This window comes from Erinaceus europaeus, chromosome 7 (genome assembly GCF_950295315.1).
Source record: "Erinaceus europaeus chromosome 7, mEriEur2.1, whole genome shotgun sequence".
Classification (NCBI taxonomy): domain Eukaryota; kingdom Metazoa; phylum Chordata; class Mammalia; order Eulipotyphla; family Erinaceidae; genus Erinaceus; species Erinaceus europaeus.
The window spans coordinates 114758233-114827631 of NC_080168.1; the positions used below are offsets into that span (position 1 = coordinate 114758233).

At 50.7% G+C, this 69399-nt stretch overlaps 3 protein-coding genes, 1 non-coding gene and 1 pseudogene across 8 annotated transcripts in view; 1 reads left to right on the forward strand and 4 right to left on the reverse strand.

Moving 5' to 3' along the window:
- SMARCD1 (SWI/SNF related, matrix associated, actin dependent regulator of chromatin, subfamily d, member 1) overlaps positions 1-5250 on the reverse strand; it is a 15415-nt gene extending 10165 nt beyond the window's left edge. The window contains exons 1-6 of one of the 3 annotated variants that reach the window (XM_007528485.2): positions 4940-5248; positions 4204-4391; positions 3943-3985; positions 3718-3840; positions 3173-3295; positions 1403-1519 (exon numbers count right to left, since the gene is read on the reverse strand). In XM_007528485.2, the coding sequence (XP_007528547.1) occupies positions 1403-1519; positions 3173-3295; positions 3718-3840; positions 3943-3985; positions 4204-4391; positions 4940-5116 (771 nt within the window). In that variant the 5' untranslated portion in view covers positions 5117-5248. Of the gene's footprint in view, positions 1-1402; positions 1520-3172; positions 3296-3717; positions 3841-3942; positions 3986-4203; positions 4392-4708; positions 4754-4939 lie in introns of those variants that run through there. The other 2 variants (XM_016190572.2, XM_060195408.1) reach the window with 2 other exon arrangements.
- A 2781-nt stretch (positions 5251-8031) lies between these two features.
- ASIC1 (acid sensing ion channel subunit 1) lies at positions 8032-46219 on the reverse strand. Of its 3 annotated transcripts, XM_007528490.3 has the most exons (11): positions 45837-46219; positions 45153-45348; positions 17757-17907; positions 17118-17245; positions 16468-16618; positions 16162-16218; positions 11922-12075; positions 11502-11593; positions 10570-10649; positions 10379-10483; positions 8032-10009 (listed from the first exon to the last, which is right to left on the reverse strand). In XM_007528490.3, exons 1-11 carry the CDS (start codon positions 46196-46198, stop codon positions 9905-9907), a joined length of 1581 nt encoding a protein of 526 aa, XP_007528552.1. In that variant the 5' UTR covers positions 46199-46219; the 3' UTR covers positions 8032-9904. The 3 variants fall into 3 exon arrangements, with proteins under 3 accessions (XP_007528552.1, XP_007528551.2, XP_060051390.1); XM_007528489.3 differs by lacking the exons at positions 45153-45348; positions 45837-46219 and adding an exon at positions 21577-22646; XM_060195407.1 differs by lacking the exons at positions 45153-45348; positions 45837-46219 and adding an exon at positions 19236-20162.
- Positions 31532-31638, forward strand: LOC132539585 (U6 spliceosomal RNA). The gene has a single exon (XR_009550926.1). It is a non-coding gene; the product is annotated as a U6 spliceosomal RNA (small nuclear RNA).
- LOC132539564 (small nucleolar RNA U3) lies at positions 44564-44674 on the reverse strand (annotated as a pseudogene).
- A 20293-nt stretch (positions 46220-66512) lies between the features above and the next one.
- On the reverse strand, positions 66513-67424 carry LOC103118283 (large ribosomal subunit protein uL23-like). The gene has a single exon (XM_060193481.1). The coding sequence runs from the start codon at positions 67422-67424 to the stop codon at positions 66954-66956; it is 471 nt and encodes a 156-aa protein (XP_060049464.1). The 3' UTR covers positions 66513-66953.
- Positions 67425-69399: the final 1975 nt, after the last annotated feature.

Sequence of the window (69399 nt, forward strand, 5' to 3'; positions counted from 1 at the left end):
TATGGTGGTGTGGGGGATTGAACCTGGGACTTCAGAGCCTCAGGCATGAAAGTCTCTTTGCATAACCACTATGCTATACCCCCTATTTGGGATTATTATGTGTAAGTAGATTAATCTTCTAATTCTGGCTGTTCAGATCTCACTTAAAGTAGCCTAAATTTCCAGTGATCATTTTATCCACAAAATGAGTAGTACCTGCATAATAAAATGATGAAACTATCATTTGAGTATATGTACTCAGTGGGAAATTATTCTATGATGTTCACAATATCCATGTAAGAATGGCACAAATAAATTCATTTGATAGATGTTAAAGCTAGTGCTGAAGAGAGAATGAAGTAACTCAACCGAGGCTGAATAGCTAATATATGGAAGAGCAGCAAGTTGGGTTCTGGTGGGTCTGATTCTACTGCCCACATTCTTAGCCACTATGCTCAACAGCTATAAAGTTAAGTACATTTACAAACTGCTATCAAGTCTATGACTTACTTCCCTTATTAGGTGGTAAAGACCTTCCCATGTTTCTTAGTGGTTGAGGTTAAGGGATTACAGCTACACTGGCAAAAAAAAGGAGCAGGTTAAGTTCACTTGGAACACTGGACTGTCTCATTCTGGTTTTGAATGTATCCCAAAGAACACTGTCCCTGACAATCTTCACAGCACTGTGTGACAGGCTTTATAATAAAGGGCTTTTGACAATTTAGAATGTGACTGTAACAGAACAGAGACCAAAAGAAGTTCCCAATTTATAAAGATAACCTGGGCAAGGGCTAGAACCCTACAAGTTAACCCCCTTAATTACAGCAACTGCTACCAGGAAAGGGCATGAATGGTGTGTGGAGAACCACGTTTCACCATTATTAATAAGTGAGATGGGGGCCAGGTGGTAGCACACCTGGTTAAGTGCACACACTACAGTGAGCAAGGACCTGAGTTTAAACCCCTGGTCCCCACCTGCAGGGGGGAAGCTTCACAAGTGGTGAAGCAGGACTGCAGGTGTCTCGCTCCCTCTCCTCTCAATTTCTCTGTCTCCATACAATAATAGATAAATAGAAATATATGTTAAGAAAATAAATAAGATGCAGAGATGACCTGGCACACCAAGAGGCCACCCCTAGGGTCCCCTTGAAAGTGGGGCTAGCAACCTGGGTAGTAACGTTATAAAGGTGGGACCAGTTAAGAGTGCAAGAGTTCTTTAGTCCCAGAATCATTTTATAGATGTTAAAACTAGTGCTCAAAGGAATGAAGTAACTCAAGATCAAACACATTTAGTGCCCCCTGGAGGTCATTATGCCAGCTGCAGTGGTGGCACTTCACACCTGGGGTCACCCTCCCTCACTCCCTGGCCACAGTCACCATCCCCCAGTCAGGGAGCCAAAGCCTAGAGGGCAGAACTACTCACTTCTACCAGATGGTTGTCTGGCCCATACAGGTCTTTGTCCAGCTCAATCACCAAGGACTTAAAAAAGGAAGAGAACTTTCTCTTCTGTTTAGTGGCATCATATTTGGACAAGGCAGACTAGAGAGAAGAGAGGAGGGATTGCGTTAGAAGAGGGCAGAAGCAGGGAGTCGGGAGCAGCGGGTTAAGTGCAGGTGGCGCAAAGCGCAGGGACCGGCATAAGGATCCAGGTTTGAGTCCCCGGCTCCCCACCTGCAGGGAAGTCGCTTCACAGGCGGTGAAGCAGGTCTGCAGGTGTCTGTCTTTCTCTCCCCCTCTCTCTATTTCTCTCTGTCCTATCCAACAATGATGACATCATCAACAACAATAACTACAACGATAAAACAACAAGGGCAACAAAAGGGAATGAATAAATATTAAAAAAAGAAAAAGAGGGAGTCGGGCTGTAGCGCAGCGGGCTAAGCGCAGGTGGCGCAAAGCACAAGGACCGGCATAAGGATCCCGGTTCGAACCCCGGCTCCCCACCTGCAGGGGAGTTGCTTCACAGGCGGTGAAGCAGGTCTGCAGGTGTCTATCTTTCTCTCCTCCTCTCTGTCTTCCCCTCCCTCTCTCCATTTCTCTCTGTCCTATTCAACAACGACAACAACAATAATAACTACAACAATAAAACAACAAGGGCAACAAAAGGGAAAAAATAAATAAAATAAATATAAAAAAAAAAAATTTAAAAAGAAAAAGAAAAGGACAGAGCAAAATTTCCTGAAACAAAACCATCTCATCAACGGGAAAAGAAAAAAAAAAAAAAAGGAAAAAGAAAAAGGAAAACTGGAAAAAAAAATCTGAATATCCTTTAGGAGATAGTAATTGAATCTTAAACAAGTCACCATAGCAATGAAAGCTTGAAATTGCCTACAATGTGTGGGGTCACTGACTTACCTGCTTCGTCTCCCCAAAGGGAAAAGAGGCAGTTTCAGCCAAGCCACTACAGAGCGAGTCTGAACAGAGAAAAATCTATCTCTAAAGGGGAAATGAATCAGGCAATAAACAGCCAGAACAAAAACAGCTTTATTTGGGTGAAATGGACAGCACTAGCAGATGGACTGGGCATATACAGACAAAAAGGAGGCTCTGACATTGAGCCCTGGTTCTCTTGCAAAAAATGCATTCAAATTAGCTTGCCTGTGAAAAGCTAAAGAGAGGCATAGAGTGTAAGGGTATACAAGGTGAGCTTCCCCAAGGAGCTTCTGGGGTGGGAAGTTTGGGGCTTTCACCTGTCAGCTGATGAATTCTTGAAGCAAAGAAGAACCTGTCAGTGAAATAAATCCCACATAAACTGAGCTATCTCCAATCAAAATTGGAAAAATGGGGATGCCACAGCTAGAATAAGTACCTCAAGGACTCAGAGGAGAAATAATGGCTGAAAATACTAAGTACAAACTCAGTCAATTAAAAAAAAGAAAGACAGAAAAAAGCAAGCCTAACTCAGTCATCTGCAGATACTGCTAAATCCAATAGCCAACAGCTTCAGGATGAAGGTCAACAACAAATCAATTCCCAAGACAATAAGGTTCTCCATACAACACAGTGAGATCCAAGCTGTGAGAGCCAGACACAAAGGGCCATTGTCAACGCCGGGAACACAGTGACCCTTCTCCCTGCTGTTCCCAACAGAAGCTGTGAGTACCAGCCAGGCTTCCTGCCAGCCGGCCAGAACACTACTCACTCCCAGCAGCTCCCACCCTAGACACCCACCATAGTAGACCTTGAACTCACATCCTCCAGAAGCCGTCCTTCTACCCGAAGCTCCCAGGAAGCTACTGTCCCTTCCCCATCCTCCGCATCTGACTTAGCCGGGTTGAAAGTGTTAGAAATGAAAATCCGCAGCTTGCGTTTTTGCTGAGGAAGGCAGAAAAAAGACTGATGGAGGAACTTCCGGGATGTAAGGGTCTCCCCAAGCCCTGAAATTACTCCCAGCACACCAATTTCTGTCCTCCTAGCCCCTCAAGCAGACAGAACCACCTAGAAGAGGGTGAGAGGCCATTGGCCTGAGTGTAAATGTAGATACCGGGTGGTGGAAGTGCAGCAGAGTAGTTACTGCAGAAATACAACCAGGATATAGTCCTGGTTCTAGAGAAATCCACCCTCCCCCTTTGCTGTTCTTATGCGTCTGATGTAATTCTCCATTTGTAGGCGGAAGCGAGAGATACAATTTAAATGCCAAGGAGAGCTGTGCTGCGCTTCTGACTTCTCATCCCAAGCCTACTGAAGGTTCCCGAGTCCTCGCCTCTGGCTCTCTGCCTGGTGTTGTCCTGCGTTACCTTGATGGGACGTTTCAAGGCCTCCTGGATGTCTAGCCGTTTCCGCATGATGGTCTGGTCCAGTTTCCTTTCAAAGGCCAAGAGATCCATGTAGGCCTGGGATTCTGGTACCAGTTCACGAATCTTAGGGACAGGAAGATGGTGTTGAAACCTACAGTCAACTAGACTAGCTCTGTTTTCACATTCACCACACCCCCGCAGAGACCATCGACAGCCCTGACTCACCCTTTGAGGTAGAATTTTGTCAGCCATCTTCTTTTTCTTTGCACTGTTTGGAAGGAACACTGCTATCAGGTTGGGGTGGGGCCAACCAGAACACGACGACAGGCTGCCACCATCTCCATTTGTACAAGGAACGGCAAAGCACCCCTCAGATCAAAAAGCACAGCCCCTCGCTCCGCGTGCAGCATCTCAGGCACCGCACCGCCACATCTCGGTCCAGGTGCTCCCCCCACCCCGCCCCACACCCCTGGCGGGTCATCTTACTTGTGGTTTCGATTTTGGACCGCCTGCTGCTGGACCTGCTGGATCTGCTGAGGCGCAGGTCTCTTGCGGGACTGGTCCATCCCTGACTGGGCCAGGCCAGGTCGGACTGAAGGGTTCCCCCCATAGCCAGGGGGTCCCATGGAAGGTCCCTGAGGTGTCATTCGGCTGCCTGGCAGCATACCTGGTCTCTACAGAGGGGAGAGGATCCAGAGATGTCATGGCTTCCCTGACTGACCCCACTAAGAGGAAGTGGAGACTGTCTGAATTCTTGAATGGAACTCGGATGGGAGTGGAGGAGAAGACAATGAGAGGAGGGCCTTCTGCAAGTGGAGCTTCCTCTGCTTTGATGGGGAGTTCACACAAGAAAGTGGCCCCGAAGCTAAGCGGTAGATTACAGGAGAATGCTCGCACTCTGCTTTGCACCTGACCGATCTGACGTCCGTCTCCTCTCGCCCTACATTTACTCACAGTCCCGCCGGCTACTGTCTCCTCAGAATATCCCCACCTGCCAGCTACACCTTCCGCGGCCCTCTGGGCACCGGCGCTGCCCCGGCCCGGCCGCACCGCTCCCTCCTGGTTCGACATCGACCCCCCGGGCGACAATGGCTCCAGGAGGCGGGTGGGGGTGTGCGGAGTCTCCCCCGGGCGCCCCTCCCGCTCCGCCGCCACCCTGTCACTCCCGGGCCCCCGCCGGCCCCGCCCCCGGCCCGCGCGCCCCTCCTCCTGCCCCGCTCACCGGATAGGCCGCTCCGGGCATCGGGGAGCGGTACAGCCCTTGACCCGGCGCCGGGCCCATTCGCACAGGAGGCCCCGGAGTCCCGCCCGGGCCCAGGGCGGCCGCCGCGCCCGCCCCTCCTGAGGCGCCAGCGCCACCGCTCGGAGCCACGGACTGGAAACCCGCCCGGGCCGCCATCTTCCCCGGAGCCGCTGCTGCAGCTGCACAAAGAACCGGAACCGGAACTCCCCCCGCCCGCCGCGCGCCCCCCGCGCGCCCGCTTGTCAGCACCGCTGGCCCGCCGGCACTGAAAGCTCAGCACAGCGAGACTAAGGGCTAGAGGGGGGTGACTAGCGGGAAAAGATCGTGCTGACCACTCCCTCCGCCTTCACTGTCCGGGAGGGGAACCATCGAGAGGAGTGTGGGCTAGAGAGGCCGTCTGAACGGGCGCCCCCAGGCCGACGGGAGGAAGAAAAGGACGTGGGAAGGGGGGGGATTGTAGTCCTGAGCCCGACCCTCTGATGGGGACTGATCTTGGCGTGCTGCGTTTTTCAAAGCGCTTTCACTGATTCTGTTTCTTTCTCTTGCGGCTATAAACCTGGAGTGCTCAAGAAGAGAAGGCGCTGTTTATTCCATTTTACCCCCAAGAAAGCTAAATATAGAGACTAAAGGATTTGGTAAGGTCAACAAACAAGTTAGCAGTAAAGCTGAGTCTAGAATCCAGTCTTGTGGTTCATCGCCCATGTTTATTCTACAGAAAAAGTGCCTCGGTAACTATCTTACGCTCCAGCTTCAACCCAATTTTGTCCCTAGCATTTTAAAAATATTTTATATCTTGGATGCCACTATAAGTGAAGTTGTTATGTTAATAACATTCTTTTACTGATATTTTTAAAATTTTATTTGTCTATTTATTTCGGATAGAGACAGAGAGAAATTGAGAGGGAAGGAGAAGATAGGGAGAGAGACACCTACACCACTTGTGAAACTTCCCTTTGCAGATGAGGGCCGGAGGCTTGAACCAGGGTCCTTGTACATTGTAATATGTGAGCTCCACCAGATGCACCACCACTTGACCTCCTAACATTTAATGTAGGGTTGGGAAGATGGTGCTGAGTTTGGAAGCACAAGGCCCGGAGTTCCATCCACAGAATACCATGTGCCAGAGTCATACTCTGTTTTTCTCTTTTCCTTTCTTGTGTTAACAAATAAAATCTTAGAAATAGGGGAGTGGGGCGGTAGCGCAGTGGGTTAAGCGCAGGTGGCGCAAAGCGCAAGGACCGGTGTAAGGATCCTATAGTTCGAGCCCCCGGCTCCCCACATGCAAGGGAGTCGCTTCACAAGTGGTGAAGCAGGTCTGCAGGTGTCTGTCTTTCTCTCCCCCTCTCTGTCTTCCCTCCCTCCATTTCTCTCTGTCCTATCCAACAACGACGACATCAATAACTACAACAATAAAACAAGGGCAACAAAATGGAATAAATAAATATTTTTTTAAAATCTTAGAAATATATATTTTAGGGAGTCGGGCAGTAGAGCAGCGGGTTAAGCGCACGTGGTGCGAAGCGCAAGGACCGAGGACCCGCGTAAGGATCCCGAGTCCCCGGCTCCCCACCTGCAGCGGAGTCGCTTCTCAGGCCGTGAAGCAGGTCTGCAGGTGTCTTTCTCTTCCCCTTTCTGTCTTTCTCGCCTCTCTGCATTTCTCTCTGTCCTCTCCAACAACGACAATAATTACTACAATAAAACAACAAGGGCAACAAAAGGGGGGAATAAATAAATAAATAATATGTATTTTTAACCTGCTTCCAGATTTTAAGTTCCAATTTATTTTGAATTTTGATCAAGTCCCTTCTCCAAAGAATCCTTTGTACTCTGAATTGGGTAACTTTATTGCCTTTGATCCCTCCCTCTTTCCCTGTCATGTGGTTGAAAGCATTCCTCTGTGTGATGGTCTGCTTGTCCCATCTCTGAAGTGACCAGTCTTCCTGCTCAAACCTTCCTCTTCTTTTGATTGTTTGGCCCCAAACTCAGCTCCAGGCATTTGGTGGAAAGTAAATACACTCATAAAGGGGAATCTTTCACAAGAGGTGAAGCTTCTTGTGAAGACACAAGCGGTGTCTCTGTCTTTTTTCCTCCCCTCTCAATTTGTCTCTATCCAGTAATTAAAAAAAAAAAAATAAAAAGAAGAAAGTACTATAGATTTTTTTTTTTTAACTAGAGCCGCACTCAACTTTGGATATTGGTGGTGCCAAGGGTTGAACCTGGGACTTGTCACATGCATGAGCATACTGCATGAGCTACCCCATCTAATCTCTCACTCCATCTCTCTCTTTTTTTTTTTTTTTTTTTTTTTTTTACCAGAGCACTGATCAGCTCTAGTTTATGGTGGTGCAGGGGATTGAACGAACCTGGGACTTCAAAGCCTCAGGCTGTTTGCATAACCATTATGCTGTCTACCCTTGCCCTCCCCCACCCCCTCCTCTCTCCTTCTGTCTCAGCTAGATTACTACTCAACTCTGGCTGATGTCAAGGATTAAACTGTGAACCTCTTGCATGTAAATCTTCTGTGCTACTACTGTGCATTTCCCTACTCCTCACTCCTTTTTAAAAAAACTTTAGTGAGAGGGAGTTGGGCGGTAGCGGATTAAGCACACATGGCACAAAGCGCAAGGACCGGTGTAAGGATCTTGGTTCAAGTCCCCGGCTCTGCACCTGCAAGGGAGTCACTTCATAAGCGGTGAAGCAGGTCTGCAGGTGTCTTTCTTTCCTCCTCTGTCTCCCCCTCCCCTCCTCATTTCTGTCCTATTTACCAACAGTGGCATCAACAACAACAACTACTACAACAATAAAACAAGGGCAACAAAAGGGAATAAATAAATTAATTAAAAATAAATTTTAAAAAAATTTTAGCGAGAGAGAAATACAGAGATATAGATACAAAGAGACAAAAAGAGACCAGAGCACAGCTCAACTCTGTTTTATGGTGGTGTTGGGGATTGCACTTGGGACCTCAGAGCCTCAGGCATGAAAATCTTTTGTGTAACCTTTATGCTGGTTCCCCATCCCACCCCCTTTCAATCCTTTTTAAATAAAAGGACGACACTGAAAAGGAGATTGCTGAAACCCAGTTTATTAGACCAGAGGCATGCGCCCACCACCCCGTAGCCCTGCCTGCTGTTCCCTATCCAGATTTTGCCCTTTGGCCTTGCTCCTGTTTCCTACAGAAGCCTCATCTCCAAGGAACCCTAGGAAGCAAGAGTTCCCAAAGAACCTCTAGCTCACTCTCCAGCTCCAGGACAGTGCATAGGTGACCTGCCACAGGTCCTGTCCTGGGCTGAAGAGACCTGTGAGTCAGCAGGGTAGAGAAGGTCTGGAAAGGGGCAGGGCTCTGGCCCCATGCCTTGTGGAGGGGCATGGCGGGCTGTCTCTCTTACATGTCTCACTAGTATGGAGGGACAGAACTGCAGAGCTCTCAGCTTCTGCTCTAGGACTGCCTCTTCTTCCCACAGCCAAGCCCTACCTCTCAGGGAATATAAGTAGTGGGCTTGGATATTGGGTGAGGAGATGGGGCAGGGCACCCGGAGGAGGGAAAGGCAAGTGACTGTGGCCTCAGCTTCTGCCATCTGTCACCTTCAGAGCAGATCTCCACCACCACCCCCGACTCTCTCTGCAGAACCCTTTCCCTGGGGAGGCCACAGTCAGCGCTGGGCAACGGGTGCAGGGGGGTGGGTAGAGGAGGGGAGAGGATGTTAAGGCTACAGGAAGGGCAGAAGGTACCAGGTTGGGAGGAGAGGCTGAGGCCAGAAAGAGGCAGAGCTTGTGATTCACAGCTTCCTTTATGTCGCCACCGAGACAGTGCGAAGGTTACAATGCGCGTGTCGTCTCCTTGTGCTTCTCAGAAGGATGTGTGTACACAGTACAGACACCAGGGGAGAGAGAGTCCAACCCTTTATACAGGTGAAGGCATTCAGAGACCCGGGAAGGGGCGGAAACACAGAAGGGGGGACTTGGGGGTGGGAAGACAGTTCTCAGAGACAAGAGGGGATGGGGTGAAGACAGACAGAGTTAGGGGGAAAGTATATACAGAGATATAGCAATATAGAGTCTGTATCATATAGAAATAGAAAATGCAGATGAGGTTGTTGAGAGAAGCAAATGAAGTTGGGGGAAGAGGACTTGGAGAGTTCCATAAGAAAATTTATGGATGTGGCCCTCTGCGGGGGCCCTCTGGGAGAGAGACCAGTGAGGTTAGGCACCAGTGCCCCTCTCCCTGAGCTGGAAGCCAACCAGCTGGATCTGTTAGGAGGTGGTAGAGATGGGTTGCCTTTGGGGTTGCTCTCCAGCAGCTGGGGTGTGCCTGTGGGTGTCAGGACATGGCCTACAGCACCAGGGCCACATCTTGTCCCACTCTACTCCCTTCAGAGCATCTCCCATCCCCATCCCCCAATCTCCCCAAAGACTTCATAGGTATGGGTAGAAGACTTAGTATCCTAGTTCCTTCCTGGGGACTTGGGGTGGGGGTGGGGTCACTAGGCCGAGAGTGTCTCTTAAGGCTGGGGATTCCCCCCCAACATTAGCCCTCCCATTCAAGGTACATTACATTCTCTGGTTTGGGGCAAAAAGTCAGGCGCCAAGGGTCTCCCCACTTCCCCCACTGGGAGGGGATTTGGTGAGTGGTGGCAGCAGAATGTAGGTGGACACTCAGATGACAGACAGGATTCAGGCTGGGAGCTGGGGGAGGCAGCATGGAGCAGAGGGGCAGCCTGAGGTCACCTGCCCCCTTTCTCTGTTTCTCTTCTAGATTAGTTGTTGAAAAGACAAAGAACAGGGTTGAGGCCAGGAGAGGACACCTTCCTCACCACGGACCACGGGAGGGAAGAACTGCTCCGGGGTGGGGTGCTGCCTAGGGAGGGAGGGGGGTCCCCAGGGCAGCGTGCTTTCCCAGCCCACCCCCTCTCGGCCTGGCCTTTGGTACAGCGGCCTGCGGGCTCAGCAGGTAAAGTCCTCGAAGGTGCCTCGGGCTGGATGGTGAGGTAGGATGTTGGCGGCGTACGTCATCCCGGCAGGATGGCCCCGGAGGCTCTCGCAGGGGTTCTGGGGGGGCAGCACCAGCAAAGACTTGTCAAGGTCATCCGAAAGGCCCTAGTCAGGGGAATGTGGGCGGGGCCTGGGCACAGTGAGGGCGGGGCCTGGGCAGTGTGAGGGTGATGTGGGCGGGGCCTGTGCTAAGGGGGAGATGTGGGCGGGGTCTGGGCAGTGTGAGGTGGAGCGGGGCGGGGCCTGGGGTGTGTGTGTGTGTGTGTGTGTGTGTGTGTGTGTGTGTGTGTGTGTGTGTGTGTGTGTGTGTGTGTGTGTGTGTGTGTGTGTGTGTGTGTGTGTGTGTGTGTGTGTGTGTGTGTGTGTGTGTGTGTGTGTAACAATGTGGGCGGGGCCTAGGCACTGTGGGTGGGACGGGGTCCTCACGTGTCTCTTGACGTCATCCAGGCTGAGGGCCACGCCCTTGTCTGCACTGCTCCTCTTGGCCTCCTTCTGGCACTTACCACGTCGGCACAGCTTGTGCTTGATCACCTGGGATAGAGGTGGGGGTGGGGGTAGAGTTGGAGCCCCAGCTCTTCGGGGGCCCCCGCCTCTTGGGTCCCCGGCTCCCAGCTCACCTCGTAGGCGTAGTCAAAGAGCTCTAACACCGTGAGGATGCTGGCCCCAATGAACAGCCCCATCTGGCCCCCGATGTCACCTGCAGGCGGAGGTACAGGGAGGTCAGTGGGGTACCGCGGGGCTGGCAGAGGTAGCTGGGGCAGGGCCAGGTGACTGCTATTTTAAAAGCGATGGGCAGGCGTCCTATAGAAGGGGCACAAAACCGCCGCGCTCAAGCGTGTGTGTCTGGGGCGTGTTATCTTCTCAGTGCCTTTCTACTTGTTCAGAATGAGTATTAGTCAGGAAAAAATATGCCAAAATAGCTCAAAACGTTCATTCTCTGGATGAAGCCTCAAAGGCATAGGAAATAGTGCCCAGCTCCACCCCCAGCCCTGGCCTTCATGCCCTCTCCTCCCACCACATGCAAAGACAAGAGTCTGGAGCATCCTGGAACATGACGGCAGAGGAGGACCTAGTGGGGGCTGAATTATTATGTGGAAAACTGGGAAATGTTATGCACGAACAAACTATTGTGTTTTGCTGTCGACTGTAAACCATTAATCCCCCAATAAAGAAATTAAAAAACAAAGGCCGGGTAGTGGTGCACCTGGTTGAGCGCACATGTTACAATGGGCAAGGATCCAACTTCAAGCCCCTGATCCCCATCTGCAGGGGGAAAGCTTCACAAACGGTGTAGCAGTATTGCCAGTGTCTCTCTCCCTCTCTATCTCCCCTTCTTCTCAATTTCTGGCTGTCTCTATCCAATAAATAAAGATAATAAAAAATAAAAGTAAACTTTTTTTTTTAAAAGAGAGAGAGAGACTTGAGCAAGGTCCCTAGAGACATGAGGGAAGAGAGCTCAGGGCACCAGAGAGCAGTCTTGCTCTAGTGTTGGGCTTTCACGCCATGCTCCTGGTGGGTAAGGGGTTTGTTTGGTGCGGTGGCAACTCACCCAGGAGCCCCGCTATCTCATAGGCCTTCTTCTGCTCAATGGTCTCATAGTTGAGGACTTCGAAGAAAATGTCCAGCACCAGGATGTTCTCCCTGCAAAAGAGTTGGGGGAGGAGACCTAGGTTCAAGTCCCATCTCTTCTCCTGACTGGCTAGGTGACCTTGGCCAGTCAGCCTCCCATGACATGACATGCCAATAGGGAGCACTGCCCTTCAGGGTGGCAGTGAAGACAAAACACCATGGCTCACAGGAAAAAAAGACTGCATGCTGGGAATCCCCGTTCCAGAGATGAGGATGAAAACAGAAAGAACAGCGTCTGCGTCCCAGCTCCTCTTCATGATGCCTCAGCTGGCTCCTGTCTCCCCCCACCTCCCCAGGGCCCCAGCCCAGCAGCCACAACCCATGCTGCCAGAGCCCTTACCCAATGTACTGCTCAGACTTGTTGAACTTCTTGGCCAGGTATTTGGCTGATGCTTTGCTGGGGATCTTGACCATGGACAGCTCCTTGCCATAGCGGGTCAGGTTGCAGGGCATTTCGCACACACAGTACTCCTGGTCCTTCTCCACCAGGAAGTCTGTGCTCCGCAGGGCAAGAGGTGCCAAGTGGGTGGGTGGTGCTCATCTGCCAGCACTTTTCCAATGTTTACCTCCTAGCCCAACTCAGGGGAACCCTGGATCCCTTCTTTTTATTCTGACCTAACCTATCCTTCCATTCAGCCCTGAGCTCACCCAGTGATGATCTCCACCCAGCCTCCGTGTGCCTCGGTCTCAGTCCTGTTCTCTGTTCTTTTCCTATCTTTTCTCTTCTCTTCTTTCTTTCTCTCTTGCCTCCAGGGTTATTACTGGGGCTCAGTGCCTGCACTATGAATCCACTGCTCCTGGTGTCCATTATTTCCATTTTTATTTGATAGGACAGAAAGAAATTCAGAGAGGTGGGGGAGATAGATTGAAGAGAGAAAGATAGACACCTGCAGACCTGCTATACCACTTGTGAAGTGTCTCCCTGCAGGTGGGGAGTCAGGGGCTCCAACCCAGATCCCTGCACTTAGTATTGTGTGTGCTTAACTAGGTGCACCACCCCCTGGCCCCACTGTCTCAGTCCTGTCCCCTTAGCACCCTGGGGAATTAGCCAGCTGAGTTGCTGAAGAGAAAGGGTGGGGACCCTCTCTGGTGACCCCTGTTCCTTTCTCAAAGGGGATACTGGAGATGCTAATTCTAGGCTTTATTTAAAAAGGAGCAGGGTGTGGTCCGGGAGGTAGCGCAGTGGATAAAGCACTGGGTTTTCAAGCATGAGGTCCCGAGTTCAATTCCTGGCTGCACACATACCAGAGTGATGCCTAGTTCTTTCTCTTCTCCTATCTTTCTCATTAATAAATAAATAAAATCTTTAAAATAAAGGAAGTCGGGCAATAGCGCAGTGGGTTAATTGCATGTAGCGCAAAGTGCAAGGACCAGCATGAGGATCCTGGTTCAAGCCCCCGGCTCCCCACCTGCAGGGGAGTTGCTTCACAGGTGGTGAAGCAGGTCTGCAGGTGTCTGTCTTTCTCCCTCTCTGTCTTTCCCTCCACTCTCCATTTCTTTCTTTCTTTCTTTTTAATAAAATTTTAAAATATATTTATTTATTTTCCCTTTTGTTGCCCTTGTTGTCCACTCTATTTCTCTCTGTCCTATCCAACAATGATGACAACAACAATAAAAACAAGGGCAACAAAAAGTAAATAAATAAAAGAAAAAAAAATTTAAAATCTTAAAAAAAAAAAGGAGCAGGGTAAGGGTAGATAGCATAATGGTTATGCAAAGAGATTCTCATGTCTGAGGCTTCAAAGTCCTAGGTTCAATCCCCAGCCCTGTCATGAACCAGAGCTGAGTAGTGCTCTGATTAAAAAAACATTACTTGGTTAAAGCCCCCGGCTCTCCACCTGCAGGGGAGTCACTCCACAGGCTGAAGCAGGTCTGCAGGTGTCTGTCTTTCTCTCTCCCTCTCTGTCTTCCCCTCCCTCTCTCCATTTCTCTCTGTCCTGTCTAACAACGATGACATTAATAACAACAAGAATAATAACTACAACAATAAAAAACCAAGGGCAACAAAAGGGAAAATAAATATAAAACAAACAAACAAAAAAACATTACTTGGGAGTCGGGTGGTAGTGCAGCGGTTAAGCACATGTGGTGCAAAGTGCAAGGACCAGCTCAAGGATCCGGTTGGAGCCCCCGGCTCCCCACCTGCAGGGGAGTCGCTTCACAGGCGGTAAAGCAGGTCTGCAGGTGTCTATCTTTCTCTCCCCCTCTCTGTCTTCCTCTCCCCTCTCCATTTCTCTCTGTCCTATCTAACAACGATGAAATAAAAAAAAAAACAATAATAACTACAACAACAATAAAAAAAAAACAAGGACAATAAAAGGGAAAATAAAAAATATTTAAAAAATTTTTAGGGAGTTGGGTGGTAGGTAGCACAGCGGGTTAAGCTTATGTGTCGTGAAGTGCAAGGACCGGCATAAGGATCCTGGTTTGAGCCCCCAGCTCTCCACCTGCAGGGGAGTCGCTTCACAGGCAATGAAGCAGGTCTGCAGGTGTCTATCTTTCTCTCCCCCCTCTCTGTCTTCCCCTCCTCTCTCCATTTCTCTCTGTCCTATCCAAAACAACATCAATAACAACAATAACTACAACAACAATAAAAAACAATAAGGGAACAAAAGGGAATAAGTAAATAAATAATTTTTTAATAAAAAAATTACTTAAAAAAGAAGTCATTTGGGAGTTGGGCGTTAGTGCAGTGGGTTAAGGGCACGTGGCGTGAAGTGCAAGGACTGGCATAAGGATCCTGGTTTGAGCTCCGGGCTCCCCACCTGCAAGGGAGTCGCTTCACAAGCAGTGAAACAGGTGTCTTTCTCTCCCCCTGTCTTCTCCTCCTCTCTCCATTTCTCTGTTCTATTCAGCCACAATGACATCAATAACAACAAGGGCAACAAAAGGGAATAAACAAATATAAAAAAATAAAAAGAAGTCATTTATCTACACATTATTACTATATATATGTATAAAATATATGTGATTTTATTTTATTTTATTTTATTTTAATATTTATTAATGACAGGGATAGGAGAGAGAGAAAGAACCACACATCACTCTCGTACATGTGTTGCCAGGGATTGAACTCAGGACCTCATGCCTGAGAGACCAACATTTTATCCACTGCGCCACCTCCTTGACCATGTGTATTTTATTTTTAATTTATTTATTATTGGATAGAGACAGAGAAATTGAGAGGGGAGATAGACAGGGAGAGAGGCAGAGAGACACCTGCAGCCCTGCTTCACCACTTGTGAAGTTTCCCTCCTGCAGATGGAGACCAGGGGCTTGAACCTGTGTCCTTGTGCACTGTAATGTGTGCGATTAACCAGGTGCACCACTGCCTGACCCCTTATATAGGTATTTTACATGTACTATTTAGTGTCGGGACTTTATATTTGCATAGTTTCACCACTCCTGGACTCTTTTTCTTTTTTTCCCTCTTCTTTCCAGATAGTGTGAGAGACGGGGTGTGTGGGGGACAGCACAGTGCATGAAGCTTCCCCTGTGCATGGTGCTGCCACATGGTGGCCGGGGGCTAAACCTGAGTGCTTGCACATAGTAATGCGCGCACGGTCCCTACAAGCTATCCCTAGATCTCTTTCTCTTCTTCATTTCTCTCTCTCTTTTTTAGGATTTGTATTATTATTATTTATTATTATTATTACCTCCAGGGTTATTGCTGGGGCTTGGTGCCTACACTCGAATCCACTGCTCCTAGAAGCCATTTTTCCCTTTTGTTACCCTTGTTGTTTATTATTGTTGTTGTTATTGCTGTTGTTGTTGGATAGGACAGAGAGAAATGGAGAGAAGAGGGGAAGACAGAGAGGGGAGAGAAAGACAGACACCTGCAGACCTGCTTCACTGCTTGTGAAATGACCCTCCTACAGGTGGGGAGCCGGGGGCTCAAACCAGGATCCTTATACCAGTCCTTGTGCTTTGTGGCATGTGCACTTAATCCACTGTGCTACTGCCCCACCCAACCCCCTGTTCATCTTATTTAAATGTATGTGTGGTGGTCTGGGAGGTGGTGCAGTGGATAAGGCATTGAACTCTTAAGCATGTATCAGAGTGATGTCTGGTTCTTTCTCTCTCTCCTCCTATCTTTCTCATTAATAAATAAATAAAATCTTTAAAAAATATGTGTGTGAGAGAGACAGCTTGCCTGGGAGGGCACTGCTCTGCCATGTGTGTGATGTAGGTTCAGACCCCCTTGTCCCCAGTAGCCCTGGGAGAGATTTCAGTGCTGTAGTGTCTCTATCTGGAAGAAAAAAAAAGTCCGTCCAGAGTAGTGAAGTCCCACAAAGACGAGAGACGGAGACAGAGAGACACTAGAGTACTACTCAGCTCTGGCATGTGGTAGTGGCAGGAATTGGACCTGGGACCCCTAGAGGCACCCTCAGGCCTGAAAGTTTGGTGCACTACCACTGTGCTATCTCCCCAGCCCTGTTCCTAGCATTTCTAAAGTCAGACACTGGGGAGCTCGGGGAAAGCCTGGCCCCAGGGTTACTGGGAGGTAAGGGTGCTTGTTCTGAACCCCTGTGCTAGTGGCTGGTAGCATGGTCCTTCCACAGCCTGCCCAGGGCGCTTACCCAGAGCCGGGTCCGCACACTCCTTGTACTGCTCTGGAGTGCAGTAGGGGGCGTCCCCTGCGGAGGATGGAAGATAGCAGTGCAGGGTCAAAAGACAAGCTGGCTTGTGGGACCAGGGGCCCAGAGTCCGAGGCTGGGAGAGGATGGGTGGGTAAGACTAACTAGCCTCAGTCTGTCCTGAGGTTGCCCGCCTCCACACTCCACCCTTCCTGGACCCCTCCCTCCCGCTCTATGGGCTCAGGCAAGAGCCCTATGGAGGGAGGAGGGGAGGGGGTGGGGAGGAGCGGGCTGAGTGCGGGAGCCCACCTGGCATGTGCACCATGCGGCAGTTGCAGTTCTCCACCAGGTAGCGAGTCTCACAGTCGATGCGGCAGGCGGTGATGCTGTAGGAGTCGAAGAAGTCCGAGTCCATGGTGACAGCTTTGCAGGTGCCCCAGGGCGGGGGCAGGTAGATGAGCTGCTGGGAGAGCCGGGGAGCTGGGGGGTGTGGGGGGCCTGCTCCCCTCAGTCACTTGGGAGGAACTTCTCTGTGAGACCCTGAAACCGGGAGGCCTGTCCCCTCTCCCTCCACAGAACTCCTTGTGCATGGGAGTCGGGCGGTAGCGCAGTGGATTAACGCACATGGTGCAAAGCCCAAGGACCGGCTAAGGATCTGGGTTCGAGCCCCCTCCCCACCTACAGGAGCATCCCTTCACAGGTGGTGAAGCAGGTCTGTAGGTGTCTACCTTTCTCTCCCCTCTGTCTTCCCTCCTCTCTCCATTTCTCTCTATCCTATCCAACAATGACGACAATAAAACAACTAGGGCAACAAAAGGGAATAAATAAATATTTAAAAAGAAGAAAGCGTTTTAAAGAAAGAAGAACTCTTTGTGCAGCTGATACTCAGGCTCTCGCCCACCACTCCATTTTGCCCCCCACACCTCATACTCGGGGCCAGCCCCCCACTGCCCTCTCACCCGCTGCTCCTGGCAGGACACAAAGGTCTGGAAGCCTGGGGCCACCCCAAAGCCCAGCTGGTCGATGAAGGGGGGCTCGTCTTGGCTGTGGATCTGCACCTTGATGCCGGCCTCGAAGGATGTCTCATCTGTGGGGCAGGGCAGGGCGAGGGGTTCTGATTCACTAACCCTCCTGGGGGCTGGGAGCACCCTAATCCCCCCAACAAGACACTGGGACTGCATGCAGGGGTCAGTGAGGCCCAGTACCCCACTCCCCCAGTTCCTTGAGGCTGCCAGCCCCTGCGTCTCCCGTGACCCCTGCATCCTATTGCTGCTTCTCTTACCTGCCTTCAAGGCTGCCTCTTGGCCTGTCAGGGTCCTTCTCACTCACTCCCTTTCCATTTCTCCCTGTTTTTCTCTCCCACCTCTCTCTGTCCCAAGGACCCCAAGACCAGACAGACAGCAGGCAGTGGAGAAGAGTAGTTATTTTTAGAGCAAGTGGCGGCTGGGGATGAGAAGGAAGGCTGGTTACCTTGGAGAGTCACCGAGCCAGGAAGGGGGCAGGGAATGGTCACAGAAGGTAAGACACTCTTGCTTGGGGCCCCCACACAGAGACTGAGGCTCAGAACCTGGGAGGGGGACTTAAGAGAGGTGACATACCGGTCTCCCCCCAGATGGGCAGGTATTCGTCCTGCTGGATGTCCAGCATGATCTCCAGCCCATTGCCCGTGCCCCCCTTCATGGTCTTCAGCCGCGGCCGCCCATCTCGGCCCGAGTTGAAGGTGTAGCACTTTCCGTACCGAGTGAAGACCTGGCAGGGGCAGAATGGCGAGCCTGAGAGCCCAGTGGCCACCCTTGTACAGACAGACCCCTGCTGGAAGCTCTGGCACTGGCGCAGCTCACACCTCCTGCCCGTCCCATCTGCCAGCCATGCACCCTGGTGCAGGGGTTCTCTGTCCAGGTTGCTGGGTGGGCTTCATGTTAGTTCTTTTTTATTGTTATTATTATTAATTTATTTATTCTCTTTTGTTGCCCTTGTTTTATTGTTGTAGTTACTATTGTTGTTGTCGTTGTTGGATAGGACAGAGAGAAATGAGGAGGGGAGGGGAAGACAGAGAGGAGGAGAGAAAGACAGACACCTGCAGACCTGCTTCACCACTTGTGAAGTGACACCTCCTGCAGGTGGAGAGCTGGGGGCTTGAACGAGGATTCTTATGCTGGTCCCTGTGCTTTGTGCCACGTGTGCTTAACCCACTGCACTACCGCCCGACTCCCTTATTGTTATTATTCTTATTTGCTAGGATAAAGAGGAATTGAGAAAGGAGATATAAAGGAGAGGAAAAAAAAAAGACACCCGCAGCACTACTCCACTGCTTGAAACCTTCCCCTGCAGGTGGGGACTGGGAGCTTGAATTGAGGTCCTTGCATGTGGGAACGTCTGCCCTCAACCGGGTGCACCACCACCCTGCCCCATGTTGGTTCTTCTTCTTCTTCTTCTTTTTTTTTTTAAAGATTTTATTTATTTCTGAGAAAGATAGGAGGAGAGAGAAAGAACCAGACATCACTCTGGCATATGTGCTGCCGGGGATCGAACTCGGGACCTCATGCTTGAGAGTCCAAAGCTTTATCACTGAACCACCTCCCGGACCACAATGTTGGTTCTTCTTAATGGGAGGTGTTGAATGATAAGGAATGAGAGGGGAGGAGGAGGAGAAATCTTGGTACTTTTGTTGTTGTTAGAGAGAGACCACAGCAATGTAGTGGGGGGCCGGGCTCAAACTTCAGCAATGCACACAGCCAAAAGCACACACTATCCAAGCGACCTGCCACCAGCAAGATCTGGGTCCTTCTCAAATTAACTTTTTAAAAATTTCTTCACCAAAGCACTGCTCATCTCTGGCTTATGATAGTGCTGGAGGTTGAACCTGGGACTTTGGAGCCTCAGTCTCTTTGCATAACCATGATGCTATCTCTCCCCCTTTACCCCTCATTCTTTTTTTTAAATTTATTTTTTATTGATTTAATAATGATCAACAAGACCGTAGGATAAGAGGAGTACAATTCCACACAATTCTCTCCTCTCATTCTCTCACTGAGGGTTCTGGTGGCACCGAGTGTCTCTGAGGGTATGGAGCCCACCTGGAGGATGCCTTCCCCAGCGCCGCCTCCTCCCACGCTCTTTCTGCCTGCCTGTGAGCTCAGTCTCCCTTCCTGGTTTCCTCAGTCCTGTCTACAGCTCTGCCAACATGTCCAATCTCCCTGCAGGGATCGTGGTGGGTGGGTGCCCATCCACATCCCATGGCCATGTCTCTGCCCCTCCCTGGCCCCCTCTCCTGAGTCCCCAGCTCCTAGGGCTTTCTGAGACATGGCCTCCCTTCTCCTGAATGTCACCTCAGCAGAAGAAATCCTGCTCCCCAAAACCAAGCTGAGCCTTTTTGTTTCCTCTGGATGTTCACCCCATGTAGCCAGCATTGCCCCATTATCAGGAGAAACTGAAAGCGGACCCAGCTACCAGGGCAAGGGCCATGCTCACCCAGGCACCGTGTCTCTTCTCTAGTCTTGGTACTGAGCACCCAGGCTGTGGTAAGCTTGGCAGAACTGACACAGCAGAGACCTCTTGCCAGCCATGTCCTAGCCATCTCCCATCACAGCTCTGGTTCCGCACTCACAGAGAGGGGTGACCCAGTCCCTTACAACCCTTGCCCCTGAGACTCCCTGAATGCCTCCAGGTGCCCCCAGATGGGCTGAGTGTGCATTCAGGCTGCCGGGTGGGGACAGACCCACCCACAGAAGTGCAGACAGCCCAGAGAGGCAGGGCTTCAGGCCAGACTAGAACTGCACAGCACTCAGGGGCTGGGGGCAACAGCCTCCACACCACTCCAGGGAGAGCAGGTACTCCCCCTGCTGTAGGGGAAGGTCCAGTGATGAGATGGAGAAAGAACTGAGAGGGCCAGGTGGTGGCACACTGGGTTAAGTGCACATATAACGAAGTGCAAAAACTGCACAAAGATCCTGGTTCCAGCCCCCAGCTTCCCCCATGCAGGGGGGTGAAGCAGTGAAGCAGGTCTGCAGGTGTCTTTCTCTATCTTCCCCTTCTCTCTCAGTTTCTTTCTGTCCTATCCAATAAAATGGGGGGGGGGGAAGGCTTCTAGGAGCTGTGGATTCCTAGTGCCAGTACTGAGCCACAGTGATAACCCTGGAGGCAAAAGAGAGAGAGAGGCAGAGAGAGAATGAACTGAGGACTCCTCTCTTCCAGCCTCACGACTGGTTGGGCGGACCTCCCATGAGATCATGGGAGAGGCTGGGAGGGACTTCAGGGGGTTGGGGCGGGGTGGCTGCTCTGCCTTGCTGGCTCCCCGGGGAAGTGGGCTGGGCGGTAGACTGCTGCTGCCACCTGGTGGTACTGCCTGGGAAGTGTCTGCTCCCCCTCCTCTTCTCTCTCCTCTTGGGTCCAGGGGAAGCCAGGTTGACCCTTCCTGGCCTGCTGCCTGCTTGATCCTGCATCTCCTGGCCTGTCAGAGGCTGAGTGGCCAGTTCCTGTCTGTCTGTAGCTAGTCCTTGATGCACTGACAGGGCAGCACTCACCGTCTGCTTTGGGAGGGGAGGGTGCAGGTAGTGGAGGGATGGGTGTGCGGGGAGAGAGAAGTCAGGCAGATAGAGCTGGAGTCTGGGCAGGAGGGAGCGGTCCCCTGGGTCCCCCAGCAGGAAGGGCCCTAGAGTCATGGGGGCTTCCCCATGGGAAGAGGGTCCCTGGTCACTCAGAGCTGGAAATTCAGAGGAAGCCTTTTGATTTCCTTCACACACACACACACACACACACACACACACACACACACACACACACACACTGCAGGACGCACTCACACTTCTACTATAGGAGACACACACTCAAACATATACTTACACTTCGGGAGACACACACTCTAGGAAACATGCTCACACACAGTAGGAGCACAGGAAGATTAAATGAGACATCGAGACATCCCTGCTGTGGGAGCCACAGACAGGGGTGTGTTGGGGTGGGGGGTTCTCATTTCCAGTCCCCTCCCACACCCCTTTCCTGCCCCTTTAGAGGCCACATGGCTCTGCCTCAGCTCCAGTCCAAGGGTCACAGTCAGAACAGTTAAGCACAGCCCAGACAAAGGCCCCCCTCAGATCAGCAGCTGGCCATGGGGAGGCTGAGGAAGCGCTGGAGAGGCAGGAGCATTTGGGGGGCTGCCAGGGGCTGCAGGGCAGCAGCTCATTACCAGCTGGTGGAGAAGTATTTTAGGACTCTCACAGGGAGAGCTGTGCTGGCCCAGACTTAAGAAAAGCTGCCCTGTTCCAGATCCTGGGGCTGCCCAGCTCTCTCTGCTCAGACCTCTCTGGGGCTTGTCACAGAAGGAGGGGCGAAGGGTCAGCAATTCCAGGGGGTACCAGTCAGGATGAGCCGTGGCAGCCACTCTCAGCGTGTTGGGTCGGCCTTGGGCCCCCCACTCACCACCGAGAAGTTGTGGGGGCCGCAGGGCCCCCCGCGGTAGGAGCAGTAGAGCAGCATGTCTTCCAGCTGGTGGCAAGAGCGATTGTAGAAGCGGTGCAGATTGAAGGGCTCCCCAGAAAAGGCCTCAGGCCCTGGGGGGGCCAGGGGCACTCCAGGGTCATCACTTTCATCCAGGCCCAGCATGGGGGCCAGGTAGAGCAGGTCGGGGTAGCTGAGCTGGGACAGCCTCACGGCATTGGTGTTGCAGAAGGTGACGGCCGGGAAGGCCAGCTCTGTGGTGGTCACCTCGTCCAGCAGAGTCACGTGTGGGTAGCTGAGGTAATAGGCGACGCGGTCCCCTACCTGGCACAGGAAGGCACCCAGAGCCAGAACGAAGGCCATGGCCCACAGCACCTGCCTCGGCCCCGGGCCCCCCTCCACGAAGATGTGGCCGGCACCATGCAGGGTGCAGCTGCTGGCGAACGTGGCCAAGTCCACGGGTGCTCTGCCCTCGCTTGGCACAGCCCCCTGCCCCCACTCCTCCACTGCCTCCTCTTCTGATTCAGAGATGTCTGGCTGCGGTTGCCCCTGGTGGGGACCCCAACAGTCTCCCAGGGTCCGGGGTGCTTCCTCCCCAGAGGAGAATGACAACGAGCAGAAGATCTGGATGGGCATCTTGTTGGGGTGTCCCGGCAGGAGGGGAGACCCCAGGCTAGGTACTGCCTGGCTGGCCAGCAGTCCTTCTCCGGGCTGCTGGCAGTGTGAGTGTGGCCGCGAGGGGCGGAGCATGGACATCGGGGTGGGAGGGACCCTGGGCGCATGAATAATCGCTGTGGGTGGGTGGGAAAGGGCGGCTGAGGGAGAGGAGGGGACCAGTGCCTCTTCTCTGTCACCAGCTCAGGCAGGGCAGAGAACCTGGAAAAGCCTATGGCCTGCGCTCCAGGTGAGAGGCCAGAGACCCGCACAGTCCTTGGCTACCACTGCCGAGATGACTTCAGCCACTGACAGGTCCCGCCCTGTGACACACACCCCTGCTTCCCTCATCCTCAGCATCCTCAGCATCCTCAGACCTGGGAGCTCATGCTACTCAGCCCCATCACTCTGAGATCTTTGAGTCCCACACTCTCCCACTCCCCTAACTCATACCAGCCAGGGACCCCCCCCCCCCCCGTCTCTCAGTGCCCCCAGTGCCCAGTTCCCTCCCTCTTCACATTCCTCTGACCCTCACTTCTCTTCCCGCCACTAACTGGCCAGACCCAAACTTACTTTCAGTTATTCCCTGAACCCCCAATTCCCCTGCCATTGTTCCCACCTCCGATGGCCCTCCACCCCCTCCTTCATGCTGTCTGTCCTCTCCTCACTCCCACGCCCCCTGACCTCCCTCCCCCACGCTGGAACACACTCAGGTGCCTGACTCTTTTTCCACCCTCTGTGGCTTGGTGGGCAGCCCAGGTTCCATTAGCCAAGGTCTCTCTCTGACCACAGACTCATCTATGACCAGTTCCTGGCACTGGGGGCTGCGGGGAGGGACCCCATCTCTTGCAATTTAAAAGCTTCCAGGCAGAAGCCCACTGCCTCTCCCAGGGAGTTGGCCCCCAAGTCCTGGAGAAGAGTTGAAGGAATTCTCTTCTGGGGGGTGGGAGACACTGAGCTCAGGGGAGGGACAGGGACCTGGATTCAGTGGACAGTGTTGGGAACCATCCTGAGTCACCCCCAATCCCTCAACCTGGAAGACCCTTGAGCCCTTCAGTGCCTGAGGCTCCCTTTGTCCTAGTCCTGCATTGTCCACACACACGCATACGAACACACACACACACACACACATGCTCGCGCGTGCCCCTGCCCCCTCTCTGCTCTGATTACTCAGGGCCACTGGTTGAGGAACTTGAGCCATGAGCCAAGTCTCTAGGGCCCAGAAGGTGACCTGAGGGGAGGAGAGAAAGGGAGGGAGGTGGAGCACATCAATCCCTCCTCCACTGAACCTTTCCCTCCCATAACCATCCCTCAGGCCTGGGGCAAGATCCTCTCTCTTGCCCACCCTCCCTACTTCTGGGCCACCCCCTCCCAACTGCAGACAGAGACCCCAGAGTGTGCTGGGCATGGCGGGCAGACTGCCAGGTTCTAGCAGAGCTGACAGATGAGGGACCTTTGGCCTCCACTTTGCTGCCAGGGACAGAGAGGCCCCAGAAGAAAGATGTGCCTTTGCCATCTGGCCCCTTTCCACCTTTTTGCCGTTGCCCTTGGCTTCCCATGCATCTCCCTGTACCCCACACCCTCCAGTCCATGCTCAGGAGTTCTGAACAGTCCTCCTAAAAGACCCTCTCATTGCTCAGAGCCTTTAGAAAGAATGCACTCCCTCCCCCCAGGACCCAAATAATCCACGAGGCCTTTGCCCCCTTCCCCTAGCAGCTCCCCCACCCCCAGCCTGGCAGCCCTGGCCTGTTCAGCCCTATCCCTGTTCCAAGCCTTCCCTGAGCCCAGCTCCAGAGTATGCAGCCATCTCCCCAGCCCCTACTCACGTTATTTCCTCCAAGAAAGCTTCCCTGGCAAGGCAGAGCATCCCCAGTGCCCGCAGGGAGCAGACCCCAGGAGCCAGTCCTGCTCTAGGCACTCATAGAGGACACACGGAAAGACAGTGACACGCAGGGCAACCAAGAAGAGAGTAACCCCAGCGAGAGCCACTCAAGCTCCTCTTGTACAATTCACGGTCCTTCTCTTCCTGCCCCAGGTGTGGGGACTCCAGCTTTTGGGAGGCCAGGGCCCTCCCTCTGCATGCGCTGGGCCGGTGAGCTCCAGACCTGGGTTGCACTGAGGCAGAAGCAGCTGCCCTTGCAACCTGCCCCCACTAGAGGGCACAGTCCCCCTCCTGCAGACTTGCCTTTCTAGAAGGAACAAGGGCAGTAAGGACTTGCAGTGAGAGACCTCCTCAGAGAGAAGGGCATGTGCACACATGGCAGCCTGAAACGCATCAAACTTGGGTGGACACTTCGTCCCTCACGCCAGCACCTAAACACCTGCACTGCACCACACATGGACATACAGCCCTCCTGGGCGGAGCACACAAAGACAGGCACTCATGACGGGCCGTTCTCATTCCCCCTCTCAGCTTCTCCCCTGCCTGATTTTGTTCCAGCAGACAAATCCAAGTTTTCCACAGTAAAGGGGAGATAAGGTAGCCAGCGACCCACACTCACTCCTCCACCCAGTCCACCTCGGTCAAGTGCAGAGTGGCCCCCAGAAATACCACACAGCCAGACACTCGATTTGGAACCTTTTGTCCAAGGATATGGCCCATCACACCCCACCCAGGGCCTCCCCTCAGCTGTGTGTGACAGCCCAGGCCTCTGACTTTCTCTTCCTAAACTCCAGTTATTACTCATCTCAAGAATGTCTCCAGGCTTCTGATTGTTATCTCCTAGGTCCTAGTCTTATGCAACCCTCGAGATAAGCAGGCTTGAGAAACTTCACTCCTGTCAGACAAAGGAAGGAGTTACAGGACCTATTCAAGTCTCCTGGTGAGCGAGCAGTGGTTTGGGGCTGGTGCTTGGCTATCCCTCCCCACATCCCTTTCTTTTTCTTCATTACTTCAATATTTCCTCAGTGTCTGTGTGATGAAGACATATAGGGACCTGGTAATGGATAGGATTCTGCTCTGATGGAGCTTACTGTCGGGTAGGGGAAATGGAGATCAGTTTTTTAAAAAGATTTACTTATGAGAGAGAGGAAAAGACCAAGCAGAACACTGTTCAACTCTGGCATAGGCAGTGCAAGGCATTGAACCTGTGAACTTGTGGGTTTTAGGCATGCAGGCTGCTGCTCTATCAGGCTGAGCTATCTCCCTGGCCCCAGGTATCCTTTCTCTTTCTTTCTTTTTTTTTTAAAGAATTTATTTATTTATTCATGAGACAGATAGGAGGAGAGAAATAACCAGCCATCACTCTGGTACATGTGCTGCCGGGGATCAAACTGGGGACCTCATGGTTGAGAATCCAATGCTTTATCCACTGTGCCACCTCCCGGACCACTTTTTTTATTACCACTAGGGTTATCACTGAGGCTTAGTGCCAGCACTACGAATCCATAGCTCCTGGCAGCCACTTTTCCTCTTTTTTTTTTCATTTAAAAAAAATTCTTATTTGACAGGACAGAGAGAAACTGAGAGGGAAGGGGAGATATGGAGAAATATAGACACCTGCAGACCTGCTTCACTGCTCATGAAGCATCCTTCCTGTAGGTGGGGAATGAGGGCTCAAACCTGGATCCTTGTGCATGGCGACATATGTGCCTAACCAAGTGAGCCACTGCCCGCACCTGCCAGGTGTTCATTTTTAAAAAAGATTTTATTTATTTATTACTGAGAAAGATAAGAGGAGAGAGAAAGAACCAGACATCACTCTGGTACAGGTGCTGCCCAGGTGTTCATTTTTTAAAAAGATTTTATTTATTTATTATTGAGAAAGGTAAGAGGAGAGAGAAAGAACCAGACGTCACTCTGGTACAGGTGCTGCCAGGTGTTCATTTTTTAAAAAGTTTTACTTTCTTATTAACATGAGAGAGAAAGAACCAGAACATTATTCTGGCTCATGTGATGCTGGGGATCGAACTCAGGACCTCATGCTTTTAAGTCCAACACTCCAGTCACTGGGCCACTAGCCAGGTCATGACATCTATTTTTTTTTATTGTTGTAGTTGTTGTTGGATAGGACAGAAAGAAATGGAGAGAGGAGGGGAAGACAGAGAGGGGGCGAGAAAGACAGACACCTGCAGACCTACTTCACCGCTTGTGAAGTGGCTCCCCTGCAGGTGGGGAGCCAGGGGCTCGAACCAGGACCCTTATGTTGGTCTTTGCACTTTGTGCCACCTGCACTTAACCTGCTGTGCTATTGCCCGACTCCCGACATCCATTTTTTTATGGCAGAAAAAAAAACCTAAATGCAAACAATGATAAATGGTAAGTGCTATGAAAATGAATTCTATGGGGGGGTGAGAGCCAGGGTATTCTGACTGAGATGAGGATTAGGGGAGGTTGTGCCGATGAAATGGTGTTTGGACTGCAATTTGAGGAGCTGGGGTGTGTGGGGAGAGGAGCTGGGTGAAGATCTACATGTGCACATGCCTTTGGGGTCAGGGTGGTGTTCCAGAGAACAGAGAGGGGCTGGCAGCACCCAGACCACTCCTTGATGACTCTGCTCTAAGAACGAAGGAAGACTCCCAAGGAGGGAGCAGAGCCAGTCTTGTGAAGAGACCAGAGGTTCTGCAGGGGCTGCTGTGGTTCAGGGGGGAGATACCCAGAGTGGTGGGTGGGCTTGGTACTGGGGGGGGGGTTGGAGCCACATTCAGCAGGCCCCTCCCACGAAGGGGGAGACGCTTTGGGGTAACTTCTAGGTGGTAGAGCTGGGTGATGGCTGGGTGGCACTCTAGAATAGGAGCACAAGTAAAGGACAAGCCTGGGAGGTGGGATCGGCTTTTGCACAGGCCAGGTTGGAGGCACCTTGGGGACATCCAGGTGGCAGTGTTAAGTGGAACATCGGCCACTGGTGCTGCTGCTGAGGGAGCGAGGCAGCTGGGCTGAGACTTGGGTTTGTAGTTGCCAGTATGGAGCTGGTATTACCCCAGAAGAGAACGTGAAATCTGATCAAAGGATGAAAAAAAGGGGGAAAGATCTGATCTGGCTATGTTCACTAAAGGTAGACAGAACCCTAACCCAGGATTGTTTCCTTGCTTGTTTTGTCATCTCCAGGATTTTTAAATTTTTTATTTATTCCCTTTTGTTGCCCTTGTTGTTTTATTGTTGTTATTCTTGTTGTTTTTATTGATGTTCTTCTTGGATAGGACAGAGAGAAATGGAGGGAGGAGGAGAAAACATAGAGGGGAGAGAAAGACAGACACCTGCAGACCTGCTTCACCGCCTGTGAAGCGACTCCCCTGCAGGTGGGGAGCTGGGAGCTTGAACCGGGATCCTTACGCCGGTCCTTGCTTTACGCCAAGTGCACTTAACCCGCTACACTACCGCCCGACTCTCAGGATTTATTATTATTATTATCTTTATTTATTAATTGGACAGAGACAATCAGAAATCAAGTGGGAAGGGGGAGATAAAGGGAAAGACAGAAACACCTGCAGCACTGCTTCACCACTCGTGAAGTTTCCCCCTGCAGGTGGTGACTGGTGGCTCAAATCTGGGTCCTTGCACATTGTAACATGTGTGCTCAACCAGTTGTGCCACCACCTGGCCCCACTTTTGTTTCCCTGCTTTCTCTTTTTTTTTTAAATATTTATTTATTTCCCTTTTGTTGCCTTTGTTGTTTTATTATTATTGTTGTAGTTATTGATGTTGTTGTTGGATAGGACAGAGATAAATGGAGAGAGGAGGGGAAGATAGAGAGGGGGAGAGAAAGACAGACACCTGCAGACCTGCTTCACTGCCTGTGAAGTGACTCTCCTGCAGGTGGGAAGCTGGGGTCTTAAACTGGAATCCTTACTCCGGTCCTTGCACTTTGCGCCACATTTGCTTAACCCGCTGCGCTACCGCCCGACTCCCTGCTTTCTCTTTTTTAAATGTATTTATTATTGGATAGAGACTGAGAGAAATTGAGAAGAACAAGGGAGATAGAGAAAGAGACAGAGAGACATCTGCAGCCCTGATTCACCTCTTGTGAAGCTTGCCTCCTGCAGGTGGGGACCAGGGCTTAAAACCAGGTCTTTGTACATTGTAATGCGCGTGCTTAACTTGGGGCACCACTGTTGGGTCCCCCCTTGTTTGTTTCGTTATCTCCAGGATTAAACCACACCGGGCTGAGTTTTTCATATAGAAATAGAGGTAGGATGGTCCAGGAGGTGGCGCAGTGACTAAAGCATTGAACTCTCAATCATGAGGTCCTGAGTTCGATCCCTGGCAGCACATGTACCAGAGTGATGTCTGGCTCTTTCTCTCTCTCCTATCTTCTCATGAATAAATAAATAAAATATTTTAAAAAAGAAATAGAGGTAGGGGGAGTCGGGCAGTAACGCAGGGGTAGGGATCCCGGTTGGAGCCCCCAGCTCCCCACCTGCGGGGAATTGCTTCACAAGTGGTGAAGCAGGTCTGCAGGTGTCTGTCTTTCTCTCCCCCTCTCTGTCTTCCCCTCCTCTCTCCATTTCTCTCTGTGCTATCCAACAACACTGACAGCAATAATAACTACAACAACAATAAAAACAACAAGGGCAAAAAAAAGGAAATAAATAAATAAATACTAAAAAAGAAAAAGAATTAGGGAGTTGGGCGGTAGTACAGCGGTTAAGCTCAGGTGATGCAAAGCTTGTAAGGATCCCGGTTCAGGGTGGGGGTATAGCAAAATGGTTATGCAAAGAGACTTTCATGCCTGAGGCTTTCAAGTCCCAGGTTCAATCCTCCACACCACCATAAGCCAGAGCTGAGCAGTGCTCTGGTAAAAATGGTAAAAAAAAAAAATGATCCCGGTTCGAGCCAGCTGGCTCTCCACCTGCAGAGGAGTCACTTCACAAGCAGTGAAACAGGTCTGCAGGTGCCTTTCTTTCTCTCCCCTTCTCTGTCTTCCCCTTCTCTCTCAATTTCTCTCTGTCCTATACAACAACGACAACATCAATAACAACAACAACAATAACTACAACAATAAAACAAGGGCAACAAATGGGAATAAATAAATAAGAAAGAAAGAAACAGAGAGGTAGGAAGTTGGGCAGTAGCGCAGCGGGTTAAGTGCAAGTGGTGTAAAGCGCAAGGACCAGAGTAAGGATTCTGGCTCCCCACCTGCAGGGGAGTCACTTCACAGGCGGTGAAGCAGGTCTGCAGGTGTCTGTCTTTCTCTCCCCGTCTCTGTCTTCTCTTTCTCTCTCCATTTCTCTCTGTCCTATCTAACAATGATGACATCAATAACAACAACAATAATAACTATAACAATAACAAAGCAAGGGCAACAAAAAGGGATAAATAAATAAATATTAAAAAAATAAAAAGAAAAGAAACAGGTAGACAGAAAGAAGGAGAACGAGGGGAAGTCAGGTGGTAGCGCAGCGGGTTAAGCGCAGGTGGTGCAAAGTGCAAGGACCAGCGTTAAGGATCCTGGTTCGAGCCCCGGCTCCGCACCTGCAGGGGAGTCACTTCATAGGCAGTGAAGCAGGTCTGCAGGTGTCTGTCTTTCTCTCCTCGCTCTCTGTCTTCTCCTCCTCTCTCCATTTCTCTCTGTCCTATCCAACAATGATGACAGCAATAACAACAATAATAATAACTACAACAATAAACAACAAGGGCAATAAAATGGAATAAAAAATAAATAAGTATTTAAAAATTTTTAAAAAGGAGAACGAGAAAGAAACCATAGCAACTCAGAAGTTGCACAGTGGATAAGCATTAGACTCTCAAGCTTGAGGTCTTGACGCTGTGGTTCTATTTCTAATAAATCTGACAGAGAGAGAGAGAGAGAGAGGAACAGAGACACAGAGAGACCACCGTATCTAAGCTTCCTTCCTTTGATATGGTAGGGGCCAGGCTTGAACCTACGTTGTACACAATGCCAAATAGTGTATTGCCCTAAGCCATTATTATTATTTTTGCCTCCAGGGTTATTGCTGGGGCTCAGTACCTGCACCATGAATCCACTGCTCCTGGAGGCCATTTTTTCCCCCTTTAGTTGCTCTTGCTGTGGTTATTATTGTTATTGATGTTCATTGTTGGATAGGACAAAGAGAAAAGGAGAGAGGAGGGGAAGACAGAGAGGGGGAGAGAAAGACAGACACCTGCAGACCTGCTTCACCGCCTGTGAAGCGACTCCCCTGCAGGTGGGGAGCCGGGGGCTGGAACCGGGATCCTTATGCCGGTCCTTGTGCTTTGCGCCACGCCTAAGCCATTATTTAATCATAGCTCCTGGTTACTTACCAGAGAGAAATGGAGTGCATATGTCAATATGTCAATCAAAAGAAATGAACGGGAGTCGGGCGGTAGCACAGTGGGTTAAGCGCCTGTGGCGCAGAGCGCAGGGTCCGGCGTAAGGATCCCCGGGTTCGAGCCCCCGGCTCCCCACCTGCAGGGGCGTCGCTTCACAGGCGGTGAAGCTGGTCTGCAGGTGTCTGTCTTTCTCTCCCCCTCTCTGTCTTCCCCTCCTCTCGATTTCTCTCTGTCCTATCCAACAACGACATCAATAATAACTACAACAATAAAACAACAAGGGCAACAAAAGGGAATAAATAAAAAAAAATAAATAAATATTAAAAAAAAGAAATGAACAAGAATGTTTATTTATAACAGCCCCAAACTATGTCAAATATTCTATGCATATAGCCAGGCGATGTTTTAGATAAACCTGTGTGGCTTTTAATACAAACTATTATAATGTACACTGGTTGCATATAAAATTATTATTAAATACCTTATATAAGGACTGGGAAGGTAACATAATGACTATGCAAAAGGACTTTCATGCTTGAGGCACCAAAGGGCCCAGGTTCAATCCTCAGCAGCACTACTCTGGGGAACAATAATAATCAAAAACAAATCAAAAGTCTTTACTATAACAAATTAAATTTAAGGAAAATATATGATAACCTGGGAGTCAGGCAGTAGCGCAGCAGGTTAAGTGCACGTGGCACAAAGCGCAGGGACCAGCTAAGGATCCCGGTTCCAGCCCCCGGCTCCCCACCTGCCGGGGAGTCGCTTCACAGGCGGTGAAGCAGGTCTGCAGGTGTCTGTCTTTCTCTCCCCCTCTCTGTCTTCCCCTCCTCTCTCCATTTCTCTCTGTCCTATCCAACAATGATGACATCAATAACAACAACAATAAAAACAACAAGGGCAACAAAAGGGAATAAACAAATAAATATTAAAATATATATATATATATATATGATAACCCAAAACTACTAACAACCCCAAAATGTCTAGCAAGAGTAGCATGGATTGTGGGTGCATTTCTACCATAAGATACCACTCGACTGCACACAGCAGTGTGGGTAAATCTCACAGACAGTGCTCGCCTCGGCAGCACATAGACTAAAATAGGAACGATACAGAGAAGATTAGCATGGCCCCTGCGCAAGGATGACACGCAAATTCGTGAAGCGTTCCATATTTTTAAATTACAAACTGGTTTGGCCAAAAAAAAAAATCTCACAGACATACTTGTGAGCAAAGAAACAAAAAAAGACACAAAAGTGTGTATATGCTGTGTGAGGATATTTATACTCAAGCAACTTGGACAACAGATGAAACCTATCTGTATGGACAGATGTCAAAATAATGGTCACCTCTTATTGGATAGCATTCTTCTTTCTTTTTCACCAAAGCACTGGTCAGCTCTGGCTTATGGTGGTGCGGGGGACTGAACCTGGAACTTTGGAGCCTCAGAATGAGAGTCTCTTTACATAACCATTATGCTGTCTACCCCCACCCAATAGCATTCACTAAGAAAGAGCCTAGGGCAGTAGCACAGTGGGTTAAGTGCATGTGGCGCAAAACACAAGGACTGGCATAAGGATCCCGGTTCGAGCCCCTGGCTCCCCACCTGCAGGGGAGTCGCTTCACAAGTGGTGAAGCAGGTCTGCTGGTGTCTATCTTTCTCTCCCCCCTCTGTCTTCCCCTCCTCTCTTCATTTTTCTCTGTCCTATCTAACAAGGATGACATCAATAACAACAACAATAATTACAACAACAATAAAAAGACAACAAGAGCAACAAAAGGGAAATAAATAAATAAAATAAAAAAGAAAGAAAAGAGCCTATGTTGAATGTAAAACATTAATTCCCCAATAAAGAAATAAATTAAAAAAAAAAAAAAGAAAGAGCCTAGAGGAACTATATGAGGTGTTGTAAATGTTTTACATTTTTATTTTTAATGAAAAAAAATTTTAAAGTAAATTTTTTAAAAGATTTTATTTATTTATGAGAAAGATAGGAGGAGAGAGAAAGAGCCAGACATCACTCTGGCACATGTGTTGCCAGGGTATCGAACTCGGGACCTCATGCTTGAGAGTCCAAAGCTTTACCGCTGCGCCACTAATTAAAAAATTTTAATCTTTGTCTATTGCATAGAAACAGCCAGAAATTGAGAGGGAAAAAAAGAGATAGAGAGGAAGGCAGACTGAGAGACATCTGTGGCCCTGTTTTACCACTTGTGAAGCTTTCCCCCTGCAGGTGCGAACTGGGGGCTCAAACCCAGGGCCTTGCATATTATAATATACGCTCAACCAAGTGAGCCACCACCCAGTTGCTAAAATTTTTTAAAATTATTTTTATTTAATTATTGGATAGAGACTGCCAGAAATTGAGACCAAGAAGGAGGTAGAGAGGGAGAAAGATAGAGAGATGCCTGCAACATTGCTTCACCACTTGCAAAGTTTTTCCCCTGCAGGTGGGGACTGCGGGCTTGAACTCAGTTTCTTGTGCACTGTAACATGCATTCAACCAGGTGTGCCACTACCCAGCCCGTTTTAACTTTTACACCAATGTGAAAACACCCAATGTGAAAACACATCAGCATTAGACGTGGGAGGTGGCTGAGTGGAGGGGCTCTAGTCTGCCTCCACAAGGCCCAGGGTTTGATCCTGACATGGCAGGAGAACAGTGGAGACACGTTGGATAGGAAGACTGCACAGATGGTGAAGTAGTGGCTTGTGCACTCTCTTTTTCTCTTGTGGAAACTAGGGGGGTGGGGGAAGACAGTGTAATGGTTATGCAAACCAACTCTCATGCCTAAGGCTCCCAGGCCCCAGGTTCAATCCCCCATACCACCATAAGCCAGAGCTGAGCAGTGGTCTGGTATAAAAAGAAAAAAAAAGAAAAAAGAAAAAGAAAGGAAAAGTGCAAGTGGTACAAAGCGCAAGGACCAGCATAAGGATCCCGGTTCGAGCCCCCGGCTCCCCATCTGCAGGGGAGTCGCTTCACAGGTGGTAAAGCAGGGCTGCAGGTGTCTATCTTTCTCTCCCCCTCTGTCTTCCCCTCCTCTCTCCATTTCTCTCTGTCCTATCCAACAACGATGACGTCAGTAAAAACCACAATAATAACTACAACAATAAAACAACAAGGACAACAAAAGGGAATAAATAAATATTAATTAAAAAAAAGAAAAAAGATAAAGACAACAATGAGATACTACTTCACTCCTGTGAGAATGTCATACATCAGAGAAGGGAACAACAGCAAATGCTGGAGAGGGTGTGGGGTCAAAGGAACCCTCCTACACTGCTGGTGGGAATGTAAATTGGTCCAACCTCTGTGGAGAACAGTCTGGAGAACTCTCAGAAGGCTAGAAATGGACCTACCCTATCATCCTGCAATTATTCTCCTGGGGATATATCCTAAGGAACCCAACACATCCATCCAAAAAGATCTGTGTACACATATGTTCTTGGCAGCACAATTTGTAATAGCCAAAACCTGGAAGCAACCCAGGTGTCCAACAACAGATGAGTGGCTGAACAAGTTGTGGTCTATATATACGATGGAATACTACTCAGCTGTAAAAAATGGTGACTTCACCGTTTTCAGCCGATCTTGGATGGACATTGAAAAATTCATGTTAAGTGAAGTCAGAAACGGAAGGATGAGTATGGGATGATCTCACTCTCAGGCAGAAGTTGAAAAACAAGATCAGAAAAAAAACAAAAAACCACAAGTAGAACCTGAACTGGAATTGGCATATCGCAACAAAGTAAAGGACTCTGGGGTGGGTGGGTGGGGAGAATACAGGTCCAAGAAGGATGACAGAGGACCTAGTGGGGGTTGTATTGTTAAATGGGAAACTGGGGAATATTATGCATGTACAAACTATTGTATTTACTGTTGAATGTAAAACATTAATTCCCCAATAAAGAAATTAAAAAAGAAAGAAAGAAAGATAGGAAGGAAGGAAGAAAGAAAGAAAGAAGGAAAGATGGGGCCAAAGAGGTGACTCAGGAGTAAAGCTCATGCAGGAAACCCTGAGCTGGAGCTCTGGCTCTGCATAAAAGCCTGTGGAGCTCCTCTGGAGCACAGCGCCAGCCTTGCTATGGGGAAGGCGCTGGGAGTATCACCACGGGGCTGGAAGAAGCACCACCAATGATGATGCAGGGCTGTAGTACCCCCGCCCCCAACCCCCTCGCTCTTTCTCTCTGAAATGAAATGGGAGGGAGGAGCCAGCCTGGACACAAAATATAAGGTCCCGGTACTGCTTTTAAAAAATGTCTGTCAATGTCACACGCAACGTATCACCTTGTAAGAAGCATACATGGAAAAACATACTACGATCAAAACGCATCAACTAAAATGCAAAGCCATTTCAGATGCTACTGAGAGATCAAGGATAAAAATGATCCTTGAACTTGGCAAGATGGAGGCCACTAGTGGCCTCAGCAGAAGCACTCTGGTGGGATGAGGCAGGGCTGGGGGAGGCAGGAAGAAGACAGCCTTTGAAGGCATCTTTGTCATTTTTGAGAATTCAGTCTGAAACATCAACCTAGATGCCCATCAACAGACAGATAGAGAAGTTATGGTGTAACTACCCACATATGGAGCACACGTAAAGCAAAAGAACTTGTAAACACCAGGAATTGGGGCCGGATGGTGGTGCACCTGGTTGAACACACTTGTTACAATGCACAAGGACTCAGGTTTGAGCCCCCAGTCCCTACCTGTGGGGGAAAGCTTTGCAAGTGGTGAAGCAAAGCTCCAGGTGTCTCCCTGTCTCTCTACCTCCCCCTTCCTACTTAATTTCTGGCTGTCTCTAATAAATAAATAAAAATAATAATAAAAATATTTAAAAAAACCCAGGAATCAAGCTATCTCAGCCTCTGTCAGAGCTGTGGTAGTTGTCAGAGGGAGAGGCACAGGGACGTTGCCAGTGGGTATGTTCACATACATGGTGTGAAATTATACCCCTGAAGTCTTACAATTCTGTCGAACACTGCTCAATCATTAATACTAAAAATTATTTTCAAAAATAATTTGTGTTATATGAACTCAATGGACTATGACTCTAGCTTAAAAAGAGATGAAATTATGCTCTTTGCAGCAACATGAAAGGAACTGAGGTGACCGCACCAAGCAAAAGAAGTCAGGAAGTGAAAGACAATTACTGTTTTCACTCATACAGGGAATATAAATAACCAAAGCAAACGAGTTGGAAAAAGCACACAACAAAAACAACCTTGACACTGTGAAGAATATGGACACTACCAGGAGAACAGGAGAGGCAAGTGAAAGGATGAGGAAAGGGGGCCGGGTGGTGGCGCACCTGGTTGAGCGCACACATTATAGTGTATAAGGACCCGGGTTCAAGCCCCTGGTCCCCACCTGCAGGAGGAAGCTTCACAAGTGGTGAAGCAGGACAGCAGGCATGTCTCTGTCTCTCCCTATCACACCATTCTCTCTCAATTTCTGGTTGCCTCTATCTAATAAATAAAGATAATAAGAAATTAAAAATAATAAATAAAAAGAATGAGGAAAAGCTCATTTTGGTAGTGTGACAGCTCTGGCATTTGGGTGGTGGGTGGGGCAAGTCTTATGCACATAGGAGGTACTGCAAACTAATAATAAATCAATAAAAGCTATACAATAAAGTAGCCCAGAAGGTGGCACAGTAGATACAGCACTGGACTCTCAAGCATGAGGTTCTGAGTTCAATCCCCAGTATTACATATGCCAGAGTGATGCTCTGGTTCCCTTTTTCCTTTTCTTTCATTGACAAGTAAATAAATATTTTATTTTATTTTTATTTATTTATTTATTTTACCAGAGCACTGCTCAGCTCTGGCTTATGGTGGTGTGGGGGATTGAACCTGGACCTTTGGAGTCTCAGGCATGAGAGTCTCTTTTCATAACCATTATGCTATTTATCCCCACCCCAAGTAAATAAATCTTTTTTTTTAAGTTGTAAAATAAAATTTGAAATAACAATAAAACGGGGGCCAGGAAATAGTTCACCTGATAGAGGTCATGTCTTCCATGCACAGGAACCTGGGTTCGAATCTGAGCACTATGAAGAAGCACCATGAGCAACACTGAGGGCGACGTGTGAATGGCAGATGCTTCTGTGGCATCTCTCCTTACTCTGTCTCTCTCTCAGGCACAAACAGACAATGAAAATAAAAGTAAAACAAATCATATATATTTAAAGCAGAATTTGGTCCATGAAGGAATGTGAAATTAAGACTTTCTCCCTCCCCTCTCTCCCTCTCCCCCTCCAGACAGAGAGAAATGACACCAAAGCAGGGCCCAGGGCCTGGTGGTGGTGCACTTGGTAAGCACATATGTTACAGTGTGCAAGGACCCAGGTTCGAGCCCTGGTCCCCATCTGCAGGGGTAAAACTTCACGAATGGTGAAGCAGGGTTGTAGGTATCTCTCTGTCTCTCTCCCTCTCCTTTTGATTACTGGCTATCTCTATCAAATAAATAAAGATAATAAAAACATGTTAAAAAAAAAAAAGCACAGGGAGTCAGGAGATAGTGCTGTGGGTTAAGCCCACGTGGCACATAGCACAGGGACTGGCATAAGGATCTGGGTTTGAGCCCCCGGCTCCCCACCTTCAGGGGCATCGCTTCGCAGGTGGTAAAGCAGGTCTGCAGGTGTCTGTCTTTCTCTCCCCCTCTCTGTCTTCCCCTCCCCTCTCCATTTCTTCTTTTTTTTTTTTTAATTTTTTTTTTTAATATTTATTTTATTTATTGATTCCCTTTTGTTGCCCTTGTTGTTTTATTGTTGTAGTTATTATTGTTGTTGTCGTTGTTGGATAGGACAGAGAGAAACGGAGAGAGGGAGGGGAAGACAGAGAGGAGGAGAGAAAGATAGACACCTGCAGACCTGCTTCACCGCCTGTGAAGCGACTCCCCTGCAGGTGGGGAGCCGGGGTTCGAACCGGGATCCTTATGCCGGTCCTTGTGCTTTGCGCCACCTGCGCTTAGCCCGCTGCACTACAGCCCGACTCCCCCATTTCTTCTTTTTAAAAATATTTATTTATTCCCTTTTGTTGCCCTTGTTGTTTTATTGTTGTAGTTATTGTTATTATTGATGTCGTTGTTGGATAGGACAGACAGAAAAGGAGAGATAGGGGAAGACAGAGAGGAGGAGAGAAAGATAAGACACCTGCAGACCTGCTTCACCGCATGGGAAGTGACTCCCCTGCAAATGGGGAGCTGGGGGTTCGTACCGGGATCCTTACGCTGGTCCTTGTGCTTTGCTCCACCTGTACTACCGCCCGACTCCCTTCCTCTCTCCATTTCTCTCTGTCCTATCCAACAGCAATGACATCAATAACAACAACAATAACTGCAACAATAAAACAAGGACAACAAAAGGGAATAAATAAATATTTAAAAAGTTATTGAAAAAAAAAATAAAGCACGGGCCCATCATCCATGAAGCTTCCCCAGTGCTGTCCATGGTGCTTCTATGTGGTACTGCTGCTTAAATCTAGGCCTTGTGTATGGTAAGGTGTGTATTCTTTTGGGGGGGGCCTCCAGGGTTATTGCTGGGACTCAGTGCCTGCACTACAAATCTGCTGCTCCTGAAGGCCATTTTTCCCATTTTGTTGCCCTTGATATTACCCTTCTTGTTACCCTTGTTGTTGTCATTATTATTGTTGTCATTGCTACTGTTGGATAGAACAGAGAGAAATGGAGAGAGGTGGGGAAGACAGAGAGTGGGAAAGAAAGATAAGACACCTGCAGACCTGCTTCACCGCCTGTGAAGCAACTCCCCTGCAGGTGGGGAGCCAGGGGCTCAAACCGGATCCTTACGCCGGTCCTTGTGCTTGGCGCCACGTGCACTTATCCTGCTGCGTTACCACCCGACTCCCCCTTCATACTCTTTCTTTAAGAATTTTTTTTTAATGAATGAGAGAGAACCAGAGCATCACTCTCATGTGATACTGGGGTTTGAATTCAGGACCTCATTTCTGAGAGTCCAAAACTTCACCCATTGTGCCACCCCCCAGGCTGCTCTGTGCCTTTCCTTTCCTTCCTGTCTCAGCACTCTGCCTCTAGGATGGGAACAGGCAGCCAGGGATGGGCTTCCTGCTCTGAGTGACTGTCACAAAAACAGACTGGACTCTGGAAGATCTGAAGGCAGGCCCCATGCTGTCATTCCCTTGCTGTGTGACCTCAGGTGAGTCACCCAGTCACCAAACACCCTTGAACTTCAGTTGCTGTTAACACTCTCTACTTCTCAACAATGTGAGGACTCACTGAGCAAAGGAAAGAGGGTTTGGGAATTGCTGGTGAACGTGGCTGGGTTGTGCTCTGTGTCTTTGCCACACTCAGGGAAGCTGTCATATGTACCCCATATGGCCACCTCAATCCCGAGGCTCCATCCATGTTCTTCCAGATGTGAACTAGGATGCACACATGTGTGCTTGCTTGGGAGGAAGTCAAGACCAAGGAAGCTGCCTCTCCCTTTGGGAGGCTTCCGGCCTGGTGCCGTGCGTACAATGACACACCACACTCAGCCCCATAGCCCCATCTCTTGGGACCCAGGGGATACAGATGAGCAGATAGGAGAGGACGGCAGGGCTGGGAGAGGGCTTGCTTCCCAGGAACTGGAGAAAATCCCAGCCTGTGCCAGGCCATCCCTATAGCTTCTGATGTGCGGGAGCTTTCTTTCACAGTGGACGCACAGCTGGCCTAGACAGCTTCCACATGGACGCCGGCTGCTACAGGTGTCCGGGATGGTCAGGGCTGCACAGTGTCTGCACATGGGCTGGTGGGGCCCAGAAGTGAGGGATGGGCTGAGCCCTCCAAGGAATGACTTAATCTACCTACAGCCCCCTTAGCTCTCAGGCCACTGAGCTTAGAAGCTGAGAAATGGAGCCAGGAGGAAAGAGGCCCCCAACAGGATCCAGGAATCCCAATGCCCAGCCCCATCCTCCACCCCCACTTGGTGGTACCCCTTCTCAGGCCGGCCTTTCTGTCCTAGCCCTGCCTCTGGGAAAGCCTTTCTGGAAGGTTCTAAGCAGAGGGGCCAGGTTCTTGGAGCAGTAACCCCAGATAGGTGGTGAGGGAAAAGTTGCCGGAAAGAAGTGGGCTGGAAGGTGGAGATGGGGTGGGGGAGGAGGACTGGGAGGGTTCACCAACCGGCTGCCAGGGGTCTGCTCATCCTCACTTGCTCTGAAGGTATGTGGCTTCATTCTGGACCACCCCAGCCCCCCAACACTGAGCCTCCCATGGCCCTGCAATGGACTCTAAGCTCCCTGAGGTGGGGAACAGGGTCTGTTTACCACTGCACCTTGGCATCCAGCTCAGGGCCTGGCACTTAGAAAGAGCTCTGTCACAGGAATGAATGAAGCGGAGCCTGACATGCTCCCAACCCTGATCCTTTTTTAAAAATATATATATATTTTAAATATTTATTTTATTTATTTATTCCCTTTTGTTGCCCTTGTTGTTCTATTGTTGTAGTTATTATTGTTGTCGTCGTTGTTGGATAGGACAGAGAGAAATGGAGAGAGGAGGGGAAGACAGAGAGGAGGAGAGAAAGATAGACACCTGCAGACCTGCTTCACCACCTGTGAAGCGACTCCCCTGCAGGTGGGGAGCCGGAGTTCGAACCGGGATCCTTATGCGGGTCCTTGTGCTTAACCCGCTGCGCTACAGCCCGACTCCCCCAACCCTGATCCTAAGAATCTCCACACACCCCCAGAGTTGAGCTTGCCTCCCACAGAGCTGAAGCCTGCCCAGAAGAGGCCCCGCCCACAGCAGGAGTGCATAGCCTCTGTGCAGGTCTTCTTTCTGCCTGGGCCTCCCGCTGGGCCCCAGGGCTGCCTCTCAGTGCTGCACAAGCCCAGCAGACAGTCTCCTCTCCACCCGCCCCTTCCGGGGGCTGCCCCTAGAGGCACTTAGTTACTCACATCAATTCCCTATTACTTTAGCCAACAGTCAGGAGATCAATTAACTCTGAGTAGCCTCTTAGCTGATGGCAGTCTGGGAAAGGGGTGCAGGCAGAAACAGCAGGGGAGAGGGAGGGACAGCAAGGGGAGGAGGTGAGAGAGGAGACCCAATAAATCTGTGCCTGTGTGTGTAAAAGAGAGACAGAAGGGAAAAGGGAGAGACCCCAGCCCAGGGTTCCCTGGATCCTGGCAGGAGGCCCTGGCTCCAGTCTCCTCCCTCCCACCTCAGTTACATGGAGGTCCGGGAGGGAGGGAAGCAACAGAGATGGAAGGGTGAGACAGTAGGGGGGCATCCAAGCTCCACTGCAGCCTCTCCACCCCTCTGGGGATACCCGCCCCCAACCACTCTTGGGCCTCTGGGTGGGGCTGCGAGGACCACGCCCTCTCTGCCTTTCTGTCTCCACGCAGTGTGTGACCTCTTTTTCTCTGAATCCTGAGGTCACACCTCCTCCCCAGCCCCCTCTCTCAGCATCTTTTCCCCCTGGTACTCTAGAACATTTCTGTCCTGTTCCAGGACCCCTCCCCCCCATTCCAGCTCTTCTCTGAGAGACTCTTGCCCCCACTTCTAGGTTATGGAGGTATTCGTGTGGTCCCCTTAAAAACTCTTTTTAGCCTCATCTCCCCTTCCATACCCTCCTGAGAGAGATCATCCCCCCCCCCCAGGAGTGCCATCCTCTGTCCTTCCTCCTCCTCCTCTCCCAGGGCCCAGAAATGACTCCCTGCTTCTCTCTGCACCCCAGCACACACAGGGCTCTGGGTCTCTGGAGAAGGGGGGGCAGCTCAGGGCAGGCTGGGCAGCCATCTGCCAGCCCCCTCCTCTCGGCTGCTCAGCATTCCAGCCACATCGGCGCTCCCACTGCCAGGGACAGATAAGGTGCAGCTGCAGGCTGGCACCAGCTGCGCCCGGGCTCCCTCCCCGGCCCTCACTCAGCCCCCGGCAGGCAGCTGCGCCCCAGCCCCCTTCCACAGAATCCCTGCCCTGCCTGCCTGAGTCTGGCTGCCCTCAAGGTGGGGTGGCAGAGTGGAGTAGCAGACCCGTTGTCCTGGCAACCAAGCACCCCACCAGGAAGGAGAGGAGGTGGCCAGGGGAGAGGGGACTCAAGTCTCAGCAGAAGGCAAGGGAATCCCACCCAAACAGGCTGCTGGGGTACACATTCCCCTCAACCTCTCTGCCACCCCACTCACAAAGACTTCCAAATTGGATGGGCTTCTCCACACTCAGTCTTGTGGTCTCTCCCGTGGGGAGGGTGGGCATGGACCCAGTCAAGCACTCTGAACGCTGTTCTCAACACCGTCTGTCTGTCTCCTGAAGGTGAGGTGGACTCAGAAGCACACAGTGGGGTGGGGGGAGGGCAGTGTTTATCACTGCAGACTTGCACAGAAGAACTGAAGCGTTTAAGGGGCCAGAGTTTGTCCTTCCTATGTCCCTACAACTCTCTTCCAGAAGCAGGGTCCTTATCACTAGATAGGGACCAGAAGATTCCCCATGTGCCCACACACCATGTCCTACAAACACTTTCAGCAAGTATGTGTACCCCAGCTAAGAAGCTCTGCCCTCCAGAAGCTCCGCCCCGCCTCAGCTCTGAGCCCATAAGCTGGGAAATCATACTTGGGACCTCATGTTTTTAAATGCAAAGGTCTAGCCACTGCACTGCTTCCTGGGTTGCCTCAACAAAGTTTTCTGCTGACACCACTGGCCTGGGCATACGCACCTACCTTTGGGCCTAGCAGAGAATGGCAAGGCAGGAGAGGCAGAGGTTAGCAGGTAGACAGAGGGCCATACAGCATGGCCCAGGGAGCTGGAGGAGAGGAGGGCTCTAGAGCTCTTCCTCTCTCCCAGGAGGGAAATGCCAGTCATAGACTCACAACATACTCCTGACAGAAAGAAGTGGTAGAGCTCGTAGGCATGGCCACTGGTGTGGTCAGCCAGAGAAGAAAGGAAGAAAGGCCATGCAGTCAGGTTCTGGTCATGTCTTTGACATGAGTTTAGAAACAGCAAAACCATGGTCCGGGAGTGGCACAGTGGATAAAGCATTGGGTTCTCAGCCACGAAGTCCCCAGTTCGATCCCCAGCAGCACATGTACCAGAGTGATGGCTGGTTCTTTCTCTTCTCCTATCTTTCTCATGAATAAATAAATAAATAAATTCTTTAAAAAATTAAAAGAAAGAAAGAAACAGCAAAACCTCTTCTTTCCTGACAGCACAGAACCAAGAAACACCACAGTTGGGCCTGAAGGCTCTCAGAGCCCATGTATGTTCCCTCCCAGCAAAAGGAAGAACTTGGATTGTTCCAGAACTCTGGGAGCCAATAATACTTTGACCTGAGTACTTAGCACTGTCCTCTGAGACCACAGGGGCCAATCACACTTCAGGGTCTCCATGACCACGAACTAAAACATGTCTTCACATCACCACTTCCAATCTTTGTGGACACAAGGGTCAGGTGGGGCCTCAGTGGAGCACTTTCTAAGGATTAACTCTCTCTTCCGTTAATACTTTGCTTAGCTCACTCCCAGACTAAACCAACCAACAACCCCCCCCACACACACACACATACACCCAGCCCAACACTACAAACCATCTAAATGAGTTTTCTCTTCCTCTTTCTCAACAGCTCCTCCTGCTTGTGTGTTGGTTCTATTGGATATTGCGGGGTACTGAGGAGGCTCTGAGTTTTCACTTCTACCTTCACTTACAGTTCTGTGTGTCTTGGAAAGATGGCTGGTGAGCCTGAAAACTCTTCACTCTTGGGATCTATGGAGTCCAGGGTTCCCCAGTTCTGAGGAAGGAAGGAGGGGCTCTTGCATCCTGCTGAGCTCCCCATCAGCTTTGCTGAACGAAGAGCTGTGTCTGGCAGGACTCACAAAGGCCATGAAATGTGCATCTGCCAAGCAGGACTTAAGGGATTGGGAAGACTAGTGTAGCCTCAGCAGAAAAAATAAAAAATGACCAACCTTTCTCTACAAACAAAGGCAGTTCAGCCCCATATTGGAGACAGGAGGTAGCAAGTTGGGGAGAGGACGGGTTGGGAAGTTCAGGGGGACCTACAAGTGGAGAACAGGGTGGGGGTAGAGGTGGGGGCAGGCATGGAGAGCAAAGAGGTCCTGGAGGAGGTAGGGCTTTCAAGGAACAAAGGCCAGAACTGCAAGTGAACACAGTGACTCTGGGGTCAGCAGTAGTACTTAAAAGAGCACGCTGCTCTGGGACTCAATGGAACAGGAATTCTAATCCTAAATCTGTCACCAACCAGCCGTGAGAACCAGGGCAGCTCGCTCTGCCTTGCTTACTGTATTTGCAAAACAGAGGCAACAGAGGCAGTTATGGGGGTGTAGATGGGGGGTGTTGAGAGATGATGTGCGTGACCTCTCAGTCGGTGTTATTATTCATACATGGCTTCTGGGTCTTTGGTTTCTTTCCAATTATCTGCCTGATTTTAACCTTTCATAACCCATGGGACTTGTCCAGAATCACCTGGTACAGGAAATACCAGCCATTTCTCCTAAACCTTCTCTCTCTCTCTCTCTCTCTCTCTCTCTCTCTCTGTGTGTGTGTGTGTGTGTGGTGTGTGAGGGGAGGGGGGAATGTGAATGTCTAGGGGCACCTCCATTCTAACAAAGCAAAAGAACCCCTTAGTTCAGCCATAACTTCGGACCTCATATCATCTCTGCTTCCTCAGCCCCTGGCTCTTGCTGGCAAAGGCAGATGTCAAGCAGAATGCATGTGGTGGTGGTGGTGGTGGTGGTGGTGGTGGTGTGTGTATGTGTGTGTGTGTGGGGGGGGGCTGCACAGAGAGAAATAATTGCCCTGTTATTTTAAAACAAGCTTTTCCTTACTTCCTGTCTTCCACATCACTTTTCTTTTTTTTTTTAATATTTTTTATTTTATTTATTTAATCCCTTTTCTTGCCCTTGTTGTTTTTTATTATTGTAGTTATTATTGTTGTTGTCGTCGTTGTTGGATAGGACAGAGAGAAATGGAGAGAGGAGGGGAAGACAGAGAGGGGGAGAGAAAGATAGACACCTGCAGACCTGCTTCACCACCTGTGAAGCGACTCCGCTGCAGGTGGGGAGCCGGGGTTCGAACCGGGATCCTTATGCCGGTCCTTGTGCTTCGCGCCACCTGCGCTTAACCCGCTGCGCTACAGCCCGACTCCCCCCACATCACTTTTCAAACTTCAACTCAGACTACTTGGGGATCTTGTTAAAGTGCAGGTTCCAATCTAGTAACATACTACAGAAATGATCCCTAAAAGTATAGTCTTGCAGGTTCCAATCTAGATCCAAGAAATAGGGCAGCAAAGTTCTGAATTTCTTTCCTGCAAGTTCCCAGGTAATGGTCCTTGGACCTCATTTTGAGTGACAAGTCTGCAGCTGACCTACCACCACCCTCGGCTCTGACACCTTTTGTGGGACAGATGTGTGGGGCCATGGTCAAGCTGGCATGTGTGTAAGCGTGTGCGTGTATTTGTGTGTGTGTGTGTACATCAAGCTTGTACTTAACAGACACACATCTGTGTGCTGTGATGATAACAAGGCTGAGGCTGTGCCCTCACACAGAACAAATGCACCTCTATACTCAATAGAAGGAACCCCAGGGACATACCTTCCTCTGAAAGTTGAAAGCTCCAGGAGATCCCTGCCTGCTGCTGTCTCCTCCCTCCCCCAGCCTCCTCCTCCTTCTCCCTTTCCTCCTCCTCCTCTGCGAGGCTGACTCACACCCCCACCAAGGGAATCACTCACCACCTTGAAGTCCTCTGCGCTACAGACCTCCCCCCTGAAGTGGCAGGACAGCAGCATATCTCTGATGTCATGTCCAGCACGGTCGTAGAACTCTCGCATGTTGAAGGGCTTGGGCTTGAAGCTGCGGAAGTTGGCCTTATCTTGCAGTATCTCCAGCTGCTTCTCATCTGCCATCTGTGTGTCCGGGATCTCATACCTGGAGCCCAGAGGTGAGCAGTGCCTGGGTCAGCATGCCCATGGTTCCGGGCTCCCTTGGGCTCCAGAGCACCATACCTGACCTGAGGCTCATCCCTCCCTGGGAACTGGGTGTGGACACAGGCAAAGATGGAGAGCTGGGTGTGTTCGGGCACCTGCTCTGTGGGGTCTGAGAAGATAAGGGTCCAGGGGAGTGGGGTGGGCAGACAGCTCAAGTAGCAGCGGTGACTTCTATGCTAGTTCCACCCTATAAAGAGGGCTTGTCCCCTCTCCCCAAGCAAGGAGAAGGTCCAATATGGTGGCAGGTAGCAGATGCCGTCTCCCAGCTCAACCTGGGACCAGAGACTGGGAGCTCTTAACCCCATGCTCAGCAGCCCCCTGATTCTTTGGCTTTGTGTGGCAGCTGTGGGGGCCTTTAGGGTTGGGTGGGCTTTGTGGAGGGTCAGAGAGACAGGCGTGCAGGGGACACCGGGGACGAGGGTTGCCCACCTGTTGTTGAGCAGGGCTAGCAGCTCGCCTGCGTGGTACAGGTCATTCTTGGAGACTTGGCTGAAGCGGAATTCGTTGAGGTTGCACAGCGTGACAGCAGGGAAGGTGAGCTGGGAGGCAGCCACCTCATCCAGCTTAGTGACGTGGTGGTAGTGGAAGTAGTACTGCACGCGCTCGGTGCACACGCACAGCAGCACAGCCAGTGAACCCAGGAAGCACAGGGCCCAGAGTGCCCGCTTCAGGGACAGGCGCTCATAGGAGAAGATGTGGGCCAGGCCGTGCAGCGTGGAGCTGCTGGCGAAGGCCTGGATGCTCACGGGCTGGACACCACCCACCTCCTCCTCCTCGGTCTTCAGTTCCATCCTGGCCCAGTGGATCCTGGTGTGGGGGGGGGAATGCTGTCACTGTCCTGTGATGAAAATACTCCCAGTGGGGGTCTCTCCAATGAGTTCACGCTTTCCTGTGGGGCAGAAGCCCTCCCCACTGGGTGTGAGTTGGGACCTGGCTAGGTGGGAGACACATTCTCAGCACAGGGTTCCCCCAAATACAGAGGTTCAGAGGGTTAGCTAAGGCCAAAAGTAAAATAAAATGAAAAACCCTCTTCCAAGGAAATTCCCTAGCTCAGGGGAGACCCCAAATGGAGTCACTGGAGGGCCAGAGGGGAGTCCCCCGTGTCCCCACAGGCAAGTGCAGGAGTTCCCTCCAGATGTGGGGTCACTCTGGGACAGGAATGTCCACCTCATTCAAGAGCCCAAAACTCCCCCAGATGGTCTGAAGCTGGGGTGTGGGGGGCAGGAGCTCCTGGGCAAGGGTGTCCCCAGGAGCAGGGATTTGCCCGCGGGAGCGGCACCTGGGCTTGAACCTCCTCCCACCCGCCCTCGAGAAGCAGGTGCCCCCGAGGGGGCCTGAGTCCTCACCTGCTGGGAGCTCCTGTTCTCACAGTCGCAGGCTGTGTGTGTGTATGGGGAGGTGGGGGTGGAGGGCAGCCTGAGGTGGATGCATGCAAGCTGGGGGGGGGGGCGGTTCCCTATGACAGCGAGCTGTCCCCGCCCCGACGCACCCCCCTCCCAAGGAAAAAAAAAAAACCCGGCTTCTCGCTGCAGCGCCTCGGCCCCCGCCCCCCTCTCCGGGCACCTACCAACCCAGCAGCCCGGAGAGCGTGAGGGGAGGGAGGGAAAGTCGCGGCTCCGGGGCTGGGGGCTCGGAGACCCACCTGGGGCGGGGGCTTCGGACCCCGGCGAGCGACTGCGGGTCCTGGTCCTGGGCGAGGGGCCGGACGCGGGCTCAGAGGCGAGCCGCCCAGGGGCGCATGGCTGGGGGGTGGGGGGAGCCGGCAGCCGGGGCTCGCGGCGCACAGCCCTGCAGGGAGCGGCCGCCCGGCTCGCCCACCGGCACTGGCTCCTGGCTCCTGGCTCCTGGCTCCTGGCTCCTCGCTCCCTCCGCTGGGCTCTGCGCTGTGTTGTGCGCGGTCTCTCAGCCCTGGGATCTGCAGGGATCCATCGTCCGGCCGGGAGGCGGCGGGAGGGAGCGCGGGGGAGGGGACGGGGTGCGCGTGCGCCTACCAGTGTCAGCCAGGGTGTCTCCGGGCCGGGGTGCGCGCGGTCCCGACCGGGCGCCGGAGCTGCCGGCCGCCGCTGAGCCCTCTCCTTCCGCCGCTCCCGGCTGCGAAGCGCGCTGGGCCCTGAGCCGCGTCCTGCCCGCTGGGCCCCGCGGAGGGAGCGTGTGTGGCCGTGCGCGCGCGCTCGCGGGAGGGCGGGAGAGTGTCTGCACCCCCCAAGTCTCCGCCCCGCGCTGTCTCCTTCGGATCGATGCTTCTGCCTCTTGCTGCTGCTTCCTCTGGTGATACACACTGGTGCACGCACACACACACACACACACACACACACACACACACACACACACACACACGCTCGTGCACACACATATACACACGCTCTTGCGCGCACACACACACGCTCATGCACACACGCGGCCAGCTCCAAGTCACACTTGACTGATTGAAGCAGTTGCCCGTGTGCACACACAGGCAGACACAGACCGGAGCCACACCGCACGGGTCACAGCCACACATAGCGCCCTGCAGACACCCACGCACGCAGCTGCCCGGCCCATGGCAGGCACGCGCGGGCCTCCACGTCTCCACCTGTCCTTACCCTGGGCCCCCACCCACGCAGGTGCTCACAAACAAGTGGGTGGCTTCTGGTTCGCCTTGTGGGGGGGGGGGGTTGGAGGAGACAGCTCATCTGCAACCCCCTGGCTAGAGGGAGGGAGCCGGGGATGGGAGGGGGGCAGAGTAATAGACAAAGGTCAAGAGAATCTGCACAGAAGTTAAGAGACAGGGGAAAGCAAGGGGGTAGGGAGCCAGTTCTGGGAGGGTGGAGGCTCGCGAAGTGGATGAATGGGGTGAGGAAGGGGTGAAAGGGGCGCTGTACCAGGTGTGGAGCCCAATTCTGGGGTACTGCATCAAGGCCTGGACTCTCACCTCTCTTCTCTCTGTCTCCTCCTCTGAGAGACCTTGGTGGGGCGTGGGGCAGGAGGGGGGGGTTCCTATCCAATTAACAGAGAAGAAGCAATCAAAGGGAAGTTGCTAATTTGCTGATGCTCATTAGGGGCTCTTAGCACCGAGACTGTTGAGGTCTGATGGTGTCAGATGATGGGGAGGAGGGGGTGAGAGGGGACCTTGATTCTAGCTCTAGTAACTCCTTTGCTCCACTGGCAGCTGGCACAGTTCTGGGGGAAGGAAGGTGAGAACTGTGCTCCCAGGACAAAGCTCTGGGCTTTAAATTAGAAGCAAGAGCTGTAGTGAAAAGGTACTGGCACAGTGCAAAGTTACTTGAGAAGGTGTGCGGACTTGGGGCTGGGGGGGTGGATGTAGGGGATGCAGGGAAAGGAGGCTGGAGAGAAGCTGTGGGCTTAGAACTGTGGAGGACTGAGAGTGGGGTTCATTTATCAGCAACCTAGACCAGCCTCTGCCCAAAGGCAGGCAGGCTGTTGAGGCTGGGGTTGTGGTTGGGAGCTGTCCAGCAGCACCAGGAGGTGCCTGAGGGCTGTCATACCCATGGGCAGCCACTGGGTGGTAGCACTCTCACAGCTACTTAGAATAAACCCAGGGGGTTATTTGGGAGTGGGAATTTGACCTGGGAGGGTCCTAAACAGGGACTTGAGAAAGCAGTGGGTAGAATCTGATTCCTGAATCCCAAACATCCTCAGGGGAGGCGGGAGAACCATTTCTGGAGCATCTGTAATTCCTCTGACTCCCCACCTTCGCGGGCTGAGTGACACATAGAGCTTCTTCAAATGACTGCAAATTGCTTTTGTCACCTGGGATGCTACTGAGGCAGCAGCGGGGGTGGAAGGGAGGTGATGAGGTGAGGTGGGAGCAGAGAAGGATGGATCGAGGCCAAGCAGCAGCCTCAGGGGGAGTCAGGGGTGGGGGGACTAGGAGCTGGGATCCAGGCAGTGGCATCTGGCCCTGTTACCTATTATCCTGGGCAGGTCCTCTCACCTCTCTGAGATCAGTGTCCCATCTGTAATCAGGGGGTGCTATTTCACAGGCATTTTGGAGGATTACATGAGTGAATGCAAGGGAAATGTTTAGCACATTAGCTGGTATTTAGTAAATCCTCAATCAGCAGTAGCCACTATTATTAGCATTAGTATTTGGATCCAGTGGCAAACCCACCAATGCAGCCAAATCAGGGCAAACTCTGGCAATGGTTCTCCATCCTGGCTGCACATTTGAGTTACCTGAAGTGCTTTTTAAGATACTGGCATTGTGGCTCCCTCTTAGATCAATGAAATATGTCTCTCGGAGTGCAGGTACAGCTCTTCCAACTTTTGAAGACCTCTACTAGGAAGCAGTCGGTCATGAGAAGAAGCCTTGCTCTTCAAACCTGCAGGTCTGAATCAAGGCTTCATACAACAATCAGCTTCAGAAGTTCTTTGTTCTGTACCACCTAAACCCCTTGTGCTCTGTTCCCTTTTGGTTTGAGGTAGCTCAAGCTCAAAATCCCTCTCTCTCTCTGTCTCTCTCTCTCTCTCTCACACACACACACACACACACACACACACACACACACACACACACACTGACCTGTCCTGAACATTTCAGCAAGACTACTAAGGTTTTTCCTGTTTCTAGTCCAGTAGACACAAAGGGATGTGGTAAGACGTGGCATCAATTCTGCCTTTAAAGTGTCCTGGTGTCAAGGGAGGGGTGAGCATGCTGACAGCTGACTCTAGTGCAAAGGTCTGGAGTGAAGCTGAGGGGTGGTCAGGGATGCTCCCACAGCATGGCAGAGGCCCTGTCCCGCTGGCAGGCTCTATGGTGCTGGCAGGAGAAAAAGGAGCAAGTTAGTGTTGCTAGAGCCTCCTTAAGGTGACATAAGAGTTACTAGGGCAGTGCTGAGTGCCCCACAGCTGGGCTCTTTTCTGCTCCTTCAAGCTCACATATCTCTTGCCTAGCCCTTGACAGATTCCAGCTCTTTCAACCATATCCTAATCTTTTTTTTAGACACAGAGATAGAGAAGCAGAGTCTGAAAGAGACCACTGAAGCTTCCTCCAATGCAAGTGGGAGGTCTGGACTAAAATTTGGGTCACACTTGTGACAAAGCAGTGCACTACCCAAGTGAGCTATTTTGTCAATCCCCTATCAGTTTTTTTTTTTTTTTTTTTTTTTTTTGCCTCCAGAGTTATCTCTGGGGCTCAGTGTCTGCACTAAGAATCCACTGCTCCTGGAGGCCATTTCCCCCATTTTGTTGCCCTTTTTGTTTTTGTTATTGCTCTTGTTGTTGGATAGGGCAGAGAGAAATGGAGAGAGGAGGAGAAGACAGAGAGAGGGAGAGAAAGATAGACACCTGCAGACCTGCTTCACTGCCTGTGAGGTGACCTCCCTGCAGGTGGGGAGCTGGGGACTTGAACTGGCATCCTTGTACTGGTCCTTGCACTTTCACACCATGTGTACTTAACCTGCTGCGCTACTGCCCTCCCCCCTCCAACTTTTAAAAAAATATTTATTTATTATTGGATAGAGTCAGAGATAAATTGAGAGGGGAGGGGGAGATAGACAGGGAGAGAGACAGAGAGACATCTGCAGCCCTGCTTTCCCCCTCCAGGTGGGGACCAGGGGTTTGAACCTGGGTCAATCTGCACATATAACCAAGTGTGCCACTACCTGCTCCCCCCAACTCTTTTGTCCACTTTTTCTTCCTCTTTAACTCCTGCATTCCTTGGACCTCAGTCCTCCTTCCCAGTGGGCAGAGAGGGAAATAAGTTTGGAGATATCCCCTCCCCCCCAAGCTGACAGGAGGCTTCAAGTTAGGACCTACCAAACTTTTGAGGTTATGCTGACCCCATTCAGGTTGTTTTGTTTTTACCAGAGAAAGGTTCAGTTGTGGCTTATGGTGGGGTTAAGAACTGAACCTGAGATCTCAGAGCCTCAGGCATAAATGCCATATTGTGTAGTCATTATGCTGTCTCCCCAGGCAATGCTGACCCCAATTCAAATCCCACTTTGGTAATACCAGAGCTGTGTGATCCTGGGAGCACTTCCTTTTTCTCCACAAGCCATCCACTCTGGCCGATGCCCTGGGCGATTCAGAGATGTGCGCCTAGTGCACAGTGATTGCTCCAGTAGCAGCGGCATGTCTGGCATCATCCTGGGAAGGCGGATGGGGGCACATTCCCCATGGACTCTTCCCTCGCAAACCACCCCATCTGCTCTAAGTGCAGAAGCGCCTTCCAGTCGCTCGAAAGCAGGGGCGGGGGAGGGCAAGGAAGTGGGGGAGCAAGGCCCCTGGGACTCTCAGACAGCTCTTCTCCCGCTCCCCCATGTGTGAAATCACACGCGCCCCAATCTGTCTGCATCCACTTCATCTACCAGCTCAGCTAATGGGAGATAATTAAGGAGTCAATGAGCAGGCGGGTGGGAAGGGGCTTCCCGCAGACCCAGGGCTGCAGCCCCGGCAGCACCACTCTCCCTGCCCCCTGGCCTCTGGCTTCCTCCTAAGTCACCTCCTTTCCCCTTTGGAGCCTCATCCTCCCTTTTCTTTTTCTTTTAAAAATGCATTTATGAGAGAGAGGGAGGGAGAGAAAGAACCAGAGCATCACTCTGGCACAAGCAGCGCCTGGGATCAAGTTCAGAACCTCATGCTGAGAGTCCTCGGTTCAGTCACACACACATTCTCTCCTTGCTTCAGGCCTCCTCCTCCCACCCCTCCCATCCAACATGAATTTGGGTTTCTGAAACTCTGCCTTCTTTCCTGGGGTTTCTTGCCTGCTCTGGGAGTCAGAGGGGTTCTGGGTTGCCTGCCAGGCTGGGTCCCACTGGGGTCACCCTGCAGAGGTTTCCTCTGCTCCTCATCTCTCAGTCCTGGTTCTCCCCAGTGCCCTTGCATCAGTGGGACCCTCATACCACACTGCTCCTACAATATTTTAGGGGGCACTTGGCTGAAGACCTGCTTGTTCCCTAGCAGTGGGGTAAGTAGTCACCTTTCTTCCATTACACACCCAAATGTGTGTATCAACGTGCCATTTGGGGCACCCCAGCTTTAGGAAGGAAAGAATAATTAAGAGACTACATGGAGGGGCAGGTGGTGCTGGTGGTGCACCAGGAGAGTGCATATGTTACCATGTGCAAGGACCCCGGCTCCCCACCTGCAGGGGGGGATACTTCATGACTGGTGAAGCAGGTCTGCAGGTGTCTCTCTCCTTATCTCCCCCTTTCCTCTCAATTTCTCTTTGTCCTATCAAATAAGACAAAAGAGAGAGAGAAGAAGAAGAAGAAGGAGAAGAAGAAAGAAAGGAAAGGAAAAAAAAGTTGTGATTGGTGGATTTATAGTGCCTTCATGGAGCCCCAAAGATGAACCCTGGTGACAATGAGAAAGAGAGACAGAGAGCCAGAGGCTTGGGGCCAGGAGGTGGTGCACCTGGTTAAACTCTCACATTACAGTGCAGGTTCAAGCCCCTGGTCCCTACCTGCAGGGGGACTGCTTCATTAAGTGGTGAAGCAGGGCTGCAGGTGTCTTTCTGTCTCTTTCCCTGTCTATCTCCCCTGCCCTCTCAATTTCTCTGTTTCTACTCAATAATAAAATAAATATATAAAAGAGAGGCAGAGACTTTACATAATAGGGTTGGTGAAATAACTCACGTGGGGGGTGAGGCTGGCTGGTGGCTCACCTGGTTGAACACACTTTTTACAATGTGCAAGGACCCAGGTTCAAGCCCCCACCCCCACTTACGAGGGAAAGCTCTTCGAAAACAGTGAAGATGTGCTACAGCAGCTCTGTCTCCCTATCTTGCCCCTCGATTTCTCTCTATCTCTGTCCAATAAATATATATCTTTAAAACAGCTCACTTGCAACCCAGCTCCCATCGCATTAAAGGAAGCTTTGGTGCTGTGGTCTCTTTCACTCTCTTTCTGCCTGTCATAACCAAAACCAAACTAACAAAGCAGGATATTGAGATGGAGAGGCAGAAGGCAAGAGAGCTGGAGGAATCAGGGGCACGAAGGAGGCTAGAGATGGAAAGGGCAGGGGTGGGGGGAAGACATGGAGGGGAGAGGCAGGGAGAGGATCCAGCAGACTGTGGAGATGACAAAGTGTCAGAGGTGGAAAGAGAGGAGACACTGCTCAGGTCCCTTCCTGGCAGGAAGATTCTGAGTCTTTGAATGAAGAGTGAACAAAGGGGAAGCTGGAGGCCTGCAGCGCGCTGGGGCATTTACGGATCCTCCTTCCTCCTTCTCCCGCCCTGGGAGCCATTGGCCCCTCTGGCGGACCCCAGGCACCACCCCCCCCACCACTCCCCCACCCCCAGGGCTGGCTGCTCCCTGCGAAGGGCTGCAGCAGAGGTGGTGGGGTGGGAGGTGGACTAAGCCTGCAGCACTCACTCAGTGGGAGCCCCCAATCAGGCGGGAACCTTCTGGACAGGAACCTGTGCCCTCGGGTGCCAGCAACTGATCCCACCTGCAGTTATAACTGCTTAAAGGTGCTTCGTGAGCTGCATAGTCGTGGGACCCCTCCCCTCCTCCAGGGCCTGGCTAAGTCTGGGGACCCCTTCCTTTCCCTGTCCTGCAGGACACTGGTACCCTGAGCTGTCTCCTGGCTGAGCCCTGTCCTGCCCCTCACCCCCCGCCTCCAGGGAGGAGCACCCCAGCCCAGTAGCAGGCGCAATCTCAGCGCCCAGGGAGGCCGCGTCGGTGAATAATTCATGGTGCTGGGAGGACCTTATCTCCCAGGCCTGCCCCACCCGGGGCCCCGGCGCTGGGCCGCCATCCCGCGGCTCCCCGCTTTATCTCGACGCCCAGCTTGTAATGCAGCCCGCCACATCACAGGCGGGAGGGGAGATTAATTTTCCGGTTTTGCATGGGCGGGGAGAGGGAGGGGGCGCGGGGAGGTGCTGGGGCACAGAAGCTGGGATCTTCAGACTCCAGCGGCTTAATCCTCTCCGGGGCCCTCGGGAAGGGGAGAAAGAGGGTGCTGCGAGCCAATTTCATCTCCCGCGGCAGCCCCAACACAGGGAGGCGGTGGCGAGTGGCGAGGAGCCAACAGACCGAGCGGCGGGAGAAGGGAGATGTTTGCAAACTGAGGCGAGCGCGGACACTCCGCTGGGCCCGCAGTGAGGGGCTTGGGGCCACATGCGGGCACAGGTGCGTGTGGACCCAGCGAGCTACCGCGCCCGGGAGCCTCTCAGGGAACGTCTGCCCCACCTCATTCGGGGTCTGGCACAGAGGAATCTAAAAATAATGTTGACTGACTGAAGGGCTGAGCAGACAGAGCGCCACATGCTACTGGAATCTGGTTCTGCCCTCTTCCCATCTGCCCTGTGGGGCCCTGGCCTAGGGAGCCTTCTGCTTCCATTTCCTGAGCCCCAGCACCCCACCCCAGGCCAGCCATTATGCAACCCATCTGGATCTGGGGGCGCTGTAGGTCAGATGCTGTAGGTCAGAACTGGAGGAGTCTGACACCTGTTAGCTGTGCACCCATCCTGCACCAGGACCTGGGCTGGGGCACCCTTATGGTTCTCAAGATCAACCAACAGTGAGCCTTGTGGTCCCCAAGATCAGTTAGCAGTGAGCCTCTGTATCTCAACTGGGCTGCCCAGAGATGCAGCTAGTGGACTCTGCTGTTCAGGTGACCTTGGTGCACATGCTGATGACAGGATGTGGGACTGGCCAGGACAGAGCTACTAATAAAGTGCCACCAAGCAGGAGTGTAATGGCCAGACAGTGTCTTGGAGACTGCTGCATTTGGAATGGGTTTTGAAGCATGGAGAAGAGTTTAGATGGGCCAGGATGGCAGGGGAAGGGAGGACTGTGGGGGAAGAGTTAATGCTCTGACACAGGGTGAAGCAAAGAGCTGGTGTGGTGAAGGCGCATGTCCAGGAAGCAGGCAGAGGTGAGACTGAAGGGTGCTGACATGGTGGGGAGGAGACCATGTTTGTCTGGGCTAGTTGGGATAAAACTGAAGGGCTCTGCATGGGAGATGGCATGACCAGAAGCCTATGGGGGAAGATAATGATGGCCAACTTCATTCGTGTGTGTGTGTGTGTGGGGGGGGGGGATGCCGGTGGGGGTGCTGGTCTAAGTGCTCTGGCAGGCGTGAGCACATTAACTCTCATAATTACCTTCGTAGACAGGTAGCAATGTCATCTCACTTTATACATGTGGGAGTGAGTGGGGTCACAGAGGTGTGGCTGATAGAATGGGATTAATGGAAGATAGCAGACAGAAGGGGTGGGATGTCTAGGAAGGCATAGGCTCTACTGGCTCAGGAACTTTGAGGGCTGGAGAGGAATACTCATTATCTAGTCTACTTTGATGTCTAATTTGTGAATCTGTTCTCAGTTATTAACATTCTTCCCTAAATACTCTCAGACCAGCAGATGAAAAACTTTTGAATTTAGCAAAGTATATTTTCCCATAAAAGGGACCAGGTAGGGGAGTCCGGCGGTAGTGCAGCAGGTTAAGCGCACGTGGTGCAAAGAGCAAGGACCAATATAAGGACCCCAGTTCGAGCCCCTGGCTCCCCACCTGCATGGGAGTCACTTCACAAGTGGTGAAGCAGGTCTGCAGGTGTCTATCTATCTTTCCCCATCTCTGTCTTCCCCTCCTCTCTCCATTTCTCTCTGTCTTATCTAACAGTGGTGACATCAATAACAACAGTAATAACTACTATAACAACAATAAAATTAACAAGGGCAACAAAAGGGAAAATAAATAAATATAAAAAAAATTTTTTAAAGGGACCAGGTGGTGCTGCACCCAGTGAGTGCGACATATTACAGTGCACAAGGACCCAGGTTTGAGCCCCTCAGTCCCCACCTGCAGAAGGAAAACTTCATGAGTGGTGAAGCAGGGCTGCAGGTGTCTCTCTGTCTCTCTCCCTCCCTATCTCCCCATACCCTCTTGATTTCCAGCTGTTTCTGTCAAATAAAAATTATAAACTAATATTTCCCCACGAAACATTGGCTGCTGGGGCCTGGGCAAGTGGGTAAACGCACATGGCGCCAAGCTCAAGGAGCAGTGTAAAGATCCCTGTTTGAACCCCTGGCTCCCCACTTGCAGGGGGGTTGCTTCACAAGCAGTGAAGCAGGTGTCTATTATTCTCTCTCCCTCTCTGTCTTCCCCTCCTCTCTTGATTTCCCTCAGTCCTACCCAACAACAACAGCAATAACAATAACAACAACAAGGGCAACAACAAGAGCAACAAAATGGGAAAAATGGTCTCCAGGAGCAGTGGCTTCCTAGTGCAGGCACTTAACCCCAGCAATAACCCTGGAGGCAAATAGATAAATAAATAAATAAATAAATAAATAAATAAATAAATATTGGCTGCAAATGAAATGAGCTACTCCTTATAAATTAAAAAAAAAAAAAAAAAAAAAGCTTGGGCAGGGGATAGCATAAGGGTTATGCAAAGAGACTCTCATGTCTGAGACTCCAAAGTCTCAGGTTCAATCCCCTGCACCACTGTAAGCCAGAGCTGAGCAGTGCTCTGGTAAAAAAATAAATAAATAAATAAAACTTTAAACATTTTAAAAAACAGACAAAATAATATTACTACTATACCCCCCAAAAAATGCACTCACAGAAAGCCTGCTACAAAAACAATGTCATACAATTAAATTCTTTTTTCTTCAGTCTTTCTAAAATTATTTTATGTAACCTTGACTCTTTTTACTTTATTTTATCTTATCTTATTTTTCATTTCTTTATTGGGAGATTAATGTTTTACAGTGGATAGTAAATACAATAGTTTGTACATACGTAACATTTCTCAGTTTTCCACACAACAATACAACCCCCACTAGGTCCTTTGTCATCCTGTTCCAGGACCTGAACTCCCCCCCCCCCATATTTTATCTTATTTAAAAATTTTTTTCCACCAGGGCTATTGCTGGGACTCTGTGTCTACACAATGAATTCACCTCTCCCAATGAGTGTGTGCATGTGTGTTTTAAATAAAGACAAAGGAAATGAGAGGGAAGAGAAAGAGTGAGACTTGGAGTGCTATTTCACCACTCATGAAGTTTCTGCTCTGCAGGTGGGACTAGAACCCAGGTCCTTGGGCATGGTAACATGTGCACTAAGCACACAGCTGCCTGGCCCCTATATCCTTAGTCTTCTTGAGGTGGGGTCCTCCTGACTTGAGCTGGAGTGTGGCTTAGTGGGCAGGCGGTGTGGGTCGGCTGGGGCTGATCCGGGGCCAGACAGGCAGGACCTGGTGGGCTGGAGCTCCTGGGAGATTTTCTGGGGCTTTATTGTGCCTGTTTCATCAGGAACTCTCTTCTCTGTGTGGGGACCAATCCCAGATAGTGAATTTGCGTGTGTGACCCTAATCTTTTCCCCCAAATGACTCTGGTTCTGAGTGCCTTATCTTTAACGTCCAGCTCCCTGTTCTGAGCGAGGCCTGGTCTGGTTCAGTTAAGTCGAAAGCCCTTGGTCAATTGGTTACTGGAACTACAGCCTTTGCTTCTCGTCGGCGACTAAGACCTACACTATTGTCATCTAGGGCGCTGAAGCAAGGTTCTAAGACAGAGTATTAAAGGCTTGGATTTGGATGGTAGCTATGGAAAGAAAAAGGGACAGAGTCTCCAGAGACTTTTTGAATGCAAAATTGACTGCTGAGGAAAAAGGAGAGAATAGCTGCCCTCACAGAATCAAGAGAAAACATATGTGAAGCGCCTTTGTCTCTAGTAAGCACGATTCAATTCTAGATGTTTGGCGACTGTTGTTTTGTTATCATTACGAGATGGCCAAGGGCCAAGTATTGGGGAGTCAACCCAAATTTCAGGGGTGGACAGAAGGAAAGAGGCAGGGAAGGAGGCTGAAAGGCAAAGGGAACTGAGAAAGATGAGTCAAAGAGAAGAACGAGGGGTGTCTGTCTACCCTATGGTTTTGTTAATTTATCCTTTCTTAAATAAATAAAAAAAAGATAGACAGACAGACACCTGCAGACCTGCTTCACCGCCTGTGAAGTGACTCCCCTGTAGGTGGGGAGCCAGGGGCTCGAATCGGGATCCTTACACTGGTCCTTGCGCTTTGCACCACATTCGCTAACCCACTGTGCTACTTACTGCCTGACTCCCTCTCTTTCTTTCTTTCTCTCTCTCTTTCTTTCTTTCTTTCTTTCTTTCTTTCTTTCTTTCTTTCTTTCTTCCTTCCTTCCTTCTTTTCTTTCTTTCTTTCTTTCTTTCTTTCTTTCTTTCTTTCTTTCTTTCTTTTTCCATATCACTACTGAGCTCCGAGCCTGTGGTGGTGCTGGGGATTGAACCTGGGACCTATTGTGTCTCAGGTATGGAAGATTTTTGTATAACTATGATGCTATCTTCCCTGCCTGTAGACAGGGGGCTCAGGAGAATGGACTATGGTTGGCTTAGTACTGAGCTGGTCTAATGCCTCATTGAAGAAGCCAGAGAGGAAAGATACAGTGAAGGGTGGGGGGAGAGGGCTGTGTGACCTCTGGGATTATGGCCTCTGGAGACCAAGAATACAGGAACTCAACACAGGAGAGGCTGTGCTATCCAGTCAGAAAGAACCATGGTCCACCCCCACATTGGCAGCACCTTCCCATCTCCCCTGGGTTCTGACTGCTGTCTCTCATCCCGTTGGTTGGTGGCTGGTGGTAATTTCTCTCCATTTGGTGATGACTGAGCTCACTAATTGTCTAAAGGAGAGCATCCGTGTTGGGCGGGGGTGACTGACAAGGACACTAATAGGAAGGGAGATGCTAGAGGAAGGGCTGCTTTTTTATTATTATTATTACTTCAGATAGGAGGGAGAGAGGAAGAGGGAAAGACATCACAGCACCGCTCCCTTGTTTGTGGAGCTCTCCCTGGTGCCATGGTGTTGTCATGTGGTGTGGGCCAGGAACTGACACATGTAAAGCAAATGCCCTATGAGGTGAGTTGTCTCCCTCCAAGAAGATGGTATTCGGTGTTCCCTGTGGTGACTCCCAGTGGCCATTGCCTCCAAGCAGTCATGCCCTGGTGTGATCCTATCTCTTTAAGCAGAGCTGGATTTAGACTCATCTCTAGTGGGTAGAAGTCAGCAGTGGTGATGGAATGTTCCCCCAAGACTAGACTTCCAGAGTATGGCAGCTTCCATGTTGGAGATTTTCGCACTAGCATTGAGGAAAGTCAGCTGCTGAGTTGTCAGCTATAGTGTGTGTGTGGGGGGGGCGCTCAGTGGCACATCCGATTAAATGACATATCACCAAGGGCAAGGACCTGGGTTGAGCCCACGCTCTTCACCTGCGGGGGGGGGGGGGGGGAGAGCTTCATAAGTGGTGAAGCAGGTCTTCAGATGTCTTGCTCTCTTTACATTTTTAAACTATTTTATTTGATAGAACAGAGAGAAATTGAGAGGGAAGGAAGTTAGAGAGGGAGAGAGAGACAGACACCTGCAGCCGTGCTTGAACCTAGGTCCTTGTACATAGTAATACATGCACTTAACCAGATGCACCACCCCCACCCCCCTCTCTCCCTCCCTGTCTTCCCTCCCCTCTCAATTTTTCTCTGTCCTGTCAAATAAAAATAGGAAAGAACAAATGACCGCCAGAAGCAGTGGGTTCATAGTGCTGGCACTGAGCCCCAGTGATAACCCTGGTGGCAATGAAAAAAGTGAGGGGGGAGGGGAAGGGGAAGGAGAGAGGGAAAGCGAGGGGGGAAAGAGGGAGGGGCCAGGGGAGGAGGGAGGGAGAGGGAGAGACTATGGCAGAGAAATGAGGAATGCCTGGTCCCAGCTAGGCAAGAGCAGCACAGGGAGAGGCTCTGCCAGCATTCACAGGCAGGAACATAGGACCGGCCCTCCCCAGTACAAACCACACGCAGCCTCAGGACACAGTCCTGGCTCCCACCATGGCTGCAGCCTAATGGAGAGACGTTCAGTCAGAGGCACCCTGCTCAGCCAGCGCCAGGTTCCAGACTCACAGAGATTAGGAGATAATAGACAAGTGCTGCATCCAGGCAGTGACACGGCAGATAAAGTGTCAGACTCCAGGTCCTGAGTTCAACTCCTTGCCCTGTATGTGCCAGAGTGATGCTCTAGTTCTTTCTCATAAATAATATGTATATATTTAAATATTTTATTTATTTATTCATGAAATAGGCAGGAGGGGAGAGAGAAAGAACCAGATATCTCTCTGGTACATGTGCTACCAGGATTGAACTCAGGACCTCATGCTCAAGAGTCCAGTGCTTTATCCACTGCACCACCTCCCAGACCACATAAATAACATTTTTAAAAAATCAAATAGAGATGAAGAAGAGATACCACAGTACTGCTACACCGTCCCTAGAGCTTCTCTCAGTGGCTTGATACTCCCGTGTGGTGTTGGGACCCAAACTCAGGACCTCATGCTAGAGGACCCAACACATTATCCATTGTGCTACCTCTCAGGTCATGATGCTCTTTATTATTTGTTTTTTTTCTCCTTCATTTTTTCCAAAGATTTATTTGGGGGAGGGCAAGTGATAGCACACCTGGATGAGAGCACATGTTACAGGCTTACTCCTGTGTTCTACCACTGACTTATCTCCCTGCCCTCTACTATATTTATTTATTTATTTATTTATTTATTTATTTATTTATTTATTTTACCAGAGCACTGCTCAGCTCTGGTTTATAGTGGTGTGGGGGATTGAACCTAGGACTTCGGAGCCTCAGGCATGAGAGTCTCTTTGCATAACTATGATGCTATCAACCCCCGCCCTAACTTGATTTATTTATTTCTGAACCCCTTCACCATGATCATCATCTCTGACTGCGAATCTAACACCCAGTAAGTACCAGACTCTCCAAGAGGCAGAATGATTCCTGCCATCAGGGTATCAGCCTGAGGACTCTGTGCGGGGAGTCAGGACTCATTCACAGAAAAGGAAGCCTATGCTTATCACCACCTTGCGTGGGTATGGAAGGCTTCTCAGAGGAGGTGAGGAGGGCTTCCAGAGGGGAGGACCAGGCAGGAGAGCATTGGGAACTGAGGTTGGTGGTATACCTGTGTAGTGGTTGGCCTGTCCAGGGGTGCTGTCTGTGCTAGGCTGCAGAAGCAGAGCTTCCTTTTCAGAAGCTGCGAAGATTATGGCTTGAAGGATTCCCCAGCTGCTCAGCTAAGGGAAGCTGAGACCAAGGTCTCCAACCCTCGGCTCCAGAGGGAGTCAAGCTTGTGGTGAGGGCAAGTCATTCAACACCAAGGTCAGTGCCTCCCACCTCTCGGGCTGTTATATTCATTGGGTAGCATATGGAAAAATCACAAGGTGCTTGGCACATGACAGCTTGCAAATAAATGCCACCCACCTGGGAGGAGGCACAGTGGTAGAGTTTTGCACCTGTAAGCATGGGGTCCCAGGTTCAACCCCCAGTACTGCATATTCCTGAATGCTGCTCTAGCCTCTCTCTCTCTTAGTATTTTTATTTATTTATTATTGGATAGAGACAGAAATTGAGAGGGGGGAGATAGAGAGGGAGAGAGACAGAGAGACACCTGCAGCCCTGCTTCACCACTTGTGAAACTTTCCCCCTCCAGGTGGGGACCAGGGACTTGAATCTGGGTCCTTGTGGACTGTAATGTATCCACTTAACCAGGTGTGTCACTGCCTAGTGCTGCCTCTCTCTCCCTGTCTCTCTCCTTCTTTTTCTAATAGAATAAATAAAACAAAACTTGAGAAGAAGAGGAAGAAGAAGGAGAAGAGGAACAGGAGGGAGAAGGAAGAGGAGAAGGAGAAGCAAATAAGTAAATGTCAGTTCCATGCCCTGACCTCCTAGGGCCCTCACCTCCCTGTACCACCTTGTCATTTCTCTGGAAGCCAGGCAGAAGTCATCCCACTCACTTGCGGAAGGATCTGCCGCAGTGCACAGACCAAGGGGATCCTTTCCTGTGTGGACAGGAGGGCAGGAGGAGTTAGGAAGGAATACTCTTGATTCAGAATCTTGGCCACAGAGGAGGGCAGAGCCTGGAGCAGGGTGCCAGGGCTGAAGAGAATGCTCTGGAGCTGCTGATGGAAGCTTGGGCCCATCCTTCCACCAGGAACACACCACAAAGTCCCCTGGAACACACCAGTGCCGATCTCATACTCACAGTTATTCGAAGCTTTTCAGTCTGTAGTTCTGGGGACACACACACACACACACACACACACACACACACACACACCAGTCTAGGATGAGGCCCTTATTCTTTGTGGCCCCCTTGATTTACAGATGGATGTGTGGGAGCACAGAGAGTCTGGGTACCCATGACCACTGAAGCAGCAGAGCTGACCCAGGTCTCTGGGTGCTGCCCCACCTCCCCTGGCCCCAAGCTTGGTGACTTGCACCAAGTCCCCTGGGCTTGGCACAGTGGGGGTTAGAGCCCAGGCCTCCTGGCAGCCCCTAGAGTGCTGCTGTTCTTTCTACTCCATCACTTTGCATGGTGGGAAACTGCTGCAGGGAAACCAGTCTGGCAGTGGCCAAGGAGAAGGGATGGGAGGGGAGGTGGGGGGGGGGGAGCTGGAAGCCTGCGGTGATTGCTAAGGAAGGGGTCGATAAGGACCTGAGGGGCTGGGGTCCCCAGTTGGCTGGGGCCAGGGCCAGCCCACCCCACTCCATCAGGCCTGGGGCTGCAGGCTGCCAGTGCTCCTCTATCAGTACCCCCAGAGAGCCGGAAATCAAATATTCCTCCTCCACTGCTCAGGCTTTCTTATTGCCACTGACAGCAAATGTATTGCTCTAATCTTCTCTCATTTTGTCAGAATGGGCTCCATTCTGACCTCCCTCACTACTTGGAGGGCTCCATGGAGGAGAATGTGCTGTGAAGGAGGTGCAGCCCTGAGCCCAAATTTAGTATGACCTGGCCTCAAGAGAGCTGAGAGAGATGGGGCACTGGGGAGCTGGAAGGGTGGGGGGCTCCATGACTCAGAGGGTGCCTGCACGAGCAGGTGGGAATGGTTTGTGGGCCCAGGGAAACAGACTCCCGCAAAGCAGCTAGGCCTGGTGTGTGTGTGTGTGTGTGTGTGTGTGTGTGTGTGTGTGTGTATGTACAGAGATGGGTATTGGGAGGTGCAGGAAGGCAGGGTGTGCCTGCTCCCTGCTCCCTCCAGAGTGGTGGGCCTGCCTTGTCTGCCTACTTGTCTGCTCTGCTACCCAGAGAAGCCTCGCCAGTGTGGAGGCCCCCTTGCGGCTATTCACCTCTCCTTCAGCTCTTCCTGTTTACCCCGGGGGGGCGGGGAGAACTGTGGCCTGGGGGCAGGTGGATGCCCAGAATCCAGGCAAAGGGGAGATGGACAGGCGGGGAGGTACAGAGAAGGCACAGAGTGGCTGGGGGGCAGGGGGCGGTCAGTGTCAGCTGGGACGAGCACTGTGGCTAGCAGAGAGGTGGAGGTTCCATCTCTTCTTAAATTGTCCCCACCCCCCACAGCCTGTGTGTCTGTCTCAGGGCAAGGCAGAGGCCTTAAGCTCCATCTCAGCAAACACCCATCTACTTGGTGTGCCTGTAGGTGGGGCTAAAAAGTTTGTTTATTTTGCAAAGATCTTTACTTACTGTAGCCTGTCCAGGGCAGTGAGTGTGTGTGGGAGGTGGGGTGGGCTGGCGGGAGGGGTGGGAGGGTAGGTTGGTTCATAGGACAGAGACAGCATAATGGTTATGCAAAAGACTTTTGTGTCTGAGGCTCTGAGGCCCAGGTTCCATCCCCTGCATCACCATAATTAGAGCTGAGCAGGGCTTTGGTGTCTCTCTCTCTTTCTCCCTCATTAAAATAAAACAAAATGTTATGGTTTTTAAAGACATTTACTTATTTATTTGTGAGAGAGAGGGGAAACCCAGAGCATCACTCTGGCATATGCCATGCTGGGAACTGAACTCAGGACCTCATGCTTGACAGTCCAATACCTTATCTTCAGGGTCCCCTCTGGGCCACTGGAAGGCTTCTTGGATCCTTTCAGTGTGTGAGTGAGATTGGACTTCAGCCCTGGGAATGTGTGGGAGCCCTCTCTCCTCTCTTTCAGCTTCTCTGTGCCTTGCCAGCAGGGGGACCTCTTGGTTGGAGTGGCTGAGCTGGATCTGAGCTCTGCCCTAGGGAGCTGGGGTGGAGTGGTAGAGTGGGTGAGAATGGAAGGAGGGTTTGGGGCTCTCCACTCTCTTGCCATGAGCCACTGCCACCCATTTCAGGGAAGGTAGACCCACATCCTTGTAAAGGTCTCCTCATAATATTCTTATTTTTTTTTTAATCTTTTAAATTTAAAAAATATTACCTTTATTTATTGGATCTAGACAGCTAGAAATTGAGAAGGGAAGGGAAGTTAGTGAGGGAGGGGGAGAGAGAGAGGTACAGAGAAAGAGAGAGTCCTGTGGCCCTGCTTCACCACTGGCAAAGCTTGTCCCCTGCTGGTGAGGACTGGGGATTCAAATCCGGTCCTTACACATTGTAATGTGTGTGCTCAAACAGGTGTGCCACCGCCTGGCCCCATGTTGGTTTACTTATTTTTTCTTCTTTTTTTTTTTAATTTTATTCATAAAATGGAAACACTGACAAGACCATAGGATAAGAGAGGTACAATTCCCACCACCAGAACTCTGTATCCCACCCCCTCCCTTGCTAGCTTTCCTATTCTTTATCCATTTGGGAGTATGGACCCAGGGTCATTATGGGGTGCAGAAGGTGGAAGGTCTGGTTTCTGTAATTGCTTCCCTGCTGAACATGGGCGTGGACAGGTCGATCCATACTCCCAGCCTGTCTCTCTCTTTCCCTAGTGGAGCAGGGATCTGGGGAGGTGGGGCTCCAGGACACATTGGTGGGGTCGTCGGCCCTGGGAAGTCTGGATGGCATCATGGTATCATCTGGCACCTGGTGGCTAAAAAGAGTTAAGGTAGAAATCAGAGCAAATTGTTAACTAATCATGAACCTAAAGGCGAGAATATTGTGGATGAAGATTTGGGGTCTCCATTTTGGAAAAAGCTAGTAGGTCTATTGTCGGGCATTAAACCAGCTCCGCCTGCTTCATGCTGCATTGCTGATAGTATGGCCTATTTACATAATCATTGTTTTGCCCCATCTATCTTCTTTCTACCTTGAGACCCACCCTACCTGCAGGGTATATTAATCCCACCTGTTAAAACCATTGCCACAGTTGCTAAGGACGCTTCCACCTTCCCAGCATGCATTTTGACTCTCCACCTCCTTTCCTAGCCATCTCCCTTCCCAACTTGCCACTTCCGGTTTTATCCCATAAAACCCACTTCTGTTCCTGGTTTCTCTCTCTTCTTCTCTTCCCCTCTTTTCTCTCCCGTGTCCTGACCTGGAGAAGGGCTGGCATGCAGAGTGGGAGGCAGCCATTGTGGTTTGGCGCCACGTGGCTTAATCCGCTGTGCTCACGCCAACTTTGGGGCATCTGCATGAATAAGAATTGTATTGGGGCCAGGCGGTGGCACAGCTGGTTAAACACACACACTACAGGGCACAAGGACCTGGGTTCAAGCCCCTGGCCCCCAACCTGCAGGGGGATAGCTTCACAAGTGGTGAAGCAGGGCTGCAGGTGTCTCTCTGTCTCTCTCCCTCTCTCTCCCCCTCCTCTCTCAATTTCTCTCTCTATATATATCCAATAATAAATAAATGAAAAAAAATTAAAAAAAAAAAAGAATTGTATTACCATGCCACCACGAGTTCCTGGTCTCTCTCCCGTGAAGCTAGCCCAGCAGTCTATTTTAGGTATCTTCCAAAGGGCTCATGACCCAACTAGTTTTTGCCTGTGCCTGACATCTAATATGCAGGTGACATCAGTTATTGTCTGGGTGGATGGTGTCTTAGTTGGAAAAGGTTTATTTTTCATTTATGCTCATGACTGCATGACTCTATGGTTCCTGGCAGTTTTTTTCCCCTTTTGAATTTTAGGAAGAAAGAGACACAGAGAGGAGAGACATCACAGTGCCACTCTACTACTCATGAAACATTCCCTTGGCAAGCTGCTCTCCTGTGGCGGCTGGGAAAACCCAACCTGGTCTTTGTACTTGGTAAAGTCTGCATTATACTGGCTGAGCTGACTGCTAGTCCTGGTTTGTGCTGTTTTGATGTAGGGTCCACAGAAGAAAGGGGACCAGAGAGATAGCTCACCAGGTACGACGCTGCCCAAGTTGGAAGCCTGGCACCACATGAGAATGCTGTGACACCGGGGGGGAGCTCTGGTGCCATGGTGTCTCTTCTCTCTGTGTCTCTTTATCTGAATGGGAAATAAAAAAAGAAGCCAGGTGGTGGTGCACCTGGTTGAGTGCACACATCGCAATGAGCAAGGATGTGGGTTCAAGTCCCCAGCTTGCAGAGGGGCAAGCTTCATAGGCAGGTCTGCAAGTCTCTCTCTCGTTTGTGTTTTCTTTTCTTTTTAAATTTTTTAATATCTTATTATTTTTATATTTATTTATTTTCCCTTTTGTTGCCCTTTTTAAAATTGTTGTTGTAGTAATATCTTATTTTTTTACCAGAGCACTGTGTAGCTCTGGCTTATGGTGGTGTGTGGGATTGAACCTGGGACTTTGGAGCCTCAAGTGTGAGTGTCTCTTTGCATAACCATTATGCTGTCTACGCCCACCTTTTTTTTTTTTTTCTTTTTAATAGTGAAAAGTTGTATTTAGAATTAGGCAGCTGGGCTCAGTTTAGATGATCGCAATTTTGTTGGTAATATCCCAGGCATCATAGTCAGAAGCCAACTGAACATATGCCTTCTTGTCTCCATCAGGCCTGGTCAGGGTGTTGACCTTGGCCACATCAATGTCATAGAGTTTCTTTTCAGCCTGTTTTACCTGGTGCTTATTGGCCTTGACAGCCACAATGAAAACAAGTGTGCTATTGTCTTCTGTCTTCTTCATGGCTGATTCCGTGCTCAGGGGGAACTTGATGATGGCACAGTGGTCAAGCTTGTTTCTCCTGGGGGCGCTCTTCCGAGGAGACTTGGGTTGTCTTCGGAGCCACCGTGTCTTGGTCCGACGGAAGGTAGGTGATGTGTGGATCTTCTTTTTCCTATGACTGTGGACGCTTTTCAGCACTGCTTTCTTGGCCTTCAGAGCTTTGGCTTCAGCTTCAACTTTGGGAGGGGCAGGGGCTTCCTTCTTTGCTTTCGGCCCCATCTTCTAGAAAGGCGTGTGTGTTTTCTTTTACCAGAGCACTGCCCAGCTCTGGTTTATGGTGGTGCAGGGGACTGAGCCTGGGACTTTGGAACCTCAAGAATAAGAGTCTCTTTGCATAACCATTATGCTATCTACCCCTGCCCCAGATGTCTCTCTCTAACTCCCCCTTTCCTCTCAACTTTTCTTTCTTCCTTCCTTCCTTCCTTCCTTCCTTCCTTCCTTCCTTCCTTCCTTTGTTTCCTTCTTTTTTACAAAAGCACTGCTCAGCTCTGGCTTATGGTGGTGCAGGGGCTTGAATCTAGGACTTTGGAGCCTCAGACATAAGAGTCTCTTTGCATAACCATTGTGCTATCTACCCCTGCCCTTCTATTTCTGTTTCTATCCAGCACACATAAGTAAATATTAAAGAAAGAAAGAAAGAAAGAAAGAAAGGAAGGAAGGAAGTCGAGGACCGTCAGGTAGCTCACCCTGTAGAGAACACTTGTTTACTTCATGCTAGGAAGCAGGTGGAACCCCTGGCCACCACACCGGAGCGCCCTGCAGGGGAAACTTCATAAGTGATGGAGCGTTGTGGCGCCTCTCATTCTCTCTGACTCTTACTCTCTTTTTTCCCTTTCATTTTAATCTTTTATTTATTTAGTATTGGATAGAGACAGAGACAAATTGAGAGATGAGGGGATAGAGAGAGGGAAAGAGACAGAGAGACACTTGCAACCCTGCTTCACCACTAGTGAAGTTTTCCCTCTGCAGATGGGGACCAGGGGCTTGAACCTGGGTCCTTGTGTACTGTAATGTGTGTGCTTAACTTGGCCCCCTGTCTTTCACTCTTTATCTGAAAAAAAACAATGGGTATTGGGAGTGGTGGCATAAGCCCTAGAGATATCCATGGTGAACAAAAGAAACAGAAAGTCAGCCCAGGAGCTGTGAAATGGCACATGTGAGAGACTCTGGTTCTGAAAATAAACAAACAAGAAACAAACAAATAAATAACAACATATACTAAAAGTACACATACTATGTGCTGGGCACCTGCTAAGCATTTTGCAAACATTGTTTTGCATAATCTTTCTTTTTCTTTAAATATTTATTTATTCCCTTTTGTTGTCCTTGTTTTATTGTTATAGTTATTATTGCTGTTATTGATGTCATCATTGTTAGATAGGACAGAGAGAAATGGAGAGAGGAGAGGAAGACAGAGAGGGAGAAAGAAAGATAGACATCTGCTTCACCACTTGTGAAGTGACTTATCTGCAGGTGGGGAGCTAGGGGCTCGAATCGGGATCCTTAAGCCGGTCCTTGTGCTTTGCGCCACCTGCGCTTAACCCACTGCGCTACCGCCCAACTCGCTTGCATAATCTTTCCAGTAGCCTCTTAGCATATAATCGCTGCTCCTATTTAATAGATGAGAAACAGAGGCACAGATATGTCAAATTGCCCAGTCCACAGTTCCTTTGTGGTGAGAGTAGTCTGGAGTTAGTATCAGTATGACTCCAGAGCCCATTACTTAACCAGTAGGTTTTGCAGCTTCTCTTAGAGAAATAGGAAGAATCACAGGCCTGGGATTTGCTCAGAAACCTTCTATGACACCTTGGTACCTTGTGATTTAAGTCTAGCTTATTTGACCAGGTATTTAAGGTCTTTATTATGGTGGGCTGTACCCTCAACAGTCTCAACCCTCCCTCCCAACCAAGATCTGCACCTCAGCCACACTGACATCTGGATTTTTTTTTCTCCCTCTTTCTGTCTGTCTCTGTCTCTCTCTCCACAGCACTGCTCAGCTCTGGCTTGTGGCGGTATTTAAAAAAATAAACAAATAAAAGGGTAGAGAGTGAGATGGAGAACTGAGAAGAGCAGGGAGAGAAGACAAACGCTGGGAGGGACGAGGCTGTTCCCCGCCCCCCAGTCCTCCCCCACCTGACCCGCCTTGGGGAGAGCTGGGGTGCACTGGAACCATCACCCGCGCCCCCATTAGCAT

Bases quoted from the DNA above. Each gene is read 5' to 3' on its own strand.
- ASIC1 (XM_007528489.3), bottom strand. From the start codon at position 22,350: ATGTCCATGCTCCGCCCCTCGCGGCCACACTCACACTGCCAGCAGCCC. The intron at 11,594-11,921 runs GTAAGGGCTCTG...ACTCTTTTGCAG, and splicing joins AAGTCTGAGCAGTACATTGG to GGAGAACATCCTGGTGCTGG. The intron at 10,010-10,378 runs GTGAGGACCCCG...CTGCCCCCCCAG, and splicing joins TGGATGACGTCAAGAGACAC to AACCCCTGCGAGAGCCTCCG.
- LOC103118283 (XM_060193481.1), bottom strand. From the start codon at position 67,424: ATGGGGCCGAAAGCAAAGAAGGAAGCCCCTGCCCCTCCCAAAGTTGAA.